We start from the raw sequence: 72,089 nt of genomic DNA, 5'->3' as shown, positions 1-72,089 counted from the left end.
TAATACATCTTAGTATTATTATGTAACTATAAGGTGGATGTTATAAACTTTTTAAGAAAAAGGACTATGTGAAATTCCAAAATACAAATCATCTGAATTTTATGAAAATGATATTCTATTAATTGGCACTTGTTTAAGTAAAAAAATCAATATTTTAACTTATATATTTTAACAACTTTTTAAAGTCATTTTAAATTTTAAAAAATAAAACAACTCTTACTTTTATTGTAGAAAAAAATCTTATTAAAGTTCGTTCGTATAAAAGAATTGAAATATTGTTTATTTTAAACTTAGAAAAAATATTAAATTTTTGCAAAAGCATATATTTATATGGTTTAAATAACGGTAATCATTCATTTTATTTCTCACCCTTTTCTTGTTTCTTGATACAATCAGTTATCGTGAGAAACAAAAAGTCTAAGATGTGAAATCATCAAGTTGTCTTTCATATTGGTGTCTGCACCAAACAAACTAAACAAAAACTGAGAAAACGATCTGCATTTTTGGATATCTGCCAAATTGTCAAAGCCATGTTGGTGATAGAAATAGATGTTAATGGCTCCATAGAACAGACAAATTATGCAGAAAAAAAATTAGTAAACGCTCAATTTAATGATTTTGTTGTATATCGTCGTCGTAATAATTTAAGTTTCTGAAATTTATTTATTTATTTATTTATTTTGACATATATTACTGTTTTAAGTTCTCAAATAAAATTTCGATATTATTATTTAAATATTTTTTTAATAATTAGCTAAAATCTAAGTACTAAATTAACCATTTAAACTGATGGTATGAAATTTCTTCCAGGTATTTTGGGATGACAAAAAGGCCGGTTTGACCCATTTCAGTTGCTGGAGATTTCTTCGTGCACCTCCACAGATTTTCCTGCACCTCCATGATTCTTTTAATTTCAAAATTATTCTTTGACAAAAAGTGTTTTGAATTTGTTTTTTTTCATTTCTGAATTGTATAATCAGTAGACTTTACAAATTTACAAACTGTATAATTCGAAATATAATTTATACTTTAAATTGTAAAATTTGAAATATATTTTATAGATTCGAAAATATCTTTAAAATTTTATAATTTAAAAAATATTCAATAAAAAAATATTTTTGAATTATAGAATTTTAAAAATATTTTTTAAATTAAAAAATACATTCTAAATCGTATAATTCAAAAAAGAATAAATTTGACTTTTCATAACAATTACGTAATTTCAAGAAAAAATGTGTGGAGGTGGAAAAGAAAACGTCATTGCAACGTTTCGGCCCATAAGTGGATTGATATATGAGTTAAAAACACTCATTTTCTTCTATATTTGTGTCTAAGTGAACTTTTGTACGCTAACTAATAAACGAATAGAATATAAAAGGCTATTATTAGAATTGAAAGAAAAAAAAGGTAAATAAAATCAGAAAATATAATTAATTCATAAACGCCAGCGTTATACTTATTTTTTGTTTATTAAACGTTCATTCTTTGGTCTTTGTTTTCACACTTGATTCTTTTAATTGATTATCATTTCCAATCTACCAATATATATAATTTTTAAAAATTAAATACTAAAAATATAGCTTTACATCATAATATATATTTAAAATATTTCCATTAAATTTTTTAATTATCATCTCTGTGTATATATGTAAATTACAATAATTATATTAAATAAAAAAAATTAGCTTTCATTGTCAGAAGTATTTGTAATTGTTTTTGTTCAACAGAAGTGTTTTAGAAAATCATTTAACATCTCATAACTTTTAATACAGTTAGTCCTGGGTTTATTTTATTTTTTTATCTTTAACAGCTATTATTAATAATGTATCTTAGTAAAAATTATGTATCATAAACTAAAAATTAAATTTATATATTCAAAAACAGTCATTATTACAATTTTTAACCAAATTTTATATGTCTTAAATTATTTATTCATTAAAAAGATTGGAAGAAAAAAAAACTTAGACCTGAGTGATACTCAAAAGTAAAATTAGTCTTATAGTGGGAAAATATAATTAGTTGATAGATAAAATTTTGGTAATTAATTAGAAAATATTTATTAATAATAGAAATTAATTTAAAAATTAATATTTTTTTAAAATATTTTTAATTTAGTTAATATAACCACTAATTATTTTTTATCTTTAAAATTAATTTTTATTTAATGATTTTCTTATAATGTATCAAGTCAATTACTTACATTTTTTCTTAATTTTACACTTATTGTATTTTTCTCCATTCAAACAACTTTTCTTTCTTTTTACTCTTTCTCCTTTCTTTTTTCTTCCCTTTCCTGTTTCCTCTATGACAATAAAGAAAGATAAAATGTTCATGTGTGCATTTTTTAAAAATTCAATTAATAAAAATCATGTAGATGTATGACATTATCATTTTAGTTATTGGTTTAGCAAGTAATTACTTGTTCACCCATATTTACAAAATTAAAATAGATCAATCAAATTGTGAATTATGAAAAATATAATGATCAATTTTGTTAATATGAAACACTTAAAAAACTATTAAATTCACAAAATAATAACAATAAAAGGTGTGTGTTGATTATATTTGACCTAATTAACTCAATTACTTATTAATATATTTATTTAATTTCTGACTCGATTAACTCAAATACTTAGTTTTTTTTCATCATGTTTTACTTATCAAATTGATAGTGTATATATAAATAAAAGTATAAAATATTAAATATATCATCTCAATACGTCAATTTATTTCTTTAGAAAAAATTAACTTTTCATAAATAATCACATTCAAATTATAATATAAACTTATTAAAGGATAAGATAGCAATTAAAAAACATAAAATAAAATAATAACAAGTTATATTATCACTCACATATTTTATATCATTTAAAAGATTTTCATCAAAGATTAATAATAACTAACTTATAAGTATCCATCCATCATATAAACTTCAATAAACTCTCACAACTCGATACATTTTTCTATGTGAGTCTAGTCACTATTAAAGGAAAAAATAAGTTTATTTTCAATCACCATTACAATCTTATAACTCTCGTGTTAATATATTTTTAAACTTCAAAACACCATAATTTAATAATTTAGACAAAAAAAAAATTATCTTTATCTAACCAAAGATGAAGATACATATTGTACTGGCAGGCACCGGACGAACAGATGTACCAACCGGCCGACCGAACTCATAATAAATGTGAGGGCGCAACAAGACTAAGGTAGTTAAGATACTCCGAAAAATAAGGAATACGTGTGTGAAGAAGATATTTTCCCCCGGGTATTCCGGAGCACGATTGGTAAAACCTATCCATAACCACCCTGAGCCCAAGAGGTAGAAAGCCCATTTAGAGGTAAAAAGCCCATTTAGCAATCCTATAAATACAGTGCTCAAGCCAGAGAAAGGTACGTTTTGATTCACTTACTAAACCTCCCTTAGAATCTCATACTTACTTGAGCGTCGGAGTGCCTTCGCAGGTACCCTCCCCCGCCCGACCGAAGGAGACACCAAGAAGGAGCGACCGATTGAAGGAGAAGAAGACCGACACGTCAGCAACTACACTACATCAACCGACCGTGCCTGGGCCCCATCTCTCCACTCAGGTACACATATATCAAACTATTCAAATATGCAACCAATTCAAGAAATATACATAAAGATTAAAGTTAACCTACCTACTATTTTAAGAAAAATACATAAAAAATAGCTTACCTTTTGAACAAAATTCTGATAAATAAAAACTTAACCTACCTACTATTTTTGAATATGTTGGTGTATATCGACATTATAAAAATCATTTTGTTATCCTTATTAAAACATATTTAGAACACAAATACATCTACCATCAATATGAGTTATACGGCAATTTTGATAATTATTTACTTGATTATTTCTTAAAGTGTTACTAACTAATTTAGGTGTTATTGTTATTATCATATTATAATCATATTCTCAAATAGTTGTATATGAAAAATTAATGCGAATTCGTAGTTTTCCTTGCATTTGATCACAAGTCTAACACTAAGTATATTCATAACGTGTTTATACATATTTATGGTAGGTTGTGAAGGTGGTTTTGTTGAGTTCTTAATGACGAGAAGTGTGGATTTGATTATGTGTTTGACTAATTAGGTATGTGACTTGGTTAGATACATGGATTGCTGGTATTTCTACGGTGACTTACGTACGTTGTATTTAACTAGAGTTTTATCACAAATTTAGTAAATCACTTTGTAGAGTTTAAGGTCTATAGTTATTGTTTGGCAACAAAAAATAGTTGTAGCAGCATATGACATGTTTCTGATATGTTGCCTTTGATCAATTAGAAATTGATTGAATTGAGTTAAGTTTGTTTTTTCTAATAATATTTTGAAGAAAGTTTCAATTAGTCTCAGTTCAAATATCTTTGATTTTTCAAGGATGGTGATATTTAACACCTCACACAATAAAATACATACACTCTATAGATCAATAAATTATTATTTTAATTCTATTTATTTTGTTGTTTTAATTAAAAATATTATTATAATTGTTTATCCTTTTTTAAAGACTTCCATATGTCTCATGAGATAAGGAGAAGGAAAAAAGAGAGTAGAAAAAGTAAAATTTTGCAGAAAAAGCTAAAAACTGAAATTAGTAAAATTGAATAAATAAAATTCAAAAATAGAATATTATAAATTTTAGAAAGCGTGTGCGGGTCCCACCATCCCCATACACTTGCAGGACACAACATGGTCCCCCGTTGACTTACCTCTGAAGACCGTCGTTTCCATATACAAGTTTAGATTACGATTAAATTCAATCCTCAAATCGGTTTATTTAATATTTAAAAACATAAATACATTTTTAAACAAATAAAAACTAGTAAGTTCATTAAAAAAAACTAATTTAAAAAATATTTCAATGAAAATGAATTTAAATGTACTATTCATAACAAAAAAAAGTCAAAAAAAAAGTATTTTTCTCCAATAGTAAAACACGTGTCCATTCTTTGATGTTCAGTGATAGGTCTTATCATGTATCCTCTCTCTCTGTTTTCTCATTGTTCACACAGCAGTAAGGAAACCCTCACTGTAAGGTCATATATATATATATATATATTATAAAGTTTATTATAATAGTAAAATAATATAATATCTAAGAAATATTTTATTAATTTAAATATTTATATTATTATAATCATATATATATATATATGCAGCGCTCACATCTTCAAAGTTAAAATAAAACCTGCAACATCGCAAATTCAGGGGCTGACAAACATGGCAGTTGCAGGGGGGGATATGGTTAACACCAATGGCCACCTCGTTCAAGTCATCACCGGACGGTGGTTTGTGGTGTTTGCCTCCTTCCTTATAATGGCGGCTGCCGGCGCCACCTACATGTTCAGCCTGTATTCCGGCGACATCAAATACGCCCTGGCCTACGACCAAACGACCCTCAACCTCCTGAGCTTCTTCAAAGACCTCGGGGGCAATGTCGGCATCCTCTCCGGCCTCATAAACGAGATCACTCCGCCGTGGGTGGTCCTGGTCATGGGTTCCGTCCTCAACTTCTTCGGCTACTTCATGATATGGCTCGCGGTCACCAAGAAAATACCCAAACCGCATGTGTGGCACATGTGCCTCTACATCTGCATCGGCGCCAACTCTCAGTCCTTCGCCAACACCGGCTCCCTCGTCACCTGCGTCAAGAACTTCCCCGAGAGCCGTGGCGTGGTGTTGGGCATCCTCAAAGGCTACGTGGGTCTCAGTGGAGCCATCATCACGCAGCTCTACTACGCCTTCTACTACGACGACTCCAGGTCCTTGATTCTGCTCATAGCATGGCTCCCAGCGGCTATCTCCTTCGCTTTCCTTCGAACCATTCGCTACATGAAGCCCGTTCGACAGCCCAACGAGCTCAGCGTCTTCTACAAGTTCTTGTACATCTCACTTGGCCTCGCTGGGTTCCTCTTGCTCATGATCATACTTCAGAAGAAACTCTCTTTCTCGCAAAGTGAGTACGGCGTAAGCGCTGGCGTTGTGCTTCTCTTGCTCTTCCTCCCTCTCGCAGTTGTTTTCGATGAACAGTTTAAAATCAGGGAGACTCAGAAGCTAGCGTTCATTGACCCAAACCCGGTGAAGATAGCAGCTGAAAGAGAGTTACCATTACCAGAGTCAGCAAACGGTGATTCTGTTTCAAAGATTGAAGAGACCAGATGGTGGCAGAAAGTGTTTACTCCACCGGCTAGAGGCGAGGACTATACTATACTCCAAGCACTATTCAGCTGCGACATGATACTTCTGTTCTTCGCTGGCACGTGTGGCGTTGGAGGCACTTTGACCGCAATTGATAACCTTGGTCAGATTGGGACCTCGCTAGGGTACTCCAAGGCTAGCATAAGCACGTTTGTGTCGTTGGTTAGCATTTGGAATTACATGGGACGGGTTTTTTCTGGGTTTGTCTCGGAACACTTTCTGCAAAAGTACCACTTCCCTCGACCACTCATGCTCACGCTAACCCTGCTACTGTCCTGCGTCGGTCACCTTCTCATAGCGTTCGACGTGCCCAACGGGCTCTACTTGTCGTCGGTGATCATCGGGTTCTGCTTTGGCGCGCAATGGCCCCTTCTGTTCGCCATAATTTCGGAGCTCTTCGGGCTCAAGTACTATTCAACGTTGTACAACTTTGGCGGCGCCGCAAGCCCAATTGGGCTTTACATTCTGAACGTGAGGGTCGCCGGACACTTGTATGACAAAGAGGCTCTGAAGCAACTTGCAGCGGCGGGGATCTCAAGAAATGGTGGGCAGGAATTGAATTGTACTGGGCCCAGTTGTTTCAAGATGTCTTTCATTATTATTACCGCCGCCACCGTTTTCGGTGCCATGATTTCACTCATTCTGGTGGCTAGGACTGTTAAGTTCTACAAAGGTGATATATACAAGAGGTACCGTGAGCAAGCTGAGGAAACCGGCAGCGTCACCGAGATGAAGGTGGCTGAAAGCGGCGGCGAGAGAGGACGAGAAGCCGTAGTAGAGTGAACTTTGGAGAGCATGGTTACACGTCACTGATACTGATGAATTCCCAGCCACACGATTGGATGGCAAAAGAAATAAGTTAGTGAAGTTTATTTTTTGTGTGATTGGAAACAGAAGTGGTAAAAGATATAGATAGATTTAAAATAGGGTTGGGACCACTTCTTTTTCTCTATCTATTTTCTTCTACTGATAAATTTCAGGAGTGAAAATTAAAATGTAATTAATGTTGGCTGCGTATAAGTACGTACACCTACCACTTTCTTCAATCAAAAATACCTCTTCATTCTTCTGGCTACGCTCACTACTTGCTTTAACATGGCAAAATAAATGTTCAAAACTTTCAGATTACGAAGTACTCAAACTACACAAAACAAATATTTTTTAATTAAAAAAATTTAAATTTATGAAGATTTAAACTATATTTAATACAACAGTATAAATTAAATTGAAACCAGTCTCTGGTATGAAAGATCAATGTTATACTTTATATATTATTGATGATTTTTTATTGTTGTGTTGTAAAAGTTGTTGTGTTGTAATAATGAATATAATTTGGATGTTTTTCCCTTTTAAAAGTGACTATTTTTGTTTTATCCAAAATTCCGTGTTGTGTATTCTCATCAATAACAACAAGCGATTATGAGTGACATGGTGAGAACTTCTAGTTTCTGATTATTACATTTTTGTCATTCTTAAAAGAAAATTACACTCTTAAAATATGTGTTTAAATTTATGTATATATTAAGAATTTTTTGACTTGATACATTATTTTAACATTAATATTTTGTTAGAAATATTCAATTGAAAAGGAATATGTAATAGAACCTATTATAGAGAAATTTAATTAATATTTAAGAAGAGATTCTATTACTTCTTAATTTTTATTGAAATATATTTAGCTAAATATGTTGTCAAATTAGCTTGTTTATATATTTCTTTTAGTTTAAATTAATATTTAAGAAGATATTCTATTACTTCTTAGTTTTTATTGAAATATATTTAGTTAAATGTTTTGTCAAATTAGCTTGTTTATATAATTTTTTAGTTTAATTACTTTTAAGAGAAAGTTGAACTTGTCACAAAAAAATCATTGTTCATAACAATGGTTATCTAAAATCTCCTTACCTTATTCAAATTTATATTTCATTATATTTAATATATAAATAAAGTTAACATAACTATGTTATTATATCATAAAATCATATTCCTTTATAAAAGAATTTCCAACTAATTTCACCATCACACAAAACATCAAAAGAAATTGAAATATAAATTTATCACCTTCATTATGATGTATCAAAATCTTTAACATCATTTACTCAAGTGTAATATCATCGTAAATCTTTAAAAAATCAACATCAACAAAGAACAAATGGTAAACTAGTAATTTTTTAAAACTTTGAATAAACATATTTGAATCATCCCATGAGAGTCACATTTATAATCACACTTCATTTATTCCAAATATACTAAACAACTAACTGTCAAATATTTCATGTTTCACATCACTCATGTTAGAAATTCACACACACAAAACATGTATTGAAATTAGTGCTCAAAGACCTGCACATATATTACCATGTACTCCTCACAACATAGTATTTTCTTCATGAAATTCATCATCGTATGACACTAGTAAATCTCTACGATTTGCTCTAATAAGTTATTTTAAATCTCAGGTTCAGTCATTTGAACCTCATTCGACTTTCATCACTTGATATTTTTTTGTCTATGTGATTCTAAGATATCCATAGAGTGAGAATAGTCCATTTTATAAAACACACTTATTAGTTTCTAAGTGATTCACTTTTCATTTCATTCATCAAAGTCATTTCATCATACAACAATTTATACTTTTAACACAATTAGAAATTATCATCAATAATCACATAACATTAAATTTAAGAAAATTGATTTAAACATTTAAGTTGCATAATTTTAATCAAATATAGAACTTTATAATTTCGTAATTATTTATAATTTACAAATTAATTTCTTTTAAAAGATTTATTTGAGTTTCTTGATATAAAAGAAAGGTAACAAGTAGTTTGAACCAATTCAAAAGAATTTATTTTTATAATATTGAAGCGGTTACATTATGTTAGGCGGTTTAAATTTTCTTGGTGAGGAGAATTTTGGCTTTTAATCGAAAATGCCTACGTTGTTACTGACAGATTATCCATTATTGTCTTCGTATGTACTTTGTATTTATTTGAATAATGTATTAAATCAAATCTTCGAATGTAAAGTAATCAAATTAACTTTTTTAATATTATAAAAAAGTTAAGCGGTGTTACATGTTATCTTAAAAAAATATTATTTTGATATGCATTTAGACTATCAATTATTTTAATATTATAAATTTATTATTATTACTATTATTAAATTATATTTTTTAAATAAAATAATTTTGGGGTTTTGAATTATTGATTATAAAGAAAAAATATTATTTTGAAAATTTTAACATATTTTATTTAAAAAAAAAATTAAGCAATTTTTGGTAGTTTTTAAACCTTCCATATATATGATGATTTTTAATTGTCAAAATATGATATTTAATTATAAAAAAAATATTATCATTTTAAACCGTAAAAACACTAATAAAAAAAAATATGTACCTTGTAACGATTTTCAACAAGTAATATTTTTTTGGCAAATTTACCAGCATTTAAAATATATTTGTCATAAATTGCTTTTGATATGTGTAAATATAATATAACAATTATTTTATTTATAATATTTTTTTTGAAATTGTTTTTAAAACTACTATAATTTGTAGTTTTAATCATCATATTTGTTTTTGTAGTGAATAATATTATTGGACAAATTTAGTTAAACTTGTAAGATAATATTTCATTTAAGTAGTCAAATTAATCACTTCAATACTTTACAACAGTATCATGTACTTAAACCTGTTTTTTTAAAATGACTAAATGTATTGTTTAAAAAATATTATTTACTATAAATGTAGTTAAAAGTGATTAATTATACAATCACAGCATTTAAATACATGTAAACATAGTATCCATAATAGAAATAGTTAATTTTAAATAGTTTGTATTAACCGGAAATGATTGCATTAAGATGACTTAATAATTTGTTTTATTAGTTTTGACTTGGAAGAAAATAATTTCTAACAATAAAAAAGTAATACTTTTTTTTGGTTTAAAAAAAATAAATTACTTGTATTATTATACTTTTGATTTTGCCTGACTATGCAATTCCAATTTATTTATTCAAACCTTTAATATAAATATGTCCTTATTTTATTACGCCGGCCCAATTCCTTCAGAAATTTTGTTTTTTACATTTTCATGATTTATTTTTGCAACTTATTTATTTATTGACACCCCTTTTCCCCCTTTTTTCGTATTCTAAAATTTTAAACTTTAAAATTTGAATTATAAAATTATATTTTAAATTTTAAAGTTTATAAGGTATTTTCTTAACTTATAATTTAGAATACAGTTTTATATTATGAATTCTAGAATTCGGAATATATTTTTAAATTCAGGAAATAATTTCTAAAGTCTAAAATTTATAATAATGAATTGTATTTCAAATTTTAGAGTTCAAAAGGTTTATAGATTATACATTTAAAAAATAAATAAATAAACAAAATCTTGCATTTTTTGTCCAAGGGTAATTTTAAAATTGAAAGATTTATGGAGGTGCAGAAAGAAAAAAAAAATTTAACATAACTGTCTTTATTTTGTTAGGCCGGCCCAGAATTTTCAAAATATTTAGAGACTTTTGCTTTTTACATTTTCATGATTTCTTTTTGCACTTTATTTATTTTAAAATGATAATTTTATCATTTCATTTCTATTTCAAAACAATTGTGATTTTTGAAGCAAGTTTCCTAGATTGAACAAGTTGAAAGTATTTTGGATAGAGTATTCCAAAAATAATAATTCAAGTTCCAATGAAATTATGGATTACAGGGTTTTAGAAGGCAAAATATAACATTTTTAGTGAAATTTTAGTTAAATCATAATAAATTTTGGATTCTACAATTTATATATATATTTTTATATTTTTCAGTTATGAATCAAAAAATTAGTAAATCATTTGTAAAACACTTAGTTCGAAAATATAAATTTCAGTTTAACATTTAACAATTCAGAATTAATAATTTTTATTTTTAGATTGATTGATTCAATTTTTTATATCCAAAAATTTTAAATTAAATTTTGTTTCCTACGGGAGCCGCATATTGTTTTTGATGTGGAAGATCTGTTTTAGACATTTCACTTCATTTATGCTTGCATGCAAACAAGGAAAAAAAAAACTAAAAGTCAAATTGGACAATAAGTACTTTACCAGCTCAATAAGGGAAGCTCCAGATGATTTTTTTGGCTCCCATCAAGCAACTCTACCAATCTAATACTATCACTTGCTAATTCTCCTACCAACACAAGTTAAATTGTGATTTTCACCCATAATTTTCTTTAAAACTCCAAATTGCCATGTTGTTTTTTGTTTGGATTTTAACATTCAGAAAGACATTTATGTGTTGTGGATGGTCATATTTGTAAGATACATCTCAATTCTGAATTTACATATTTAGAACTGTCTTATTTATGTTGTGAAGGTAGATATCTAAAAGATTAAAGGTAAAATAAACATTTTTGTAGGTGTTGGGTGCATATCACAATTGATCTCGATCTCGTGGAAGGAGAATTAGCCTTATCACTTTTGCCACTTCAAAGGTGTTTTCCATCTTTCCCTAAAACAATCCCAAAACCATTATTCTTTTGGATAACTCATTTTCATCTTTTGCCAACCATTTTTATCCAAAACCTAAATCTTAAATCATCTTTCATTATAAAAAAAATTGATATGTCATGACCCACTCATTTTCCCTTGTGAAAATTTGAACACAAACATGAGATGTTTTTACACAAAAGTGTGTTCGAATGCAATTACTCTTTAGTGCATAACTTGTTTTTTTTTTCCTTTCAATTCTCATATTTGATTTTCGTGATCTCTTTAGTTTCTCGGCCTTTATGATGATTAATAAGTGTATGTGGGATGTATACATGAAGATACTAAAAAACCTCAAGTAAAGATACGAATGTTATCGAATTTTCAAAATCATCTATTAATACCATTTTGTGGTGAGTTTGTTGTTGGGGTCTTATTCAGGCCCAATATATATGTTAATATTGTAATCATGATATATTTAGCAGTCTAATTATTGATCAAGACTTTTAATTAAGATTATGTTTTGATGTTACCTCATGGTCACTCAATATAAGTGGTTGGGGGCTCAATGGATCAACCATATTCTTTAGATAATAAACCGAAATACCAAGTAGAATGATATCTGAGTAAGCTCAAACTTAATGTTGACTGACGTATATAACAACTAGTTTATGTGAATTATATGATCTGAAAGATTATAATTATTCTTTTTACAACGCATTTCATAACTACATCAAACTTAAATTAATATTTAGGATTACTTAGGTTAAAAGACTTTTAAATTGGATAATTCGTAAAATATTTTGGAAACCATATTTGGAAATAAGTGAGGTGCAGGAAGAAAAACGTGGTGCGAAAAGCAAAAAAATCCTAATTTTGGAAGGTGGTTTCCTTCTTTGAGGAGAGAAAACTGCACCAGGTGCATTTACTAATCTCACAGTTCATCACAGTTTTCTGACTCTTCCAATAATAAAATCATGAATCCTTTAAACTAGTGTTACGGGCCAAAGAAATACAGGTATATTATTTATAAAATATTGTTATTATATTAATAATTTTTATATTATTTTCTTTACGGTATTTTTTTTAATGATATGTAATATGTACCTTCATATTTATGTTATAATTTAATTTATATTTATAAAATAAAAATATAGATATAAAATCATTTCCCACTCTCACGTGATCACAGCACACTTTACTTGCTCACTTCTTCTTCCTCTCTCTCTCTCTCTCTCTCTATTTATCCCAGCATGCAAAGTTTGCATTAGTCTCAGCATTTTCGGTAGAAATGACGAACAAGGGCAAAGGAAAAGGCAAGGAGGTCGCCGGAAAAGCTTCGGCCGGCAAGCGCAAGGGCGGCTTCCAAGATGACAAGACCGGTGGCCGCCTCAAGACTAGAGGCATTGAGTTTTTCGAAGACGCCGCTGAGGTTGATGACAGCGAGGAGAGCGATTTCAGCGACGACAGTGATTTCGGGGACGGTACATAATCGAATGCCCTTTTCTCTCTCTCATGCTCTTACCTTTCATCGTTTGTTCCTCTCTCACGAAAATTGTTAGGGTTTCGGCCTCATTTCTGTGTTTAGTTTAATTTCATGTGTTTATTTGTTCTAGACGTGTCGATACTGCTTTTAGTGGCTTCATTCATGAGAAATGCTTGTGTCCTGCCTCGTTTTATGGTTTTGGTGTCATCGTTTGTAGTTAGAATTTTAGAATTTCTCGTGGTACCGTACACCTTCTAATTTTTTGTAACAGATTTTTCTGATGAGGATTTTAATGCCTCTCCGAGAAGAATGAGCGAGCCTGCTAAGGGCCAGAGTAGTTTCCCGCGTATTCCTAAAGAGGAATTGGTGGATGAAGAAGAGTTTGATAGAATATTTGAGGAGCGCTACGCAAATCCATCTAGGTTTATCAAATATGCTGATGAGTTTGATGACAAAGGGAACAACCCAAATTCTATTCATGATGCTGTCTTGGAACTGATGCCAAACATCTGGAAAGTCAAATGCACTGTATGATACCTGGAACACGATTCTATGACTTTGCTAACTATTTCCCAGTGTTGCTTTTAAATTTCTCAGTTTATGCTTTGCCATGTTTTTCCCTTTTTGCTGCAGGTTGGCCGGGAGAGGCTTTCAGCGTTGTGTCTGATGCAAAAGTTTGCTGACTTATTTTCATTGGGTACTGTCTTGAAGATACAATCTGCATTTGCCGTAGATCATATGAAAGGTTGTGTATATATTGAGGCTGAAAGACAGTATGATATAAATGAGGTAACCTCAGTACTGGGTATTTTTGTTCGGTTTAATTTGATTGGTTTTAAATTGCGGTGTCAGCTGGCAAATGTGGCCGAAATTTTGGTGGCCTATATAAAAACCTTGATCATGTGATTGAAATTGTTGTCTACGACCGTTTTCTAGGGCCATGTTGAAAGCATTTTCAAGTGAAACATTTCTACCACCCGCCAAATCTATTCACATTTGTTATTAATGCATGGTTTCAGGCTTGTCAAGGGATTCCCGGAATCTATGTTACTCGAGTAGCACTTGTACCAAATAGTGAGGTCTATCATCTGTTTTCTGTTAGAAATAGAACCCCTGAAATTTCTGAGGGTATGTGGGCTCGAATAAAAGGTGGTAATTACAAAGGGGATTTAGCGCAGGTACTACATGAGCACAAGGAATGTTTTTTGTTTTATTTTGTTATCCAACTTGTGAAATGCTTATTCCTCTTATCTATTACGCTTTTTCAGGTGGTGGCTGTAAATAATTCCCGGAAAAAAGTTACAGTTAAGCTTATTCCGAGAATTGATCTGCAAGCTTTGGCTGCCAAATTTGTAAGGAGACATGTGTCCACTTGATAAGCTACCTTTTTTTTTTTCCAGGCAATTCATTAATTAACTTTGATTATGCTTGTTTTTTTTAGTTGCTATATATATGATATGATATCTGCTGGTAATGTATTTATTGTGTCACGAGAGATGCTGTTAAAATATTATTTTTAAGTTAAACTTAATTTTTAATTAGACATATTTATTTATCTTTAACATACACTTCCACTCATTGAAACAAGATTTTTTTTTTTACATTTTACCTTCTTATTTCTGTCTGTTCAAACAAAACCTTTTTCTATTTTATTTATTTCTATCTTTCCTATTTATTTCTCCTTTATTTTACTTGCAACCCAAATAAAGCTACGGAGTGAGCAGATTGTTGATACATTTCTTCTCTCATGTTACAGGGTGGAGGATATAGTCGCCAAAAACTTGCTGTACCAGCCCCTAGATTAATCAGCTCGAGTGAACTCGAGTAAATAATACATATTCCTATATCTTGTTAATTTTTTTACTGGATAGTTTTTATGATGTGATTATTTTTCAATAACTTTGCAGGGAGTTCCGACCACTCATGCAGTTCAAGCGTGACCGTGAAACGGGCAAGGTTTTTGAGGTTCTTGATGGCTTGATGCTCAAGGATGGATATGTATACAAGAAAGTTTCTCCGGATTCATTAAGTTTATGGGGTGTTGTGCCGACAGAAGAGGAGCTGTTAAAATTTGGGTCTTCTGAAAACAATGAATCCAATGATTTAGAGTGGCTTGCTCAACTTTACGGTGATAAGAAGAAAAAACGTGTAATAAGACCCAGCAAGGGAGGTGGGAAAGGAGAAAGTTCATCTGGTTCGGGTGTGGGAAATGATTTTGAGCTTTATGATTTAGTATGTTTCGGGTAAGTCCTTGTTTTACCTTGCTAACATTCACACATATGAATTACTTTTTTATCGTACTTGCATGCACTTGCCCAATCCACACTTTCATACAAACATGTTTGTACACAAGACATGCAGATGCACCCACATGTACTACATACTTGCTCATGTGTCCTCATTCTTGACCAATATTTCCCATTGCAGTACATTCATGGTATTGGGAGAACTATTTCTCTTTGTCACACACACAAAATGCACTTAAATGATGCATGCAGATACACACACATTCGCATGCCTGCACATTTTTTAACATGTCTTCTTGAAGAACCTCTTTTCCATTTTTCAGGAAGAAGGACTTTGGTGTAATAGTAGGCATGGATAAAGATGATATTTACAAGGTATAGCATTCAGCTTATGCAATGTCATTTGTTCTAAGCTTTTTGATTGAGAGCCTGTTATTTTTTACAAGTACTTTTCTAATTTGCCTGTCTTGTATAGATTCTAAAAGAGAGTTCAGATGGACCTGTTGCTGTAAGTATTGAACGAAATGAAATAAAGAGTGGGCTATTTGATTTGAAACTCACTGCCCTTGATCAGCACAGTAAGACTATATTGGTTAGTGATACTGTCAGGGTTCTTGACGGTCTATCAAAGGTGTGATTCATATTTCTGAATGTGAAGATTTCTAATTGTGATATATCTGGGTTTTTCATCCTCATATCATACTTTTAAAACTATTCTTTTTTGTAGGGTAAACAAGGCATTGTTAAGCACATTTATAGAGGAATTGTCTTTTTACATGATGGAAATGAGGAAGAAAATGGAGGTTATGTCACATGTAAATCTAGTATGTGTGAGAAGGTCAAGCTTGATGTTGGTGATTTCAGTGGAAAGGTTTGAAATATGTCCAGTATCCTGCTATGTTACAAACTGTTCAATGGTTTCATCTGAGTTTCTATGTTTTGAATGCTGCTTCACACTCAGGAAAGTGAACCGGGTCCTTTATTCTTTGAAGACCAACCATCATCACCAAGATCTCCATTGTCACCCAAAAAACCATGGCAAGCAAGAGAAAATAATCGTGAATGTAAAGATACATGACTCCTTAAAAACTATTTTAGCTGTGGATATATGCATTTATTAATTTTCTCAATTCAATAATTGTGCATGCAGTTAACCGTGGGGACAACAATAACATGTTTAATATTGGTCAGACCTTGAGAATTAGGATAGGTCCTTTGAAGGGATACCTTTGCCGTGTCATTGCCTTGCGTCGCACTGATGTAACTGTGAAACTTGATTCACAGCAGAAGGTTCTTACAGGTTTGTTTATGACGGTGAACTCTTTCTTGTGTAATTTTCTTTTTGATATGTTATATAATTATTTAGAGCAATTTGTACAAAAAATACTTTTCACAGTTAAATGTGAGCATCTTTCTGAGGTTCAGGGAAGGAGTACTGCCATTTCATCAAGGTATTTCTGACATTTACATTAACTTTTGTATGCCACAATTACTTATGATTTGCTACGATTGTGCGTGAATATTGTCCTTAGTTTCTCACTGTTTTTTTATATCAGTGGTGATCCAGATTCAAGTTCTTCTAAGCCATTTGATCTGCTGGGTAGTGAAGGAAGCTCTGGAGGTCAGAATACCTTATTCTCTACTTTTTAATCCTTTAAAGAGATAAATAAAATCCCAATTAAATGGATTATAGCATCAATTAGCATGCGTATAGATATCTTCCCTGTTCTCTGTTTGGCCTTGATGTTCTATTGAGACATTAATCTTGACGCTTGGAAAGGTTGGCTGAATGGAGCGGGAACTTCCACTGGCGGTGGTGGATGGAATGCTGCTGGGGCATCATCTGAAAGGTATATTTCATAGTGATATTAGTCATCTGCTTATAGGCAATATTATGTTCGCCTAATATATATCCTTGCTAATTTTGCATGATGAATTTAGTCATCAATAGTGGTATTCTAGTAATGTCCAGATATTGCTCAGTAATGTAGAAATCTGTGGAAATTGGGATGGGTTAACTCATGGCTACGGAAAATTGATGCAGACAAGGATGGAACAAAGGCATATCTATGCCAAATAATTATGAATAATGGTGAATTGACTTTTATGCAAGTATAACTGTTTTAAGTATTAAAACCCAAAAGCATAGCCGATTTATCTAGATGTGGTTGTTGTTCCAGCTTTATATGTCAACATTCTATTTTCTAAATGATATGGAATGTTGCTATTTCAAAATGCGTATGTAATTGATATATTTAGGGATTAGAGTGTGTTACTTTATTTATATGATAAACACTCAAATATTTAGGGAACCCACCCTCAAAATTAAAGGCCGATAACCAAACACGTCAGTTTTTAGCTGCACGTCTCATACTACTTGATTTAAGACTTAGGCACCTCATACTACCTTAGTACTTTACTACCCAAGTCTATATCATATTACCACTCTTCAGAGGTGATGGTTTGACAAGCATCACTCCACAACAACTTGTTTAGTAACACTCCTCTCAACTCCCTCGTTAGTCCGAATTCTCTAATGGTCAAAACCCTCTATTGATAGTTCTTTACAAGGCATTGGCAATTAGTTTGATACCAGTTAATAAACAGCCAAGAACTAGGGGAACCCACACTCGAAAGGTATATATCAAGGGGTGAGAACCAAACACATACTCCATGGAACATCACATATTACTAGATGTCAAACATAGGCACTGCAAAGTACCAAGTCTCCATGATGTCATTTTGTATTGTTTATCCAGTTTTCTTATTCATGATTAGTTTTATTCTCAACTGGGTTAGTTACTGTTTTGTCTTGTGATAACATTTTTCAGGGACGCATGGTCTAATCATTCTACTCCAAGCTTATTGGTATGTGTTGCATAACACACTTTATGCGTGTTTTTTCCCCATTTCGATCTCTCCTATAATCCTCTCATGCCTGTGGATAATCTAACCACTCTTGGTATAATACTTGCATGTACTCATTTATATCCAATTGATTTTACAGAAGCCAGAGTCTTCCTTAAATCCTTTCAGTTCCAAAGGTAAAAGTTGTAGTACGGAAATGTTTGGTATGTTTTCACTTCTAGTTTAACTACTTCGTTTATCATTTGCCTCATTGCTGTTGTAATGTGTAGGTGCAGAAGATTCTGCTTGGGAAACTAAAAGTAATCCAAACCAGAACTCCACATGGGTTGCTGCAGTGGAGAAGACTGGAGTTGCTTCTGATCCAGAACAGTCTGGTGGCTGCTGGGGAAATGTTGGAGGCAGCTGGGGTCAGGCAGAACCTAAAACTGGAAGTGTGGGTGATGACAATCAAAATAGCAGTTGGAATACAACCAAGGTTTCTGGAAAAGAATCTTCTGGTTGGAACAATGTCCAAAAGTCAAATAATGAAACTTCATCTACTGGATGGGGTCAGGCAGAACCTAAAACTGGAAGTGTGGGTGATGACAATCAGAATAGCAGTTGGAATACAACCAAGGTTTCTGAAAAAGAATCTTCTGGTTGGAACAATGTCCAAAAGTCAAATAATGAAACTTCATCCAATGGATGGGGTGATGGCAATGGTTTTAAAAGTGGATCAGATGAAGGAAACCTCAATTCTAGTTGGAGTGGGTGGAAGTCTGGAACAAGTGGAGTCAAAGTTGGAAATCCTTCTGGTTCTTCAGATATCAATACTAGTAAGGATGCTGGATGGAGCAATAAACCAAATAAGGAAGGGAGCGAGCCATCTGGTAGGCGAACAGGAAGCAATTGGAATGCTTCAATATCTTCGTCACATGATAAAGATGAAGAAGGTAAAGATCAAGGTGGTTGGAATGCAGGAAATACTTTAGACGGTCCTGTATCTGGTGGTACTGGTGGAAATCAAGGGAATGGTTGGGGTCAGAAAAACAATTGGAACTCTGAATCAAACGAAAATAAATCTACCAGTGGGAATTCTCACTGGAGTTCTGGGCATACTGAGCCTGGAAATCAAGATTCCAAGTTGGACATGAAACACAATTGGAATTCTGGTAGCAGTGGAAACCTGGCTTCTGATTCGAAAAATAGCAATTGGAATTCTGGATCTGATAATTTCAATGAAAATCCAAACAGGGGAAATAATGACAACTGGAACACTAATAAATCCTTTCCAAGTGCTGGGAATGAAAGCAAGAATTCTGACTGGAGTTCTGGGCATCCTGATCCTGGAAATAACAATCCTAGCTGGGGCAAGAAAGGTAATTGGAATTCTGGATCAGGTGATGCCAATCAAAACAACAGTTGGAAAAGCAATAGCAGCTGGAGTGCAGGCTCAAGCGATAATCAGTTCAATGGTGAAAATGAAGGTTCAAATGAAAATTCTGGTGGAGTTGGTGGTGGGAACTGGAGAGGTGGTTACCAGGGTAGAGGTGGATCAGACAGAGGTGGCTTTAGAGGTAGAGGTTTTCGGGGTAGAGGAGACCGTGGGGGTGGGGGCTTTGGTGGCCGGGGAGACCGTGGGGGTAGGGGCTTTGGAGGCCGGGGAGACCGTGGGGGTGGGGGCTTTGGAGGCCGGGGAGACCGTGGGGGTGGGGGCTTTGGTGGCCGGGGAGACCGGGGGGGCTTTGGTGGTAGAGGTAGATCAGACAGGGAAGGTTTTGGTGGTAGGTGGGGATCAGGTGGAGGCCGTGGTCGAGGAAGGAGTGATCAATCTGGTAGTTGGAACAACAGGAGGGATTCTGGTGAGGATGGGTCCTCTGACTGGAAGAAGGGGCCTGATAATGTTGAAGGATGGAGTAATAGTAATGGATCCCAGGCTTGGAATCAGGATACTGGTGACAAAAAAAGAAAGAGCTGGAGCCAGGGAAATGCGGATCAGGAGTATCCTAGCTGGAACCAGGGTGGTGGAAGTAAACAGAGATGGAGTTCAGCAAGTGATGAGGCTAATAATAATAGATCTCAGGCTTGGAACCATGATACTGGGGACAAGGACAGGCAGAGCTGGAGCCAAGGGAATGATGCAGATAAGGAGCGTCCTAGCTGGAACCAAGGTGGAAATAAGCAGAGCTGGAGCTCAGCAAGTGGAGCTAATGACGGTGGATGGAACAAGGGATCTAGTTCAAACACTACTTCTAGGGGCTGGGACAATCAAACTGGTGACGGAGTTTTTAAGTCTAGTAGTGCTGCAGAGAATAGTCAATCTTCTAGTTGGAAAGAATCAGCAGAAGGTAAGGAAGAAATAATGAAAACCAAATATAACTTCACCCAATTATTCTCCCCTTCTTGTTTATTCAGAAAGAAAGAAAAACCCGAGGTAGTGCTTGAAAGAAAAATAAAAGTTACAATGTAAATTAATGATTCTAATTCAGTTACGAATCATTATTAATTAGAAGTTAAACTAGAAATTACAGCAGAATTGAGCTGACGTCTTACCAATATAAATTTGCAAGTACGATATTTATTTTCAACTTAATTCAATAGACTTGACTATATGATTATCATATGTAGGTGCAGCAGGTTCATGGGGCAAGAAAAATGACGGGGTTGACAAAGGTGGATGGTAATTGCTTTCTTTCTAAAACGTGATGGGTCGGAGCAGGAAATCGAGTTCGGGCATTTGGAAATGTAGCTAATGGCAAACCTTTGTTTCGTCTGTAAATCCGTATAAATCTTTTCTAAAACGTGATTTCCTCCTTAGACTAAACAGATTTGATGAATGAATATTCCCTTCTTCAGTTTCATGCATGATTATGTTAGAGAAATGTTTACTAGAATTTGAATGCATTGTTGGATTACAATGCCTTCCTTTCCGAGTCTATATAGATTGCAGTGTTCCCCCAACCCCCCTATTTTGTTGATGGTTATGCTGAGGATATACTCTACTAATGTTGGAAATAGTCGTATAATCACATGAGGTGTAGACAGTGTTAATTCCAGGCTGGAACACTAAAATTGATGGTGTCTCTGAAATTCAAAATTAAGGGAGTGAAATAGGCTAAGGATCAATTCCCATTAAAATTCACATTGTCCTCGAGGTTGAAGTCTCGACCTTTCTACTGTATCAGATGTTGTTACACATCTTTAACTCCCTTACGCATAATTTTGAATTGCACCGCGTCAACAGGTTGAATAACTGTTCTATCCCCCTTACACATGGGAAAGGAAATACAAGGTTGAGTATGATCTCTCTTGCAAAGTTTTAACATAAAACAATGGAAAATAGGTTGAATTTTAGTTGAAGGGGGTTAGGTAGTAGCAACCTATGGGCGTTAAAACAATGTCTGCAACTATGTTCTCTTTGCCAAGTTTATATTCAAATGATAAATCATATCTTGGCAATTTGTGAAGCCAATTTGTTGTTCTAGTGTCTGAATAACCTGATCAACCAAGATTTTCAAATTCAATTGGTCACTTTGGATGATAAACTTGTGTCCAGTTACGTAGTATCTAAATTTAGCAATAACTTTTGAGATTGCATAAAATTCTCTGGTATATACAACTTGATTCTGCATTCTGTATTTTTTCTTTTTGGAGAAAAATGCTATAGGATGGTGATTTTGGTTGAGAACCACTCCAAATGCCATCCTTTTTCTTGACAAGGATAATAGATGAGAAAGAACTAGTGCTGGGTGTAATGATTCTTTCATTTTATATTTTGTTATTCAATCAAAATTTCAATATTTTTTCTTCCAAGATAATGGGTATATTAATCATATTGAGTGTTTAAATGCATGTTTTCTCCGAAGGAAGAAAAACAAAATTAAGGGGAGGAGGAATCAAGAAAATTAACTCTCGAGAAAGGATCACAATTTTTGTTGATATCTTCTTATAATAAATACAAAAATAAATAAATAAAATTATAATTATATATGTATCCATAATAATATCAGAGCATGAAGGTCCGAAACTTCTAAAAATACCATAAACAATAAATAAATCAAACTTAATATACTTTAAATAATCAGTGGCACATTATTTTTTAGTGGTTTGGTGAACTTCAATTATACTTTAAAAAAAAATAGACCTAGTGAATCTAAAGAATACTAAATAATTTATTTAGCATTATCTTCTATACCTATAATAGGAATTCTCAATTATAACTACTGTTTTTTATACAAATTTCTTCTTATTTTATCTTTATTAATATTATTTTTATATAATTTTTTTCTTAGTTTATTCTTATTAATATTTTATTTTAAATATCTCAGTCATTTTTTATTTTTTAAGTCTTTACTAAATAACTAATTATTTTTATAATTAATTAAAAACTACTTTTTTATTTTATTTTTAATACTAATATATTGATATTTTGTAAAAAGTAGTTTTAAATTTTAAATATAGAGTAGGTTATCAATGAACTAAATAATAGTTTATTAAATGTGAAACAGTTGTTTTTTTCATATCTTCACTTAAAGAGTATAATTTTTATTTATTTTTATCATTTAATTTAGTTATTATCTCCTTCTATTATTTTATTTTTTATAAAAAATTATGAATATAATAATAATAAAAAAAAATACAGAGATACATATGCAGTCTCGTATCTATGTTACCGTTAGTAATATAAAATAGGAATATTGGTTTCTCTTATTAATAAAGAATTTTGAAGCTCTTAACTAATGTTTTGGTCTGTTAATTTTGGGCATATTGGCATAATCTATAACCTCCACGTGGCTAACGTCGAAATTTGGCGCCTCCTTTGCGCTTTACAATTTTGCACCTTTTGGGCATTATATTGATTGATGTGAGTGAAGAACGCTTTGGACGGAGTCGTTTTCCGCTTCATTGCGGTTATTCGCCGTTTCCCCCCCCAATCCAACCCAGAAGTCGCTTCATTAGGGCTTCTGGTTCGCCAATTCCAATTTCCGCTTCCGTTTTCGTTCCCAATTTCTTCCCCTTTTTCCATCGTTCCAACATTCATTCCCCAAAAATGTTCAACAAGATCATAAAGCTCGCTCACAAGAAATGCTCCAAATTGGAATTCCCCGAAAGCGGACTTCAATTTTATGAAGTAGTCGTCAAACACGCCTCTCGCACCACCCCCTCCGCCGCCGCCAACTCTGACTCCGAAAACCCTCCGTTTTTGGTTCCGCCTTCCGATCCCACCGTAATCGAGCCACTTCCGCCACTGCGAGACGCCGAGGAATCGGAGCGCCGGGCGCTGATCCTCCGGAAAATACAAGGATGTTGCTTCCTGTGCGATTTCTCAGACACTGTCGACTCCGTTAACGAGAGGGAAACAAAGCGCCAGGCACTCGAGGAGCTCATTGAAATCATCCAATCCGGGTCCTTCGGATTCAGCGAAAATCAAGAAGACTTGATTAACATGGTTTCCGTTAACATCTTCCGTTGTTTCCCCGCGTCCCCTCGCGGCACAGAATACTTGGAACCCGATGAAGATGACAGACATTTGGACCCGTCGTGGCCGCACTTGCAGCTCGTGTATGATATCCTCTTGCGTTACGTTGTCTCACCGGAGACTGATATAAGGACTTCGAAGCGCTACATTGACCATGTCTTTGTGATGAAACTCATTGACTTGTTTGATTCCGAGGACATGCGCGAGCGCGAGTATTTGAAGACTATTCTTCACCGCATTTACGGCAAGTACATGGTGCACAGGCCATTCATTAGGAATGCCATCAACAACGTCTTCTACCGCTTTATATTTGAAACTCAGAGGCACAATGGTATTTTCGAGTTGCTGGAGATCCTGGCTAGTATTATCAATGGGTTTGCGTTACCAATGAAAGAGGAACATAAACTGTTTCTAATTCGGACTCTTATTCCACTTCACAAGCCCAAAGCTATTTCCTCTTATCACGAACAATTGTCTTATTGCGTGGTTCAGTTTGTTCAGAAAGACAACCGGCTGGCTGATCCTGTGATCAAGGGGATGTTGAAGTACTGGCCAGTCTCGAATTGCCAAAAGGAAGTTCTTTTTCTTGGAGAACTAGAAGTGGTTCTTGAGGCAACTCAGTGTACTGACTCTCTACGGTGCCTTGCCTCCCTTTTCAGGCAGATTGGACGCTGCCTTAACAGCCCTCATTTTCAGGTCTGCCTTTTTTTAATTAATTATGCTTAAGTTTGCATATGTAAGGTGTAGCATTCTGTGGGGATGGTTCATAGCTTATGCCCTGTATTTATGGATACGATGTTCTTTGCTTCAGATAAATGTTTGCTTTTGTTTGCTTTTGTTATCATTACTTGTACTCTAAACCGATAAACTCTTCGGGAGATATTCGTCTTTTCTTCTTTCACTGGACAACATATATATACTAGACTGGGGTTTTATATGGTTACTTGGATGTTCGGATAATTATCATTGCCTACTGCCCTTTCCTTCCGAAACTTTGGTTGGGAACTTATCATGCATTTTCTTTCTCTACTTTAACAATCCTTGCATAGGAAAAGGATAAAATAAGTTACTTCTTGGAAGGTATATTAGTTGGTGATTGCTGCCATTTGGGTTTGCATTATTTAATTTGGAGGAAAATTTGGGGGGAAGTAAAATAGTCATACATTTATAGTGAGAAAAGCGATTGGGGGGGTGGCTGGAGGCTAGAGAAATAGTACGCCTTAGAATTGGGAATTAATGCATATTTCAGCTTCATAAATTTGGCTATAAGTATTGCCCAAGCTTTATGATGACTACATTGGTCATGTCTCCAGTTAATATGGACAAATCCCTCATGCCTAGGTATAAGCATTTGGAGTTTGGAAATACAGGTAGCGTTATAAGACGAGCATCTTAATTTTTGGGTGCAGGGCCTAACTTATCTCAAACCTTGACTTCATTGATCATATATCTCCAGTAATGTAATATCTCAATACACCCAATTATACTTAGGATTGGACATTTAGAGTTTGAACAAATGTAGGTGACCCAATAAAAATACCTTATGTTATGCCTAGGAATAGACATCCTAGAGCATAGACAAATAGGCATGACCTAATAATAGATCTAGAATAAATTCTAGCATCTTAGAATTTATGTTTGCAACTACACAGTCCTACAAAGCTTACTTATAAGCTAAGGGTTGTCTAAGCCTTATTGGTCATGCCTCCAATTGATGTGAAATCTTAATACACCTATTCACCTCTGGGATTTGATGTTTGGAGCGTAGACATAGGTGTCCCAATAACATCATCCCCTCATGCCTAGGAATAGAAACCTGTAATTGTATCATTTATGGGGTGTGAGATCTCAACAATATGAATATTATCATAGAAAAGAGAGGGATAAGCACTCTCGAGTCTTGATGCCGAAAATTAGTATGTTCAGTTCAGTTCCAATCCCATAGTCGATTTGATGGCTTAAAAGCTTATGGCCTCGTTACTGAGAATCACATATAAACATAGACACAGACAAAGACCGTATCATTATCAATTTATGGGGAGATTAAGAAAACAGTCCGGTCTGGTCATTGTTGCTATTTGTTCTTTTTTTTTTAGATTCCAATGTTCATATACCGTCATGTCTCCCTCGTATTGGTATTTGGCAGACATTGGGCACTTGATTTTGGACACTTATTCATGTTTAATCGGATTCAGGGGAAGGATAACGTTCGAGTTGCCTACACCTACCATAGAAGTTGCTTATTTAGGGATCCATAACACGTAGCCCCCTAATGCGTCGCAAATATAGGGAGATGAGATGACACCTTGAGATGCGAGGGTTTAGGTCCCATGACCTCTTATTCTCCCAGGCTTAATACCGGAAATAAGTATGGAGGTTAATCTTAAGAGCTTATATATACTGACCTTCTTAACACAAAAAAGGAGGTTACAGACATTCATATGCATTGAATGTACAGACATTCATATGCATTGAATGTTTTAGCTAGAAGTTACTCAACACTTTTTGATGTAACAGTTCCTTCCATTGATTCCTTGAGCATACGCAGATAATTTTTTGGCTAATGTGACATGAGCTACAATATTGATGGCCTCGTTTTCTTGTCTGTTTGAAAAAATAACCAACTATAAACTGGCATAGTTTGTCTGCTATTTTTTGCTTCACTTTGGCTGATATTTGAAATCTCCCTTCTCACTCACTGTGAGGCTATTTAAATATGATATCTAAGCTATGTAGATGTAAAATGATTAGATACCTCGGCCATGGAAAATTGTGTCACAAGACATTTTGAATTTGGATCTAGTTTAATGGGTAATGCATTGTGGTAGTCAGATTTTATTATATATTATAACGTTATAATATAATAATATCAACTTTTGATAAATGATAATTATCATCCTTTGATGTTGTAGTAAAGGAAATGTTTCTTATTCTCTCTTGATTGCTCTCTGACAATTATTCTATCCATGGCAGGTTGCCGAGCGAGCACTTTACTTTTGGAACAATGAGAACATTATGAGTTTAGTAGCCCAGAATCGAAATGTTATATTGCCAGTAATCTTTGAAGCTTTGGAAAATAACATGAAAGGCCACTGGAGCCGGGCAGTGATTGGGCTAACTGCCAATGTGAGGAAGATGTTTCTGGAGATGGATACCGAATTGTTTGAAGAGTGTGAAAGGCAGTACACAGAGAAAGAAGCCAAGACTAGAGAGTTGGAAGCGAAGAGGCTGTTAACTTGGAAGAGATTGGACGCAGAGGCTGCTCAAGCCGTGAGGGAAGATATGGTTAACTAAGGTATTCAGCTTGCAACCCTTCTTTTCACGTTGGTGGCTGTGCTGAAAGTTCTTCCTGAACTGGGGTTACATCACTGCTACATTCCCTAAGATTGAAAGGGAATTATAATTTTATTTTAATTCAATTTTTACTAACCATTGCCTAAAGAAAATGGTCAAGGAATTAAGAGTAGAAAGTTTTATTGGAAAGTGTAACATTTACTGTTACTAATGTATTTACATTTAAGTTTCCAATAAAAACCTTCTATAATAATTTCTTAACGTCCTTTACCCCTAGAGTTAGAGTAATGGAGAGCAAAACCGATTTTAATTACACGGCATGGTGCACAAGATATGCAAATTAGCAAGCTTGCGAGTCCTTTTTCTTAGGGAGCAAGGGTCACACAGTGTTTCTTTGGTCTATCCCTCCTTGTGAATTGTAAATACGGAGATATATTTTTCAATTAAATTGTCATTTAATGTACCAAATTGGTTCAGTGTATGAAAAAATGGTGCAGTTGGCACTGCTTTTTTAGTGAACGAATGAGATTGTCTGGTTCCATACTTTGGCGGTTAGTTTACAATTTTACATGAATCCAACCCAAAACGCTATGTTATGTCTGGTTTTCTGCTTTGCATAACAGTTAACAGCTTGCCAAAAAAAAAAAAAAAACTAGCTTATATTGCATCACGAAAAAACACCCACAAGAAATCATTTCTGTATTTGGAACAAAAAATAGTGTCTAAAGCAGATGGGTGTTCGTTCTTTGCTGGGTAAATGCAGGTGACTTAACAGCAGTCTTTTTAAAAAAGAGTCAGATTAATCCAGTTTATTTTAGTGAGTGAATAAATACTATGTAATTCGGTTTAATTCAACCGTGGCTAGGTGAATTAAACGGATTGATTGATTTTTAATTGAAATATTTTTTTTATAATAATCATTTAGATTTAAACTAATATTTTGATGTAATTGAAGAGGGCAATTAAAAATAAATAAAGAGGGTTTGTGACAATAAAATGGGTTAAGTAAATCCTAAATGTACAGAGGAATTTTATTCACAACCGATCTCATATATTCTCTTTGACAATTCTAGAATTTAATCATCTTGTTTAGAAATTGTTTTTTTTAAAGGAGTTTCTATGTAACTATGACTAAGCATTAGCATTCGTGTGATCATATATAAATGTGTGTTTTGTATTTCTAGATATAAATGTCTGTTTTTTAAGTTTTTAAGTAAAAAATCTCCTCTTCATTATGTTATTTTGAAAGATTTTTGTTGTTGCAATTTTTACCATAATACAAACATTATAAGACCTATATTTTAATAAATTATTTTATCTATACTTTAATTTTTCAAAATTTAAAAACCAATTCTTGTTTTTACTATCCAAAATCATAAATTTCATATATTAAACATGTTTCGATGGAATGTTTTGTAAAACACACATCTGAATTTCACTATTACTTCTACATTAGAGATATCTTAATGGGGATTTTTTTTTTTTTTTAAGATCATAATATGAAAACTTTGAATATTTTAATAAAATTCAGGGGTTAAATAAAATAAGGGATGAGGCTCCACCCTCCTCCCTTATAATATAAGCAATGATTTGTTTTTTCTTTCTTGTATTATTTGATATAGATGTTCTTTATTTATGAGCACTATATATTAAAAAAGTCATTATTTTTTAGGTGCTCTGAATAGTTATTATCATTATTATTTTTAGATGGATAATGCATTAATAGAATGGTGCCAAAGGATGAGGCAAAGACACCGTCTTCTGAAGTTATATTACTTCACATGCAGATAGGAAGATTCTTTGAATTGGACGGTTTAACATTTTCTTTTTGATATGGAGACAAGTCACGTTAAACACTTTATTATTACATAGAAAAGTAACATTAAAATTAAATATTAAAAAATTGTCTTAGAAGTTGACATGGAAGTAGAAATGCCACTTCATCCACTCATATCCTATCGTCTTCTTTCCATTGTTTTCAAATCAATTCGTGAAAATGGCACCTACATACTTTTATTAAGTGATCATTATTTCAGTTAGTTATCTTCTAATTACTCTCTAGTTGCCAAGTCTTTATAGTTTGACACATTCATTATTAATCTTTTTTTCTGCATAGTAATTCTTTGGTTTTGTTTTTTTTATCTTTAATTTTTGTTTTGTCCTACCTTTGTTCATTTTCTTAGCAAGATATTGCATTGTAGGGTACTCGGATATTTCTTGAAGGGGTTATTCAAAAAAGTTGGTGTTCGCATGAACGTTGTGATAACATTAAGTCAGTCGTTCCTCAATCACATGACCAACATCTAACCTATTGGCAAAATTTTCATAACGAATTTTCAAAACATAAGTCAAAATCTACGAAAGTAACTTATGAATGTTTCGCATAACAAGACGATTTTGGATACAAATAGTAGAGAGAAATAATGGAGAAGAGACTTTTGGCTAAAAAACTAAAAAAAACACACATTTGTATCTAGTCACATGAGTGCAATGGTATTATTTGATTAATGAGTTGTAAATATATTAATAAAAACATATATTATTAACGGTGATGAGAAAAAATATGTTTGGTGTTTTTTTTTCACTTTTGTAAATTATTCTAACTGAAATATAAAAAAGAATTTCTTAGATGAAATATTTAGTAATATATCTTGATTTTTTATGATTTTTTTATAATGAAGTTTGTTTCTCTAACATTACAATTAAATCTATATAATCATAGGTTTGTTCCTATTTTTATCTTATTTTCTTGATTTTTCTTATTCTTTTAGTTTTTTATATTCTTGATAAAATATTATCTTGTAGTGTGTTGATTTTGTTACAAGGGGATTGAATCATAACTCAATATGACACTACAACACATTTACTATACTAACATGTTATTTGACTAACTTTAAAATTATTTATTTTATGAATGTCTTCAAGTATTAGGTACTCTTAATTAGTTAAAAATATTTGAGGAATTAAGTAGGAAAAATAATTATACTTTAAATATGAAATTGATGGTTTAGTCTCATTCCAAAACTAGATGTACGAAACGCTAAATGCGTTTCAAAAGCCAAGATTATAATGTAAAAAGTAAACAATTCGAAGTCGATGTGCCACTTATGACATTTTTTGATGTATTAGTAGAAATTCTACATAATGGAAACAAGTAAAGCACGACCAAAAGCCACACATTCAACTTCAACTTCAAGACCCCACAATTTGATGAATTTAGAAATAAATATATATAATAAAAATAAATTTGTAATTATATGTTAGAATAAAAATATTTCAAGTACATATATTTAATAATTATTGTACCGATAATTATGGGTGTCAAAACAGAGTCAGTTCAGCGGGTCGGTCCATCAACCCGTCTTCATTTAGATGAGACAAGCTAATTTTTGAATTCGTTAATTTGTATTGATTCGGTTCATCTAACCTGACAATCCATCAGATTATAGGTGGGCAGGACATGACATGTCTGCTCACCCTCTTTTATTTGTGGTGTTTTTTGAAAAAAATATTATATTTTTAAAATTGAAATTGGTATGAAGTTTTTTTTTATATATATCATTTTATTCATTGGAGTATTGTTAATATTTATTTTATTAAATATTAAACTTTATTCAATTAGAATATTAAAGTTTAATTTAATTTTATTATTGTTTTTTACATTTTTATTGTTCAAAAGTGATATCAATAATTACAATCAAATAAATAGATTTAAAACAAAATAAAAATATAAAAAAATATTTTTCAAAAACAAAGATTGAAAAGTGATAGACAAATACGCCAATCCATTTAATAACAAAGCGGGTTACGAATTTTAACCCACATAACCTAAACAGGTCATTTTGATCCGCCTCAGTTTTGATAAATCAACAACGAATGGGAATGAATTGACCCGTTTTGTTGAATTAACCCGTTTTGTCATCCTATTGGTAATGTACAGCTTGCATAACTCGTATAAAATAAAATAAAAACAAGCATTGTTGAAATTAATTGGTGAATAATATACGCATGAAATGAAAGAAATAAAGATGAGAGGCAAGAGTTATGTGGCAATTAAAAAAAAAGAATTACTGGTAAAATTGAATTTATCTGCATGTTACGTTGAATATTTTTTTGTCACAAATTTTATCACAGTCGCAGTAATTAATTAATGTGATTTAAAAAATATATAAAGAATTATAAATTATAAATATATCAACAGATTCATCAAAATTAGAAAATCAATCTCAAGAACAAAAAAAATACACTTACACATCAATAACGAAATTTAAACTCAAGTTATCATAAGATACAAATTGAGTTCTTATGAATTGAACAACTTTTAATGTCTTTTCTACTAAAGATAAATTCATATTGAATATTTGTACATAAATATTTTGGAGGGACATTAAAAGTTGTTCAATTCTTGCTAATGACATTTTCTTAATATTTTTGCAATATTTTTAAAACTACATATTTTTTTCAATAAACCACCTTTAATAAGTTATTATTTTCTACTACATTTTTTGTTCGCAATTTCAAACTAAAATCTTGTGAAGTTATTGAAGTCGAATTAAAGATCATGTGCTTGGGTTTTGGATTATCTAAAGATTTAAGAGAATGAGTTTGCGTCTATAAAATGAAATTAAAATAGTTACAGTTGAAGAAGGAGTATACATAGAAATGTAAAAGCAGATTATGAAATTTGAATATATTAAACTATACATTTGAAGCAATGAGCAATGATAGTGGAACTAGCTCTATATAGATTTCAATATAATGATAACTTTGAAGAGCTGTGTGTACATACCTAATTATGATTCCTAGTTTCTAAATTTAAAAACAAATTGTAGAAACTTCGATCATTCTTTTTTTTTTCTTTGTTGATCCCAATTGCGTGATCATAGAAAGGGATGGTTGGTGGTGGAAGTGTCCAAAATCAGAATAATTAGAAGAGACAAAAAGGTTGTGACAAATACAGTGGAGGAAGACGGTGGTGACGGTGGCGCTGCATGGCTGCTGCTTCCTCTGAATATCATTCCGAAGAAGTCTCCGTCGTCACTGGACCCCGCACTGTTGCCCTTGCTGGTTGCTCCGGTCACGGTCCCACCACCGTTGAAACCGGGATACAGATCCCCGTTATCCCTGTTCAATTATTCACTCATGAGAACTCTAAGAAAGCTACTTTTTTTGGTTTGGTAGAGACATGGAAAATAAGGGCAATGGAAAGTGAAAAGGCATTAGCTTCAAATAGAAGGAACCACACAGACAAATATTTCATTGGCTTCAACTTGAAGAAAAGGTAGAATGTGAGGTAATTCTGAGTATTATTGAAACTAATTTGTTGTGTTGTGGAGGCGATTTAATTGGCATTAATTAAAAGGTGTGTGATGAGAGTAGGAATTGGAAAAGGGTGCAGCTGTGTAAAGAAACATGGGTGACTAGATTCAACAAATTCAGGCGATGAAGTCAAATTCCAAATAAATTGGTTTAGGTAGTATTTTGAATTTCACAAGACACCTAATATGACCCTGCATAGCAACATTTTTCTGTTTTTGACACCCTTTGCTATCTACCCAATCAGATTCATTGTACAACTCACAAAAATTATGTGTCATTCCTGGAAAAGATGGCTCAAAAGCTTGTCTTTCCAATAATTTCTCATTTTTTATTGAGAGGGATAGTTGCTAACTGTGCCAAACAAGTGGCAGAAGGCATTGACAATTCAAATTAGATGCAGGGTTACTCTTAAGTAGCAGCATGTATGATAAAAGGGTTGGGTTGGGTTAATAAGGGGAGAGTCACTTTCCCAATTATGAATGAGAAGCTGCTTTGATGAGTGTGTTGTGACTGGTACATGTTGAATCAGAAAATGGGTCCAAAAGGGTTTCAAAACACGTTATCATACAATGAAAGGGTCCCATGTTTACTTGCTGGAAAGCACATAAAAAGGAATAAAATTTCAGCCAAAACATCTGACATGGACCTACTACGCTCCAACCCTAGTATTTCAACTCCTTCACCCATTTCTGCGCTTCCATCCATTTCACACTTCATTCAAGAGGGTAGAGGGGATTTAAACAAAAGTGTGGTGCTTTCAAAATCTCCAAAAAAAAACAGAAAGAAAAGAATAATCTTTTTAATATAATGTGGTGTAAGGTGAAGTTTGGAAGAGAAAGGTGAATGAAGACAAATGAACTGTAACTGGGGCTGTTAAGTGTTGGGCCATGAGGCAGAGATTCTCCTTTTCCAATGACCTCACGATCACGTGCATGGCCAAAAAGACTCCACTTTCCTCTGATTTAGTTAATTATTAATCACCATTGCTAATCCCAATCTCGGGTTCCTCTATAACAGTCCAATTACTACTACACCTAACCCTGTAAAGTGAGTTTTAGCATAAACCAAGGTTTGGGAAACAAGACGTAAAAAACATTTTACAATGTTCCACACAACTTTTCATTCAACACCAACCCAATCAGAATCCGAACAACTTGTACCGCACAGTTGGCACTCTGCTGTGCTGCACCGTGTGAGAGGCATGTGGGACAGACAGACAGAGTAAGGGGCATTCGCGTCATTTCCTTGTTTCCAAAAGACCACACTAACCTTTTCACACAGCACTGTTACTAACATTAACACACCAATAGACCACACTACCCTTTCTAAGGACAGTTAAGAAGACAGGTAATGTCCGTTGTAGGGCCAGATTATTCCATTAGAGAACTCAGTTGAAAAGGGAATAATAATACGCGCATAAGAATACTATATTATAATTATATAAAAAAATTAAAAGGTAAAGGTGATATAATAATTATTATTATTATTAATAAAATACCTGGGATCACCGAAGACACCGGAATACATGGTGAGCTGGTCAATTTGCACGGCGGATTTGGGTTGCACACTGGTGGCCTCCGCGTACTGTGCACTCATCCCTGCACCCGACGGTACAAAGAATGCTCCATTTACCATTACGTCCCCTTCCGTTCTCCAATTCCAACCACTCCACTCCCTGTCGTCTGTTTCCACGCGCTTCGTCACCTGCCATTCCAACACAACCAAACCCTCACTTCATCAACAAAACCACCTCACGCGCCGCCCACGCGACTACAATATTCCTCCAGAAAGCATATATTCGTTCCAAACAGGAGTCAAACAAAAGAAGCACAGTGGGCAGGCACATGACATTATTATTACGATTATAAGCAACAGTTCATTCCCATTTCCAAGAACAGAAAAAAAAAAGAGTTTTTTAGGAGGGTTGAGATTATTGATATTAATAAATAATAAAGATTAAAAAGAGTGAAATAATGAAAAAAAAGGTTGATTCAGTGTACCTCTTTGGCATCAGGGTTGGAGGGGGCGGTGTAACGGTTACCCTGGCTGTTGATGGTGGGGTTGGCGCTGCCGCCGATGGCGTACATCTCCCACTGGGTGAAATCGTTGTTGACGACGTGGATGTAGCCGAGTCTGCAACGTGGCATGCGCTGAACCAAACCCTCGCCGAAGTGGTTGAACGCAATGGTGACTTGCATGCCTCTGTCTGGGGAGTACTTGTCGTTGTGTCCCAAGAGCATGACCTCGTCGTGGTGGGCGAAGTGGTTGTTGGAAATGGTAATCGCGGTGGAGCCCATTATGGCGTCGATCAGGCCGTCCGTGCAGTAAGAGAGGGAGCAGTGGTCGATCCAGATCTTCCGGGAGCTGAAGATGGAGATGCCGTCGCCGTCCGATCTCCCTCTCCACCCAACGTGCGTTGGACTAGCCCGTATGTTGGTGTTCCCTGAGGGCGTGCAGTGGTGGACGTGGATGTTGTGGATGATGACGTCGGAGACGTACTGGAGCGTGATGCAGCCGTGGCCCGTGACGTGGACGTTGGCGCCCCTTCCGTCGACGGTTTTGAAGCTGTTGAAGATGAGCTCGTGTTTAAGGTTTATGGTCATGTCCGCGGCGAACACGATCCAGAGAGGCTCGTCTTGGATGACGGCGTGCCGGAGCGTGCCGGGAACGGGGTTGGCCGGGTCGCGGTCCGACGAGTCCGTCACCACGTAGATCTGCCCGCCCTTCCCGCCCACGGTGTCTTTGCCGAACCCGATGCCGCACTCCGCCAGCTTCTGCCGGTTCGCCCCCCAGTTGGGGTCGCACCGCCAGCAGTCGTCGATGGGGTTTCCGGTGAGACACGAGGCTTGTTGGTCCTTGGACAGTGTTTGCCTTCTCCATAACGAGACATTAACCTTCCTGCATCACCAAAACAGAAAGCAGCGAAATTTTTAGTGTTTGAGAGGTGGGAGAAGCAGAAGTATATAATGTGGGTTGTTGGGTTGTTGAAAGATTGTTTACCGTTGAAGTTCGTGGACTATGGATTCAGGGTGAGGGTGTTGGTGGGGTAGTACGGTGAGGTTGAGGAGAGCTTCAATTGGGGGGGAGAAAGAACTTAGAAGGCACATTAAAAGAATGCAGGTGATGGGGAGCATTCTTCTTTCGTGGAACAATTATGACGATGTGCTTGGTTTGGTTTGGTGTTGTAAAATGATGCTTGGTTTTGGTTTTGGTTTGGAGTGCTTCCTCTTGAATGCACAATTAATTAGGAAGCTCGAAAATTTTGGGAAATGGAAAGGGCTTTTTATCGTAACTGGTTTTATAATAGTGGTAATGGTCGGGTAATTATTCTAGGATGGGAAAATTAAGTTGCTTTGTGGGTGGGGTTATGGGTTTATTTGTTTATTTATTAAGGAAGAAAGAGATTGAAGTTGGAGTAGCTATGGTTTATGAATTGATATATGAGAGACAGAGAGAGGACATTGTTTCATGGTTTGTCTCTCTCTCCTCTTCCTCTTACATTCCTTGCCTTGCCTTGTTCACTAGTCCTTCTTGGCATAGCGGCAAAATAATGATGAATGTAAGAGGAAAACTAAAAGTGCAGAGAAAGGTTTATCCAAATGGTGAAGGGAACTGAAACCCATGTCTTTTAGTTTCTTGTGTTTTACCATGTAAAATGTAATGGTAATATCTTGTGTGGATTAAGATTCTTTGCCGGAACTTTGTATTTTGTAAGGTCTTATTCGCATTAATCCCTACTTCCACTTTTTCAGAGGCATTTTATCCGCTACCACTTTATGGATAGGGGGGAAAAAGATTGGTCTTTGAGTCAATTTTTACTCCTTCCAAAGATTTCAGTTTTTGGGTTCTGAAGAAAAGTAGCAAAGATACAGAGGGCAGAGGAGAAAACGAACAACTATATTTGGGCCTCCATTAGTATCTACCGCAAGCTTTCTTTCCAAAACAGAGACTTCAAAAATAAGTTTCAAATATCTTACCGTTTCTGTTTCAAGTATTAATCTTTACATTTGTGATTTATGTATTTTTTATTTCAGGTCAAATAATTACCTGTTTTTCAACTGGGCTTTATTGCATTTTTTTGTTGTCTTATGACATTATGTGATTTGTTAGTTTTCAACTTTCGATTATGCAAATTGAGACTTCCATTTACAGAAAAAGCATATGTTAGTCTTTCAACACTTATCTAGAACAACAATAAATATAAATAATAAATATAAATTTGGATCGGTTTACATTATAAAATTTTGTTAGTAATGTATGAGAAATTTATTTACATTAATTTATTTATACATATTATTTATTTAATTATTATTTACATTAATTTATTTATACATATTATTTATTTAATTATTGTTGATATTTTATTTTGCTAAACATTATTAAAAAAATTAATTAGAATTTTAAAGTTTGATTCAATTTTATTATTTTTTTTTATATCTTTTTAATTCAAAAAATGATATCCTTTATTACAATTAAGTAAATAGATCCAAAACAAAAAAGTTACAAAAAAAATTTAAAATTAAAAAGTGGCAAGACAATCTACCAGTCCACAATTCATCCTATATCGATGCATGTTACTAATTCAATTCATATAACATTAGTGGGTCGAATCAAAACGAGATTAGGTTACTTGTTTTTCCACCCCTAATGGTTGGATAAAAGATGTCATCCCAAATTTTTACGTCGGACATGAGACGAGCATTTCTAAATGTTCACATTCACCCCGATCTCTTAGAATTAATTAGAATTTATGGGATCCTCATTAATTGACTTAAACATATTTGTTGTTGCATAATTATTTATTTTTTTCACATACCCACAATTAAATAAAGACAAATACATCCATATCAATAATTGTTCATTTAAAGTAATTTTTACAAATCGTAACTTGATAATGTGATATGGACTATGACATTAAAAAGTATCTCAACTTTTTATATATACTTATTATACTCTTTATACTAAAAATATTTTTATATTTTTATTGACTTACATCGAAAAATCTTTTACAAAAAAGACCTCCACTCTTGTGAGCAATCAACACCACAAATCGTTGTTTCATCTCATCACTTTTTTTACCTAAAAAATTATCAAGATAATGTAAGTGTTGTTTACATGTTTAATGAACTTAAAATGAAGAATTCTAAAAATCTGAAAAAAGCAATCAGTTCTAGTAAACCTCGAGACTAATACAATACTCATTTATGGTACTTGAAAAATAAACTAAGTTAAATTATTAAATTTCCTTAAATTATGCTTATATTTCCTTTTTATTAGTATTAAATTGACCCCGTAAGAGAAAGTTATGAAATGTAAGTTGTGTATATTAAAGATCTGTCTGGATTCAAGTCATATTTCTTACTTTATAACAAAGTGCCACAAGTTTTTCTAATCTTAAAGAGACATCCTACGATAGTCTACATTGTAGGCTGCACTGGATTTGTATCCAACAAAATTTAATTTCCTTTCATAAATGTTTATCAAACAAAAAGAAATAACCCAAACTTTTAAATAGGTTAAAAGAGAAAAGTTCTATAAAAATTGAGTGCTCAAGTGAATTTTTATTATACTAGAAGTTTTTTTTCATAAATATTTATGATAAAAGTTATCCATACAGCATTATTTTAATAAATGTTGGCAACAAATATTTTAAAAAAATCATATTTATTCCATGCCTTTGAAGGTGACATGTTTTTTTATAAAAGATTCTTATAAGTGGAGCCACTTTTTTTAAAATAGACAACCTACATGATCAAATTAGATCGTTTAAAATTTTATGCACCTACCTTCATAATAATGCCTTCACAATTCAAATGCATTATAATTGCTTTTACCAACCATGCATCTATTTCACAACATATATTATTTGACTTTATGATCAGAATATTTGGCTATGCTATGCTTCTTCTAAGATATGTCCATCAATTTCTTTGCTGGAATGAACAAGATTGGTTCTGTAGTTTGAACACTATTTTTGGAGGCATTCTAGCTTTCAGATTTAACAGAACTTTTACCTAAAATGTGCAGCTCCAACTCTCATGCAAGCCAATGAAAATGGTTACTGTTATTGCCATTTTTTTCTGTTGGCACATCCTCGTTTTAGTCTTTTTTTTGGCAGAGATACTCTTCATACAAACAAATTCTTGTAGATTTCAAAGCAAAGCAAAAACTGTTTCCATTTTATTTGAAGATGTGCAGTCTCAACACAAAACGAACACGTGTTTTCATTTAGAAAAGTGATACATTGACATGACAATCTTATTCCAATATACAACACTTTTTGTTGGTTTAAAATTTTAACATTCGTATGATATCACAAAAATATATTTTTTATATCATCAATTAGATATTGTATATTCGAACATATCGTCAATATATATATATTTTTTCATTTAGTATATGTTTACTATGTAAAATAAAAATCGGTTTCTATTTGAAACACGAGATACTCTTTAAAGTTATAAAAGTAATGGTGATATAAATTATTATTTTTTAATTCAAAAATATTTATATTAGCATTAATTTAGGTAATAAATTATACAACAAACGTGTGTTTGTACGAGGAGTGTTTTCATTTCCTACGAAAGTAAAATAAACTAAAACATAGGTGTGCCAATAGCAAAGAGGGTGTGTCAATAAGAATGGTCAATGAATATTGAAACCTATACTCTCCAGTTTCCAAGAGAAATGTTGAAGCGGAGCTTTAAATAAGATTTACTCGAAGATTCATAATGAGAAAGTAAAAACTCTGTAATATTCCAATAAAAAAAACAATAATTAAAAATACTTATAGATGAATAATTAAAATATTTGTATGTTATTCATAAATATCCATTAAAAATATATATTTACTGTTTATTACAAATTTTATTAACATATCCGTGGATACAAATATTTTTTACGATTCTAGCATTGGATATTTGTTTTTTAAGTTAGGCCAGTTCAGACCCAAAGATTTTATTTTCCTTTATATTTTTAGTGTGTTTCTTTCTGGATCTTCAATAAATTTATCCTTGTACCCATCATTTTAGAAAAAAGTTGTTTACCCCTTTAAAAAAGATTTATAATTTTTTTTTTTATAATGTTTTTAGAACATAAGAACACATTTTATAAATTCTGAATTTATAAAATCAAAAAATATGTTATGAAAATAATATTCTAAAATAATTTTATTTTTTTTTTGGATTTTTATTCTGAAAATATTTTTTTACTTACAAAATAATCTCTTGGACATTTAAAAGATTATAGGGGTGCAAGAAGAAAAGTGTAAGGGTGCAGAAAGAAACATCCATGTTTTTATTCTACACTTAGTTTGGTTGGGTTACTCTGACCTCAGAAGTCTCTCTGTTTTCCTTTTATCTATTTTTCTTTTTCATGAAAAAAAATATTGCAGCAATGTGGGCCTAGTCGTTCTGTCTCCGTACTTTTTAAAATCAATTTGGGCCACCTTAGCCCATTTTTCAAAGGAAAAAACAATAACAATGAAAATCACAAAATAACTATAAATTGGAAAGTTACTAATAAAAAATTGCCAAAATGTATTAACAAAAAAAGAAAAATAGATCAAATTGATATGAATAAACCACAATTGAATCAAATATACTAAGTAATATTCATTTTTCATTTATTAAAACATTAATATTCAATACATTATAAAAATTGGAAGGAAAAGGAAAAATAAAATTTGTTTAACTTGAGAAAGAATTAGCTAGTTTGAATGAAGATTCCTAACTTTAGCGAAAATCTCGTCAAAGAAACACATGTTTTTCTTTATCTTTATATATTATGGATGTGCTCTTATTTTAATTTTGGTTTCTTAATAATTTGTAGGAAATAAATATGTATAAAACAAATTGAACTATTTTTACTTTTAATTTAAAAATATAAAAAAATAATAATTACAAAATATTGATAAAATATAGTCTCACATCGCTCAGGAATCGTGGCCAAGGGTAGTTTATATACTCCCTTCACCATTCGAGGCGCTTTTTAAGGACAAAACCGTGACGGAGCACCGACCTCCATAAAATAATATTAAATAGTTGCACGTATCATCATGCATATCACTACAAGAAAATCATGAAATAAAAACTAATTTTTAATGACAAAAAATAATTAAATTATAGATCATTTTAGAGACTAAAAGATTTTTTTTTTAAAATTAGTTTATATTATTGTAAAATGGTTTTTAAATTGGTATCTAATTAGCTACCAGGTTTTTGCTACCAAATTTAAAAACTAAATAATTGGTAGTTAAAACCTTGGTTGCTTATAGAAATCATTTAACAATAATAAAAACTCATTTATAAACATTTTTTTTAGTTTTTAAAATGGTCTCTATATTTAATTACTATAGTAACTATTTTTTTTTTCTAAAATTGATTTCTATTTAATGTTTTTATTGTAGTGTATATTACATAATACTTTTATAATATCACATGTTTATTGATTTTGAAATGTATTTTTCTATTAAAACTGATACTTTTTATTTGATTTAGTATACATTTAAAATATTTTAATCATTATAACTTTGCCACTATTTTTAAAATACACATTATTGTTTATTATATTTTTAAACTATTTATTTCATATAAACATATAAGTAAAATGAAGTTTTAGCGTTAAAATTTTATTAATTTTATTAATTTTATTTAATATATTTAATATATTTAAAATATAATTAAATGAATGGATTTTTATTTAAATATATGAACGTTACGATTATATTGTTGAACAAAAATAACGTTGACAGTTATACATTACATACTTACAAGTAGCATTAAATGTATTATTAAACATTTATACTGATATATTATTAAATAAAAGTAATTATTAAATTCTATTAAAAACTTTATAGAAACATTTACTAGTAGAATAGAATATTACATAATATATTAAACATTTTTACTTATTTTTTCATGAAATACAGTTCGAATAAGTCATATAAAATGAAAATAAATACCCTATAATTATAGCATTTATATTTATAGCATTAAAAGCCCAGTATTTTTTCCGTCCTTAATATTGATTATTTTATTTATTAAATATAATTTATAATTAGCATAAGTAATATTATGAAATAAAAATTTATAATATAATATAATTTTGAATAGAAAAATATACGAATTATTCATCAAACCTTTGACATTTTACTAAAGTTAAATAGAACTTTGTATTGAATACAAGTTTAATAAATCATTTTGTCTATATTTTTAAGTATAAAGGAGTGAGTTGTGAGGACTTCCTCTTCTTTCTTTTTTTCAATATCTTACGTATTCTATATTATTTCAGTGTTTGAAAAATTTATTTTATAAATCAGTTTTATGAAATTAAATTAAAATTAAAGTTGACTGTATTAATTGACAATAATATAAACAATAAAAATATATAACAATAGAAATATTTTATAGTAGGAGAGTTTATTTATGCTTCCAATTTTTATATGGAAAGTTGGGTAACAAAGGTAGTGAAAAAAGTAAGCATTACTAAGAACACCCTTTATTTTTTTATGCAGCAACACCTGTTACTACCAGAAGGGGCACAGATACCACCCTTATATCCAAAGAATTTACAAAAACTTAGACAAGAAAATGCATTCGGACATTTTCCTCCTACTTGACAAACTGTTCCAGGAGGTGCTGGTGAATCACTCTTTGCTCCTGAAATTTATTTTAAATCTGATTAACAAATATATTCAAATAAACAAAATATTTTTTATTTATCAACTCGTATAAAAATTTTAACATATGATATTACTATTATATTTCATTTTATTCAACACAAAGTGTTAGAATGAAAATATAAGAAAGATAATCTTAGAACCAAAAAATATGCTATAAAAAGTAGATATGAGTTTAGTACCTGAAGCAAAGAGAAAAACAATACAGATAATTTGGAAAAATGACATCAAAGTTTTTATCTTCATATTCATTCTTTCAGAATAAGTTTCTTTAGCTTTCAAGGTTTATCAGTTTATGTGTGTATACAAGATAATAAAGCATGTATATATATACACATAGATATATGGATATATGGATGTTAAATCCTATAATGTTATTTTTATTTGTAGATAAACTTAAGTAAAATTATCATATATATTTAATAAATATATATTAATTCAAAGTAACCATTACAAGAAAATTATCAAATTGTAACTAATTTTACATACAAAAATAATTAGTTATTATTGGACTAAATTATAGATATTTTAGAAACTAAAAAAAAAAATACTAGTATATAAAGTAGTTTCTGTTATTGATAAAAATTTATAAAGTAGTTTTTAGATTAGTATCTAACCATTAGTTACAAAGATTTTAACTATTAATATTTTAGATTTGAAATTAGTCTCTAAAAGACTAATTGTGACCAATTTAGAATATAAAATATTAGTAGTTAAATTAGATAATAATTTAAAAACTATTTTAGATATTTTTATTAATAATAGAAACCATTTAGATACAAATAATTTTGTAATTTCTAAAATAGTACATAACTTACTTAATGTAGCGACTAATTATTTTTATCTCTAATGTTAATTGTTATTTATGATTTTGTAGTGAATAATGAATATTGGTAAAGATAATTATATAGCAACCTCTAATAATTTATACATATATAAAGATTACTAATAATTGTAAAAGAAAGTATGATTCAAATCGGTGATAAAACAAATAAAAAATGACAATTGTTACAATAAAATAAGAAAAGTCAGGTAAATAATGATAAAGAAAAAATAGATACACATACTTTTATACTAGTTTCATTTCATAAAAATTTACAATATAGTCTAATCCGAGTAACCTTAGTTAAATTGGTTCACTATATACGTAAATTATTTTAATTATAAGAACACAATATAACAAGAAAAAAAAAAAGATAAGTTAGTGAAAATAAGAAAATAAAATTTTATAAAATACACAATTTAATTAACCAAATTACATATATCAATTTATCAATTATTCTATTTTCTTCAAAATTCCAACATAAAATAATCACATAGACTAACACCTGATACAATATCCAAAACTTAGATTACGAGTTAATAAAAAAAAATTAAGATAAATTTTATACAACTTGTATCTCACATACCACCGTGTGCATGAATTTCTCCATCAAGTCCTCACCACCACTTGTACCTTAAGCTAGTTATGACAATTAAATAAATAAATAAATAATGTTGACAGTTATATCTCATATAATTAAGTACATTAAATGTATTATTAAACATTTTATACTGGTATGTTATTAAATTAAAAGTAATTATTAAATTATACTAAAAACTCTATAGAAAATAATTACTAGTAGAATAGAATATTACATAATATATTAAATATTTTTGCTTATTTTTTCATGAAATACAGTTCAAATAAGTCATATAAAATTAAAATAATACCCGCTGAATGTTATAATTAGGGTAAATTCCTTATCTAGCACCATTTACACTTTTATTTCCCTAATTAACACCCTTTTGCTTTTATTTTCATATCTAGCACTCTTTTATTTTTATTTCCCTATCTAGCACCCTTTTATTTTTTATTTCCCTATCGAACACCATTTCAAAAAATAAATTAAAAAATAATATTTTTTTTTTATAATTTTAGTTTTGAATGCATTAAAAAATAAATGTTTTTAATGTTTAAAATAGTTAGAAATATAATTAATGAATAAAGAAATGTGTTTTTACAAAATAAAAATAAAAAAGTAATAAATTTAAAATGTTTAGTTTAAAAATTATTTTTTTAAGAATGAATAAAATAAAAAATTAAACTCTACACCAACGTAAAAGTTGAATATATAAACATAAATTAGTATTTATTTTTATTATTGATGATGTAATTATGTTAATTTCAAGTAAAAAATACAAAACATAATTATAAAAAAAACAAAGTTAAATAAGGACTGATATGGACATAAAAGAACAACATGATCGAAAAAAAATGTTCATATTGTCAAACACCAAGACACACATAAAGAATATGTCCCAACATTACTGGATTGTGCACTTCTCGTCATTAATTATGTTTCATTTCGCACAAACTACTTAATGTACCATTGAAGAAAATATTAAATGAATCATCATCTTTTATTTATTTTCATTTTTATGATCAACATATACTTATTTAGTATTGCCTTATATCTCTTATATTTATCTTATTTGGATTTATTTTTATATCTTTATCTTAATTTGTTTTGCCTTTATTTTATATCTTTAATGTTTTTAGTTATTATTTTTTTTCTACCATTTTTTTTACACTTCAATATTACTTGTGTATTCACTATTAATTAATACTAATTGACTTTGGCTTTTTTGTAATTATGTCATGTATTTTTTACTTGAAATTAACATTATTACATCATCAATAATAATAAAAATAAATAGTAATTTATGTTTATAGATTCAACTTTTGTGTTGTTGTAGGGTTTAATTTTTTATTTTCTTCATTCTTAAAAAAAAAAAATTTAAACTAAACATTTTAATTTATTTTATAAAAACTCATTTATTTATTCATTAATTATATTTCTAACTATTTTAAACATTAAAAGTATTTATTTTTTAATGCATTCAAAATTAAAATTATCAAAAAATAAATAAATTATTATTTATTTATTTTTGAAATGGTGCTAGATGGGGAAATAAAAAATAAAAGAGTGTTAGATAGGGAAATAAAAGGATGTTAGATAGGGAAATAAAAACAAAAGGGTGCTAGTTAGAGAAATAAAAGTCTAAATGGTACTAAATAGGGAATTTACCCTTATAATTATAGCATTTATATTTATAACATTAAAAACCAGTATTGTTTCCGTCCTTAATATTCATTATTGTATTTATAAAATATAACTCTAATTAATATTTTGTCTTATATAATTGTACAACATTCAGTACTAAAAAACTATTAAATAAAATAAATTTTAAAAATAAAAAATAATTATTCAGAATATTAACCAAATTATATAAATTATGAGTATGGAAAATAATTTTTAAATTTATAAGTTGACTTTTATATATATATATATAATTAACTCATTATCAACATTTTAGTTACTAATTATAGAATTCAAAATAGTTGCAGCTAATTAAATATCAATCTAAAAACTATGAAAATAATTTTTTTAATTTTTAAAATAATATATAATTTTTTAGTTTCTAATTTTTTCTATTTAGTAAAATTATATTCCCTATAACTTTGAATAGATCATCGTTCTCGTATTTATAATAAATATTATTCACCTCCTTGTGTTTTTTATGAAGTTAGACTATTTCCAGTTTTATTTGTAAAAAAAACTTTAATTCTTTAATTTTTTATTTTAAAATTTTAATTTTTAATTTGCCTAACTTTTAGTCTATATTTTAAGTATAAGAGAGTGAGTTGTGAGGACTTCCTCTTCTTAATTTGTTAATACCCCTATATAATCTACTTTATGCATAAAAACTAAAGTCATTAATGATTAAAATATTTGCATACAAAGTTAAAGTATAATTTTTCAATACATGGTTTTCAATAATTTTATTTCGGACGTTATAATTATTTGATAAATAATTTTAGTTCCATGATTTCAACAGTTTTAGGGTAGGATTGTTTAAATCTTATAAATGTTTTTTCTAATAAACATATTTTTCTTATATTCTGTTTATTTTTAAAAGAAACAGTTTTGAACTTATTTCAATAATCAAATCCGATCTGTTTATTAAATAGATAATATAAAAATATATTTGTCGGAAACAGTTATTTTAAGTTTAAGACAACGCATCTTTATTTATATAAAAAAATAAAACTGATTGATACCCATTTTATTTAAAAATTAATTATTCTCTATTTTAATGACAATAATTTATCGAAATATGATAAAATTTTCAATAAAATTATTTAAAATGATATAATTTGTTGTTTTTATTAAATTATATAAAAAAAACTAAGGACAGTGGAGATATATAACTATAGAAATAGTTTAAATTATGAGAGTTTATTTATGTTTCCAATTTTTATATGGAAAATTGGGTAACAAAGGCAGTGAAAAAAGTGACTTAAAGCATTAGTTTATTTTGTTATGCAGCAACACCTATTACCACCAGCAGGATCACAGATACCACCCCTATGCCCAAAAAATTTACAATAGCTGATACAATCAAAAGCACTCGGACATTTTCCTCCTGTTACTGTGCAAATTGTTCCAGGAGGTGATCCTGAATCACTCTTTGCTCCTGAAATTTATGCAAAATTTAATTAATAATTATATTTAAATATGAGAATATTTTATTGGTAGGGTGCAAATCTCATTTCATAAGTCAATTTTACGAGGTTGAGTTAGGTTTAAAGTTCACTTCGTAATATATTTATTTATTAATTTATATTTAAAAAGTTAATATATGTGAATAATATTACATGGGTTAAATATATTTTTCGTTTTTTATTATAATAGAAGATTGATTTGTATTTGTTGGAGATCTTACATCGACTAGAAATGAAGATATTTCATGGATGCAAACTTCAACCTTATGAGACGGTTTTATTATGAGACGGTTTTATTTCCAACCGTGTTTCTAGTTAAAATTTTAGATCTCATGTATTAAAATATATTTTTTCTATATATATAACAAAGGAATTTCTAATAAATATATAGAAAATCTAAAACTTAGATTATAAATAAAAATAATTTTACGTAAAAATATGATAATAAAAAATATATTTAATTCATTATATTTTATTTTATTTAATACAAAATGTAAGAATGAAAATATAAGAAAAATAATCATACAAATAAAAAACATGCTATAGAAATAAATAGAGTTTTAGTACCTGAAGCCAAGAGGAAAACAATACAAATAATTTGGAAGAATGACATCAATGTTTTTATCTTCATACTCATTTTTTTTTTGGAGAAAGCCTCAGTTTCTTTAGCTTTTGAAGTTTATCTATATGTGTATGTAAGAAAATAAAGCATGTATATATACACAGATATATGGATATATTAAATTCTATAATGTTATTTTTTTTAATGATTTTTTTATTTAATAAATTTATACTGCTATTTTTAAATTTAAATACGTCTCATTCAATGGCATTATTAAATGTAATTATATACATAGCAACCTAATGAATTTATTTATATATACATAACAACTCAAAAAGATATAAAGAAAGGAAATGTATCTAGAATGATAAATATTTCTTAAAAAATTACTACACAAGTGAAAGATGATTATTCAATAACTTTATATAACTAAAGCTTTGTAAGTATTTGAAAATAGTAATATTGTAAAAACAATGGAATGTTCTCTTTTGTGAATTATTTTTTTTCCTTTAACTAATGAGATTTGAGATAATTAATTATTATGTTTTTAATGTAATTTAAGAAACATTTTAAACCAGCATAATAAATTATTATTAAATATAATTAATTATTTTCCAGATAAAGTTTTTCATATTACATAATATAATTAATTATTTTGAGGTAATTATCAATTATAAATTTATTATAATTAATTATTACGAGAAAGATAAAAAAATTAATATCTAGACCTATTATACATCATATACATTTTGAAAAAGTCAAAATTAAATTACAAGTATTTAATATATTTTTTTATTAAATATATTGCATAGTTTTCATAAGTAACATTATCACATACTATATCATTCTCGTCATTCAGTTCAAAATGATATTTTACATTGGGTAAGCTTTGTTGTGTAGTATTGGTTATTTTAGTTCCTTAAAGATGTGTTTAGACTTTACTAAAACCATTAAAAATGAAGGCTATTGATTTTTTATACTATTAAAATCTCTTTTAAATAATTTTAGTCGATTAAAACTTTTTCTAAATCACCTAGTTATTTTGCTTAGTAAACTCAAAAAGACTGATAATATTTTAGCTTGTTAAAGAAATTAACCAACTAAAATATACTTATTACCTATTTTTTAATATGTTTCAAAACACCTTAAAACAACAAATTGAAAGAAAAATACCAAGATGAACTTTGTGTGCTTACTTACAGCATAATTAAAAACGAAATTACAAATCCTACAATAAGGGTCAGTATTTAGCATACAAAATTGTCAACACCAGATTTCATCCATGTAAATCACTGAATAAAATTTGCGAAAGAAAAAGAAAAAAAATCTTTTAAATTAAAATATGAGAAAACAAAAGAAAAAAAGGGACAAAAGAATTAATAAAATTTTCCTTATTTCTAAAAAATATGAAAAAGTACATAAAGAAAGAAAAGAAAAAGACAATTTTTTTTTTCTAATCCCTTTTTTAATTAAAAAATATATATTTTTCTTTCCATAATACCAGATTTCCTTTGTTCTCACCCCCTTTTTTTCATTTATTTATTGTTTTTACTCCTCAGCCCACTTTTACTTTTTTTCTGCTCACACCCCATACTATTATTTTCTGCATTCCCTCAGCCCACCTTCACTTTTTTTCTGCTCACACCCCGTACTATTATTTTATGCAGCCCATCAGCCCACCTCTTTTTCTATTCTCACACCCCTTTTTTCTCTCACACACCACTACACTCCAAAAAAAAAGTACCCACACTTTTTTCTCTTTTTCCTCACTCCTCTGCTGCATATATCTTTATGGGCTATTGCTTCCTGCACCCAATCAATTGCTTTCTGCACCCAACAAACTTTTTAAAATCCAATTCTTTCCTTGTCTTCTTTATTTTGAAAAAGGTGTAGGATGCAGAGAGAAACTTGGTTTTCCTCTTCTCTTTGGTTGGTACTGATTTGAGTTGCGTAGGTGGTTTTAATGTGGTGGTGGACGTGGTAGCTTCGTTCTCTCTTGCCGTCCAACTCCGTCACAGACGATGTCGCCTCACTGACCACCACCACCACAATTGATATCGTCGTTCGGTTGGTCTTCGTCACAGGTAAGTGCCGCTACTGAACGGAAAACAACAGAAAGATTGAAAAAGAAGGAGACTGCAATGTGTTGGGTGTTGTTGGGTGCAGGGAAAACTAAGGGGACTACAAAAAACCCTAATTTTCATTTTGTTAAGGTTAGTTTAGTCTTTTCACAGAAGCAATTGGGAGCATGAAGAATCTACCATCTTTATGGGGAGCCATTTTGTTTGTTTTTGTGACCTCCTTCGGGCCCACAATTTAGTCTCACGGAATTCGGCCTTCAAGAAAGAGAGCTTGGATTTGTCTGTTTGCACCTCTCTTTTAATACCGCACTACCCTTATTAAACATACTTGGGCCCATTCTGCTGGCCCATTACATTCACTGTTTGCACCACATTTTAATATATGAACCGCTATACCAAATAAACCTAAGCACATTCTTCTTGCCCAGTACTTTCCTATTTTGCCACCCACACCTTTATTATCTGCACCTTCCGTCCCCAATAAAGTCTGGGCCTATTCTACTGGCCCATGTCATGCTGTTCGCCATCCCGTTTTTGTTTTCTTTAAAAAAATATTTTAAAATTTGAATTTCTAAAGGATTTATTTGAGTAATTGTATGATCGGCATGTATCACCTTTTACTCCATACTTTATTGGATGATAATAAAAAATTAAAAAATTAAAAAAAATCTAAAAAAATTTCAAAATTTCAAAATATCAACAAACAAAAGTATGTAATTCATACTGACATAACTATGTAATTCTTAATTTTTTGTTCTTAACAAAAATACGTAGAGTAAGGTCAATTCTTGTCAAAAAATTTTTCTTAAATTTCATTTCACTTTTATTCTTTTAAAAAAAATAAATTAAACTCGTACTAGCACAAATTTTTATTATAAAAAAATACTAAAATTTGACTAATAAGCTGTGCTAAATTATATGGAATAAAATAGACAACCTACTCTTATTTTTTTTTATTAAACCACTTATCGTCATGCATTGGCATCCTATATATAAATATATAAATTAAATTAATAAGTCTTTTAAAATACTCATATGATTTCTTTGAATCAATTAAATCAGTTTAATCATAATTGGAACAAAAACACTTAACAGTTTTTTTACACATATTTACAATGATTGAACTAAAAATATAATAATATTATAAAAAAGGTCTCGATTTTTTTTTTCAACAAAAAAATATATTAAATAAAGAAATATCATGAATGCTTCAACTCATGTAAAAAGAATATGCAAAGTTGTTTTTCAAAATTCTCACGTTTTCATAAATCAATTTCAAATGATATTTTATATTGGACAAGTTTTCCACTATTTTATTGATGATTTTAGTAGTTAAAAGTATGCTTTAACTTGTTAAAAGAATTATTTAAAATGATTTTTTTTTTTTTACTTTTTTACATTGTTAAAAGGGGTCGTTTTTGACTTTAGCAAATTAAATTACATTTTGATTGACTAAGTCAAAGCAAAATTCATTACTTATAAAAAGAGTGACGTTTTACTGTAACATCCTTCTTCAATATATCTTCTTTATTAATTTAATTATATTTTAAACTGACTATTTGTTATTTATAACTATTTTTTCGTTTTTTTATCAAGAAAATAAAGAGTCTTTTAACGTTCCAAAGTTTCCTTACATATAGAGTGAAAATAATACATTTAATAAATATATACTGTGGTTTTAAAATTCAAAATATATTACATTCAATAACATGAATGCATGTAACATTTTTCTAACGTATTCATAAATAGAAGACCTATAGGAGATAAATAAACTAACATAGGAAATGATATTCATCAAGAGATATAATGTGACCTAATATGCTTTTAAATATACGTTAATGTTTATTATATTTTTAAAACTATTTACTTTATATAAAAATATAAACAAAAGGATGTTTTAGCGTTAAATTTTTATTTATTTTATTTAATATATTTAAAGTATAACTAAATGTATGGATTTTTATTTAAGTGAACGTTACGCGTAGTGTTTAACAAAAATAATCGTTGACAGTTATATATTACATAATTACAAGTAGCATAAAATGTATTATTAAATATATTGTACTGATATATTATTAAATTAAAAATAATTATTAAATTCTATTAAAAAATTAAAAAAAAAATATTTACAAGTAGAATAGAATACCCACATAATGTTATAATTATAGCATTTATATTTATAACATTAAAAGTCCAGTTAAATATAAATTATTCATCAAACCTTTGACTTTTTACCAAAGTTAAGTGTAATATTATATTAAATATAATTTTAATTAATCATTTTTTCTTATAACTGTACAAAATGTATCTTTAGTTTTTATATTTGAAAATAATTTAACATATGTGGTTAATATTATATTTCATTTTATTCAATACAAATAGGAAGTGTTAAGTGTAACACCCCATAATTTACATATAACTATTACAATAAAAGTTCTACCAGTTTCTATACAAACTTGGAGTTTTTCAAAAACATTCCTAATATATGATTAGGATTTATAGAAATACAATTTACATATCCACAACTCAAAATAAGACTCTGAACCCTCTAAGGCTCTCCTGCACCTGTATGGTCATCTGCTCGTGTACATAGTACAGTCATTGCAGTTCAAACACAACAAGAAAAGCAAGGGTAAGCTAGTGAAAATATAATTTTATAATATACACAATTAAATCAAAAGAGAAAACCAAATTACATGATCAATTTCTCAAATTATTCAACTTTCTTCAAATCTCAACAATAAACAATCACATAGATCTCACATGGATCTACACATCCAGAATATTCAACAAACAACGTCTTCCGGAAGACTCGTATTAAGTAAGTCCTACCAGAGACTAACACCTGATCCAAAGATTACCAGCGAATCCAACATAAAGGATCAGGGTAAGTTCAATACAACCCAAGCCGTGCATCTCATATGTCACGGTGTGCATGAACTCCCCCATCAGCTTCTCGGAGATCTCTGTTACCACATAGGCATCAATACTTAATACACAACAAACATCAATCCATACATTATCCCAAATACAATATCATTCTGTCAATACAATATCATTCTAAACACGATCCACAACATTCAAAAACGTAATTAAAATAAAAAACAATACTTAAATATTAAACCATCAAAATATAATATTTTTACAAATTTAAATAACATATAAACAAACAACCTAATATATATAACACACAACATGCCTGCAAGAAAATTTGAATATTGGGACCACGTCCCCTCCGCATTCAGATCTTCTATCCTAGGGTGCTATTAAAAATTAAATTTAGCTTCCCTTACCTCAATTGCTTGCTTTCCAAACAACTTTTAGAATTTTATTCCCCGCCGTTTGGATAAGCTTCAAGATTTACGGGCCTAATGCAAATTATCCAAACAGAATTTCAGTATATAATATAATAAGTTGAGAGGATTAAACTTCTCAACTGACCCCACCAAGATTGATGACTAAATCCTAAGGAAAAAACAGAGAACAAAGGATATTCAGAGTAAAAATGAACTTACTCTGTTTGAAAATCTGATCGGGTAGAAATGTTCCTTAACTCCTCTGCTACAGCGTGGTATGATAAGATTATAAAATAGATGAAGATTGGGAGAGAAATTAAGAGAGAGAGAAAAGAATTGGAGAGAGAGAGAAAATGACATGGGAGGAGGGGGTCTGTAGCTTTTTCAAAAAAAAGCGCCGTTACATTAAGTGTTAGGACGAAAGTATAAGAAAGATAATTTTAGAATTGAAAACATATGAAATAGATACGAGTTTATTATATAAAGGTAATCAGAAAGGAATACAATTAATTTGAAAGAATAACATGAAAATTTTTATTTTTTTTACTCGTTCTTTTATGATGGACATTTTTCTTTACAGGTTTATCTGTATTTTTTTATTAACAATAAAAATAAATATATATACACAATTATTTTTAAATTCAAAATAAATCACATTCAATAATATTATTAAATTATATAACCACCTTTAATTCATATATTAGTAAGTTTATATCACAGGGTGAAATATATTTTTGGGTTGTACATGTTAAATAAGTCTGATCTGTATATTAAATAAATAATTTAAGCTGATAAAAAAATTATTTCAAAATCTTTTATTTTAAATTTAAAAGAACTAATCTTTAACTATATAAAAAATCAATTGATTTATACGTATTTTTTCTTATTTTATTTTCAAATTAATTATTTTCTATATTCATAACAATAATTTATTGAAAGATAAAATTGTTTGAAGATATATATTTGATGTTTTTATTAAATTATATAGAAAAATATTAATTATAGTGGTCAATTTATAATAAAATATGGAAAAGTGTCTTGTTATCCTCACAATTTATGTATTTTATCAAATCAAATATAGGAGTAAATTAAAGTAAACAACTTTATTGATGTTTCCACTCTTCTTTTTTATTTTTTTATGTGAAAAGTTGTGAGTGAAAAGAGTGATTGTAAAAGTATTACAAAGGAGCATCGACTATGCAACAACATTTTTCACCAGGAGACCGACAAAAACCACCTTTCGCATGACCACAAAATTTACACAAGTTTTCACAACTTGTACGGTTGGGACATCTGTAACACCCCAGAAAATAACATCTAACTATTACAATACAAGTTCTATATATTTCTATACAAACTTATACATGATTAGGATTTATAGAAATACAAATATTTACATATTCATAGCTCAAAATAAAACTTTGAAACCTCTAAGGCTTTCCTGCACCTGTATGATCATCTGCTCGTGTACATAGTACAGTCATCACAGTTTAAACACAACACAAAAAAAAAAGCAAGGGTAAGCTAGTGAAAATAAAATTTTATAATATACGAAATTAAATTAAAAGAGAAAATCAAATTACATGGCCAATTTCTCAATTATTCAATCCTCTTCAAATTCCAACATAAATCAATCACATAGATCTCACATGGATATACACATCCAGAATATTCAACCAACAACGTCTTCCGGAAGACCCGTATTAAGTAAGTCCTACCAGAGACTAACACCTGATCCAAAGATTACTAGTGAATCCAACAGAAAGGATCAGGGCAAGTTCAATACAACCCAAGTCGTGCATCTCATAAGTCACGGTGTGCATGAACTCCTCCATCAGCTTCTCACCACCTGATATCTTAATCTATGTGACTTAGATCATCAGTGAAGCTCGGAGATTTCTGTTACCACATAGACATCAATACTTAATACACAACAAACATCAGTCCATACATTATCCTAAATGTATGAATTCAATTCCATACCATTCTGTCATACAACATCATTCAAAAAGTGATCTACAATATTCAAAAGCGTAATTAACATAAAAAAAACAACACTTAAATATTAAACCATCAAAATATAATATTTTTCCAAATTTAAATAATATATAAACAAACAACCCAATATATAAACACACAACATCCCTGCAAGAAAAATTGAATATTGGGACCACATCCCTTCCGCATTCAGATCTTCTATCCTAGGGTGCTATTAAAAAATTAAATTTAGCTTCCCTTACCTCAATTGCTTGCTTTCCAAGCAACTTCTAGAATTTTATTCCCCACCGTTTGGATAAGCTTCAAGATTTACGGGCCTAATGCAAATTATCCAAACAGAACAAAAATTCAGTATATAATAAAATAAGTTGAGAGGATTAAACTTCTCAACTGACCCCACCAAGATTGATGACTAAATCCTAAGGAAAATCAGATAACAAAGGATATTTAGAGTAAAAATGAACTTACTCTGTTTGAAAATCTGATCGGGTAGAAATGTTCCTTAACTCGTCAGCTACAATGTGGTCCGATCAGACTCTAAAATAGATGAAGATTGGAAGAGAAAATTAAGAGAGAGGGAGAGAAGAGAATATGGAGAGAGAGAGAGAAATGGAGATAAGGAAGAAGAAAGAATGCATGCAGGGGCTTTTGTTTCTGTTTTTAAAGAAGTGATCCTCCTCCTTCTATGCAAGTTGTTCCAAGAGGTGTTGGTTCGTTTTTTCCTGAAATTTATATAAAACCTCATTACAAATTATATACAAAAACAATTTCATTTTTATTTTTATCAACTCATATCTAACAATTTAACTTATTGTGATTACTATTATATCATGTTTTATTCTATTAAGAAGTGAACTCTAATTCTAGTTTAAAATTATAAAATTGATTTTGTAAAAAATTCACCTACTTATATATGTTATACTAAAAAAATCAATGAGATCTACAACATATTCAATATAAAGGGTTAGATGAAAATATAACAAAAATAAAACTTACAACTAAAAAAACATGCTAAACAAAACATATATAAGTCGATTACCTGAAGTCAAGAGAAGAGCAATGCAAAGAATTTGAAAGAACAACATCAAAGTTTTCATCTTCATCATATTCATTCTTTGAAGAATGTCTGAGATTTTTTTAGCTTTCTCTATGTTTATATGTATGCAAGGGAAGAAAGAATGTAATATATATATATATATATAATTGAGATTAAACCTTATAATTTATAATATTATTTTTTAACTGAATAATTTTGTTATTGTAGATAAACTTAAAATATAAAATAATAATGTATTTAATACATATATATTGTGGTTTTTTAAATCAAATTACATCAGATTCAGTAACATTATTAAAGCTAATTTATATATGATCTTTACTATTTTTTTTTTGCATATATAAAATACCCAAATTTTAAAAAATAGTTATTAGTTCTAGAGAAGGAAATATTTATATTCTTACTAAACATGTAAAAATAAATATCACATTAATAAAATTAAAAAATACACTATATATCGTTAATTATTGTTGAAAATAATTAATTAGAAAATAAAAGCACTTGTAAGCATATGTATTATGTAATAATTGAGACCATATTTAAATAAGTTTTTGTATAAGATATTTTATTTTAAAAATAAAACAAAATAAAAAAATGAACTGAAATCATTTATAAATTTAATTAATTTATATATATAAGTTAAATTGTTGTTTGAGTGGTAATAATTTGAATAAAAAAACTCTAAAAGTTACTTCAAATTCAACAATAATGCATCAAGATAATGGTATTTTGGCCATCCATCTCTTTAAAAAAATATATGTATTTAAATTATTTTTACATTAATTAAATTTTAAATATTTATACCTATTATACATCATATATATTTTGAAATATTTATACCTATTATTAAACTCTATTGAAAACTTTAAAAAAACATAATTACAAGTAGAATAGAATACCCACATAATGTTATAATTATAGCATTTATATTTATAACATTAAAAGTCCAGTTAAATATAAATTATTCATCAAAACCTTTGACTTTTACCTAAGTTAAGTGCAATATTATATTAAAATAAATTTAATTAATCATTTTGTTTTATAACAGTACAAAATGTATCTTCAGTTTCTATATTTGAAAATAATTTAACATGTGGTTAATATTATATTTCATTTTATTCAATACAAATTGAAAGTGTTAGGTGTTAGAACGAAAGTATAAAAAAGATAATCTTAAAATTAAAAACATGTCATGAAATAGATAAGAGTTTATTATTTAAAGCTAATCGGAAAGCAGTACAATTAATTTGAAAAATGACATGAAAGTTTTTATTTTCAAACTCATTCTTTTAAGATGGATTTTTTTTCATTTTTTAGGCTTATCTGCATTTTTGATTGATAATTTTAAATTCAAAATAAATTACATTCAATAATATTATTAAATTATATAATAACCTTTAATTCATATATTAGTAAGTTTATACCACAGGGTGAAATATATTTTTGGGTGTTACATGTTAAATAAATCTGATCTGTATATTAAATAAATAATTTAAGCTGATAAAAAAATATTTCAAAATATTTTATTTTAAATTTAAAAGAACTAATCTTTAATTATATATAAAAAAATTAATTTATTGATACACATTTTCTTATTTTATTTTCAAATTAATTATTTTCTATATTTATAATAATAATTTATTGAAAGATAAAATTGTTTGAAATTATATATTTGGTGTTTTTATTAAATTATATAGAAAAAATAATAATTATAGTGATCAATTTATAAATAATAAAAGATGGAAAAGTGTTGGGTTATACTAACAATTTATGTATTTTATCACATCAAAGATAGAGATAGTTTAAAGTAAGAAAATTTATTGATGTTTCCACTTTTTTTTTTTATGTGAAAAAAAAGTGATTATAAAAGTATTACAAATGGGTATCATCGATTATGCAACAACACTTTTTACTTCCAGGAGGCATGCAAGAACCACCTTTCGAATGACCAAAGAATTTACAAAAGTTTTGACAACCTTTACGGTCTGGACATCCTCCTTCTTCTACTGCACAAGCTGTTCTACGAGATGTTGGTTCGCTTTTCCCTTAAATTTATGCAAAACCTAATTACAAATTATATTTAAAAATATTTTTTATTTTTATCAACTCATATCTAACCATTTAACTTATTGTATCTCGTTTTATTTTATCAGAAAATAAATTCTAATTCTAATTTAAAATTATAAAATTGATTCTGTAAAATTTTCACCTACTTATATATTATACTAAAAAATATTATTGAGATCCACGACATATTGGGTTAGATGAAAGAAAAAAACCTTATTATAACTAAAAATTATGCTAAATAAAACATATATAACTCTATTACCTGGAATTAAGAGAAGAGCAATGCAAAAAATTTGAAAAAACAACGTCAAAGTTTTCATCTAGTCTTAGTTTTTTAAACTTTCTACGCTTATATGTATGCAATAGAAGAGAATATGCATATATATACACAAAAGATTGAGACTAAACCTTATAATTTATAATATTTTTAATTGAATGATTTTTTTATTGTACATAAACTTAAAATATAAAATGATAATGTATTTAACAGATATAATTGTGGTTTTATAAATCAAAATACATCACATTCACAGTAACATTATTAAAAGCTAATTATATATGATCTTTACTGAATTTTTTTACATATATAAAATACCCAAATTTTAAAAAAATAGTTATTAGTTCTAAAGAAGGAAATATTTATATTCTTACTAAACTAGTAAAAATAAATACCACATTAATAAAATTAAAAAATACATTATATAGAATAGAATACCCACATAATGTTATAATTATAGTATTTATATTTATAACATTAAAAGTCCAGTTAAATATAAATTATTCATCAAACCTTTGACTTTTTTTACCTAAGTTAAGTGCAATATTATATTAAGTATAAATTTAATTAATCATTTTGTCTTATATTTGTACAAAATTAATTATTCTCTATTTTGATGACAATAATTTATCAAAATATGATAAAATTTTCGATAAAATTATTTAAAATGATATAATTTGTTGTATTTATTAAATTATATAAAAAAAACTAAGGACAGTATGGATATATAACTATAATAATAGTTTAAATTAGAAAAGTTCATTTATGTTTCTAATTTTTATATAAAAAATTGGATAAGAAAGATGGACATCTCACATCTATTAAAAATAAAAACAATTAATTGTATATAAGTGGGTACAAACCTCAACTTCATAAACTGGTTTTATGCGGTTAAATTAGACTTAAAGTCCACTTAGATAATGAAAAAAAGTGACTTTGAAAACATTAGTTTATTTTATAATGCAGCAACACCTATTACCACCAGCCAGGATCACCCCTATGGCCAAAAAATTTACAGTAGCTGATACAATCAAAAGCACTCGGACATTTTCTTCCTCCTACTGTGCAAACTTTTCCAGGAGGTGCTCCTGAATCACTCTTTGCTCCTGAAATTTAAGTAAAATTTAATAAATAATTATATTTAAATATAATAATATTTTATTGTATATAAATGTGTGTAAACCTATTTTTTGTTTTCTATTATAATAGTTCTAGTTAAAATTTTAGATCTCAGGTATTAAAATAATTTTTTTCTATATATATAATAAAGGACTTTCTAATAAATATATAGAAAATCTATAATTTATATTATAAATAAATAAAATTTATTTTGAGGTAATTATCAATTATAAATTTATTATAATTAATTATTATGAGAAAGATAAAAAAATAATATCTAGACCTATTATACATCATATGCATTTTGAAAAAGTCAAAATTAAATTACCAGTATTTAATATTTTTTTTATTAAATATATTGCATAGTTTTCATAAGTAACATTATCACATACTATATCATTTTCGTCATTCAGTTCAAAATGATATTTTACATTGGGTAAGCTTTGTTGTGTAGTATTGGTTATTTTAGTTCCTTAAAGATGTGTTTAGACTTTACTAAAACCATTAAAAATGAAGGCTATTGATTTTTTATACTATTAAAATCTCTTTTAAATAATTTTAGTCGACTAAAACTTTTTCTAAATCACCTAGTTATTTTGCTTAGTAAACTCAAAAAGACTGATAATATTTTAGCTTGTTATAGAAATTAAAAATATACTTATTACCTATTTTTTAATATATTTCAAAACACTTTAAAAAAACAATTTGAAAGAAAAATACCAAGATGAACTTTGTGTGCTTACTTACAGCATAATTAAAAACGAAATTACAAATCCTACAATAAGGATCGGTATTTAGCATACAACACTGTCAACACCAGATTTCATCCAATGTAAAATCACTGAATAAAATTTGCGAAAGAAAAAGAAAAAAAAAGGAAAAAAATAATAAAATAATAAAATTTTCCTCATTTCTAAAAAATATGAAAAAGTACAAAAAGAAAGAAAACAGACAAAAACATATATTTTCTTATCCCTTTTTTAATTAAAATAAATATTTTTCTTTCCAAAACTCCAGATTTCCTTTGTTCTCACCCCCTTTTTTTCATTTATTGTTTTTTCTCCTCAGTCAACTTTTATTTTCTTCTGCTCACACCTCCCACTATTATTTTCTGCATTCCCTCAGCCCACCTTTACTCTTTTTTCTGCTCACACCCCGTACTATTATTTTATGCACCCATCAGCCCACCTCTTTATTTCTTCTCCGAACCCCTGTTTCTCTCACACACCACTACACTTATGGGGAGCCATTTTGTTTTTCTTTTGTGACCTACTTGGGGCCCACAATTTCGGCTCGAGGAATTCGGCCTTCAAGAAAGAGAGCTCGGGTTTGTCTGTTAGCACCGCACTTTTAATACCATACCACCCTTATTAAACATACTTGGGCCCATTCTGCAGGCCCATAAATTTCACTGTTTGCACGACATTTTAATATACGAACCGCCATACCAAGTAAACTTAAGCCCACACTTAACAGTTTTTTTACACATATTTACAATGATTTAACTAAAAATAAAATAGTATGTCTGGATTTTTTTTTCAACAAAAAAATTATATTAAATAAAAAAATATCATGAATGCTTCAACTCATGTAAAAAAAAATGCAAAGTTATTACAAAGTTATTTTTCAAAATTCTCACATTTTCATAAATAAATTTCAAATTATATTTTATATTCGACAAGTTTTCCACTATGGATGATTTTAGCTAGTTAAAAGTATGTTTTAATTTGTTAAAAGAATTATTTAAAATGAAGTTTATTGACTTTTTTACATTGTTAAAAGGGGTCGTCAGTGACTTTAGCAGATTAAATTACATTTTGGTTGACTAAGTCAAAGTAAAATTCATTATTTATAAAAATAGTAGCGTTTTACTATAACATCCTTTTTCAATATATCCTCTTTATTAATTTAAATATATATATATATATTTTTTTTATAATTATTTTTTCGTCCTTTATCAAGAAAATCAAGAGACTTTTAACGTTCCAAAGTTTCCTTACATATAGAGTGAAAATAATACATTTAATAAATATATACTGTGTTTTAAAATTCAATACATTCAATAACATGAATGCATGTAACATTTTTCTAACGTATTCATAAATAGAAGACCTATAACATTAGGAGATAAATAAACTAACATAGGAAATGATATTCATCAAGAGATATAATGTGACCTTATATGCTTTTAAATATACGTTAATGTTTATTATATTTTTAAATCTATTTACTTTATATGAAAAATATAAATAAAAGGATGTTTTAGCGTTAAATTTTTATTTATTGTATTTAATATATTTAAAGTATAACTAAATGTATGGATTTTTATTTGTGTGAACGTTACGCTTAGTGTTGAACAAAAATAATCGTTGACAGTTATATATTACATAATTACAAGTAGCATAAAATGTATTATTAAATATATTGTACTGGTATATTATTAAATTAAAAATAATTATTAAATTCTATTAAAAACTAAAAAAAAAACATATTTACAAGTAGAATAGAATACCCACATAATGTTATAATTATATAATTATAGCATTTATATTTATAACATTAAAAGTCCAGTTAAATATAAATTATTCATCAAACCTTTGACTTTTTTACCAAAGTTAAGTGTAATATTATATTAAATATAATTTTAATTAATCATTTTTTCTTATAACTGTACAAAATGTATCTTCAGTTTTTATATTTGAAAATAATTTAACATATGTGCTTAATATTATATTTCATTTTATTCTATACAAATAGAAAGTGTTAGGTGTTAGGACGAAAGTATAAGAAATATAATCTTAGAAATTGAAAACATGTTATGAAATAGATACGAGTTTATTATCGAAAGGAGTACAATTAATTTGAAATAATGACATGAAAGCTATGAAAATTTTTCTTTTCAGGCTTATCTGTATTTTTTTTATTCACAATAAAACTAAATATATATACACAATTGTTTTTAAATTCAAAATAAATCACATTCAATAAAATTATTAAATTATATAACAACCTTTAATTCATATATTAGTAAGTTTATATCACAGAGTGAAATATATTTTTGGGTGTTACATGTTAAATAAGTCTGATCTGTATATTAAATAAATAATTTAAGCTGATAAAAAAAATATTTCAAAATCTTTTATTTTAAATTTAAAAGAACTAATCTTTAATTATATAAAAAATCGATTGATTGATACGTATTTTTTTTCTTATTTTATTTTCAAATGAATTATTTTCTATATTTATAACAATAATTTATTGAAAGATAAAATTGTTTGAAAATATATATTTGATGTTTTTATTAAATTATATAGAAAAAACATTAATTATAGTGGTCAATTTATAAATAATAAAATATGGAAAAGTGTCTGGTTATTCTAACAATTTATGTATTTTATCAAATCAAAGATAGAAATGGATTAAAGTAAACAAATTTATTGATGTTTCCACTATTCTTTTTTATGTGAAAGGTTGTGAGTGAAAAGAGTGACCGTAAAAGTATTACAAAGGAGCATTGATTATGCAACAACATTTGTCACCAGGAGACCGGCAAAAACCACCCTTCGGATGACCAAAAAATTTACACAAGTTTTGACAACTTGTACGGTTGGGACATCCTCCTCCTTCTATGCAAATTGTTCCAAGAGGTGTTGCTTCGCTTTTTCCTGAAATTTATATAAAACCTAATTACAAATTATATACAAAAACAATTTTATTTTTATTTTTATCAACTCATATCTAACAATTTAACTTATTGTGATTACTACTATATCATGTTTTATTCTATTAAGAAGAAGTGAACTCTAATTCTAATTTAAAATTATAAAATTGATTACGTAAACATTTCACCTACTTATATATATTATACTAAAAAAATCAATGAGATCTACAACATATTCAATATAAAGGGTTAGATGAAAATACAACAAAAATAAACTTACAACTAAAAAACATACTAAACAAAACATATATAAGTCAATTACCCGGAGTTAAGAGAAGAGCAATGCAAATAATTTGAAAGAACAACGTCAAAGTGAATTTCATCTTCATCATATTCATTCTTTGAAGGAGGCTTAAGATTTTTTTTAGCTTTCTCTACGTTTATATGTATGCAAGGGAAGAGAGCATGTATATATATACACACAAAAGATTGACCGAACTCTATAATTTATAATATTATTTTTTAACTGAATAATTTTTTTATTGTAAGTAAACTTAAATATAAAATAATAATGTATTTAATATATATATATATATATTTATATTTATTGTGGTTTTGTAAATCAAATTACATCACATTCAGTAACATTATTAAAGCTAATTATATATGATCTTTACTGAAATTTTTACATATATAAAATACCCAAATTTTAAAAAATAGTTATTAGTTCTAGAGAAGAAAATATTTATATTCTTACTAAACATGTAAAAATAAATACGACAATAATAAAATTAAAAAATACGCTATATATTATTAATTATTTTTGAAAATAATTAATTAGAAAATAAAAGCACTTGTAAACCTATGTATTATGTAATAATTGAGACCATATTTAAATAATTTTTTGTATAAGTTGTGTTTTTTTTAAAAAAAAAAATGAACTGAAATAATTTATATATATAAGTTAAATTGTTGTTTGAGTTACTTCAATTCTCTCAATTACACAATAATGCATCAAGATAATGGTATTTTGGCCATCCATCTCATAATGAAAAATAGTTTTAGTTTTTTAACACTTTTAAATTAATTTGATGGTTTTGTTATAATTTGTCTTTAAAGAGATATATATATTTTTAAAAAATATGTATTTAAATTATTTTTACATTAATTAAATTTTAAATATTTATACCTATTATACATCATATATATTTTGAAATGTCAAACAAAATTAAATTATGAATGTTTATTAATCATATTACATAATTGTCATAAGTAAAATTATTGCATAATAAAACTTATACTTTTTATTTGATTTTAGTATACACTGAAAATTATTTATTAAATATAAATAATCATTATAAAATGAATAGTTTTTTCACCTTTTGTGTTTTTAATAAAGTCAAACTTACATTCCTTATTTTAATTTTTTATTTTCCTATTTTTTAGTTCATATGAGGTGAATTATACCACTCTCTTCTTATTCTTCTGTGTCATCCCGTATAATTTTTTTTATGCATAAAACTTAAAATCACTAGCATTTAAATATTTACATACAATGTTAAAGTATAATTATGATTTGCAAAATGTAAACATAAAAAAATAAATTAACTTAATAAACCAAACTTTTATATTTATCGAGATTTATCTAAGTAACATACAAAATTAACACCTTCAATGTGAGGGAGAATAAGAAGAAAACCTTAGAAAGAGCAACCAAGAGAGAAACGGAAAAAACGAAGAAAACTTGTTTCATTGAAAGTGAAAAAATTGTCACTGTAAAAGAAATGGGCCTAGCGAGACGCGACCCAATACAAAAGTAAAGGTGCAAAAAGAGAAAACAGAAAAAAACTAATGCCCAATACTAATAATATTAACACCCCTTTCAAGCTGAAATTTGAGGACACTGACATTGAGTTTTTTTTTTATAATGTTGTTTCTAATATATTTTTATGTTACAGAATTATTTCAATAAATCACCCTTTCATTTGTTTGTTCGTATTATAAATACTATGTACACAAGTAACTATTTTTACATGTACAGAAGAGACATCTAGAAATAATAAAGATTTTTATTTTATGTTTACTTTCTTTTTATAAATATTTGTATTTATATTCATATAATATGTATGTTTAAGTTTATATTTAAATTACTATAGGATATGTGGGAAGGATATTTTTGGGATGTTACATGTTAAATAAATATAATATGCATATTAAATAAATAATTTAAAAAATATTTAGTTCAAAATCAATTATTTTAAATTTAAAAGAACTGATCTTTAATCATATAAAAAAATAATTGATTGATGCACATTTTTTTTCTTACTTTACTTTCAAATTAATTTTTTTCTGTATTCATAACAATAATTTATTGAAAGATTAAATTTTCAGTAAATTTTCTTGAAGTTATATATTTTGTGTTTTTATTAAATTATATAGAAAAAAAATTTATTGTGGTCAATTTATAAATAATAGAAGATGGAAAAGTTTCTAATTATATTAACAATTTATGTATTTTATGAAATCAAAACTTTATTAGAGATGTAAAACGTTAAATTAAGAAAATTTATTGATGTTTCCACTTTTTCTTTTTTACGTCGAAAGTTGTCATACATGAAAAAAAATATTGTAAAAGTATTACAAATGAGGAATATAAGGGCAACAACACTTTTGACTACCAGGAGGAAAGCAAAAACCATTCGGATGATCGAAAAAAAAGTTACAAAACTTTTGACATCTTTCGAGGTCAGGACATCCTCCGCTTCCTATTAGACAAACTGTTTCAGGAACTTTTGATGAATATTTGCTTTCTCCTGAAATATATGTAAAACTTAATTAAAAATTATATTAAAAACATTTTTTTTATCAACTCATATCTAACAATTTAATTTATTGTGATTAATATTATATCTCTTTTTATTTTATTAAGAAATGAACTTTAATTTTAATTTAATATTATAAAATTGATTTATTTTCTCCTACTTATATATAAAGTACTAAAAAATATTCATGCATCTTCAACATATTCAATATAAAGTGTTAAGATAAAAATACAACAAAAATAAAACTTCAACTAACAAACATACTAAACTATATATATATATATATATATATATATATAAAAGTTACCAAGAGAATAACAATGCAAAAAAATTGAAAGAACAACATCAAAATTTTGTTCTTTATCATATTTATTCTTTAAAGAATGCCTGAGTTTTTTTTTAGCTTTCTACGTTTTATGTATTCAAGAGAAGAGGACACATATATATATTACACGAAATATGGATGCTAAACCCTATACTTTATGATGTTCTTTTTTATTAAATAATTTTTTTATTGTACATAAACTTAAAATAGAAAAATCATAATTTATTTAATAAATATATATTGTGGTTTTATAAATAAAATTACATCACATTTAATAATAGAACTAGTTTATATATGATCTTTCATTATGTATTATTAATTATTTTTGAAACTAATTAATAATAAATGTATTATGTAGTAATTGAGACCATATTTAAATAAGTTTTTGTATAAGTACTTTTAAAAAATAAAAAATGAAATGAAATCATTTATAAATTTAATAAATTTATATATATAATTTAAATTGTTGTTTGAGTGCAAATAAATTGAATAAATATACTCTAAAAGTTATATTTTCTCAATTCTCTAATGCATCAAGATAATGGTATTTCGGCCGTCCATTCATAATGAAAAATAGTTTTAGTTTTTTAACCCTTTTAAGATAATTTGGTGATTTTGTTATAATTTATCTTTAAAAAGATATACAATTTTTAAAAAAAAATATGTATTTAAATTATTTTTATCATTCATTTTTAAATTTTTGTATCGATAAAAATAATTAAATAAATAGATAGTGACAATCCAACAAAATTTGAAACTAAAAAAACTGAACCATACACTAGGAAAATTACTGTCATAAAAAAAATGATAATTCCAACAGACTACAAGTAAAGATTTTCAGACCAGTTGTAATATGTGAGTAAAATAAATAATATTGTTTAAAAAGTACATTAATTTTTAAATATTTATATTTATTATACATCATATATATTTTGAAATGTCAAATAAAATTGAATCAATATTTATTAATTATATTACATAATTTTCATAAGTAACATTGTTGCATAACATTTTAAAATATAATATATTTGTTGATTTTGAAACATATTTTATTAAAACTTATACTTTTTATTTGATTTAGTATACACTAAAAATATTTTAAATAATCACAATGAATAGTCTTCTTCACCTTTTGTGTTTTTAATAAAGTCAGACTTATCTTATTTAAATTTTTCTTCTTCTAATTTTAGTTAATATGTCACATCCCGTATAATTTATTTTATGCATAAAACTTTAAATTATTAGCATTTAAATATTTACATACAATGTTAAAGTATAATTATGATTTACATAATGTAAACATTAGAAAATAAATTAACTTAATAAACCAAACTTTTATATTTATCGAGATTTATCTAAGTATCTAAGTAACCTACAAAGGTTTTTTTTCCCATCATATAAGTAATGCAATTACAACATGAAATCCTACAATCATACAACAAGGATGAGTTATTTAACACAAAACGTAATTATATTCATCACAAATTATACTCATTCTCTTTAAACTATTTTCATATACTATAGATCTGTGATGAAATTATGCATAAATTCAAATTTTTTATTGTACTCATACACAGAAAAGATAATCAAAGCAGATAAAAGAAATGGGCCTAGTGAGACGCGACCCAATACAAAAGCAAAGATGTGAAAAGAAAAAACAGAAAAAGACTAAGGCCCAATACTAATAATACTAACACCCCCTTCAAGCTGGAAATATATATTCTTCATTTCCAACTTGAATTTTGAAATCTTTGAAAACTGAAGGATTGTGAAGATGAATTTTGAAATCTTTGAAAACTGAAGGATTGTGAAGATGTTTGTAGTTTGCATAGCACATGATACTGGAAATTTGAGGAGATGACATTGAGCTTTTCTTTGTGCAATCAATTTCGACGTGCTTTGTCCTCTCGGAAAAGACTTGGTTGGAGGCAATGTGGATGACAAATTGATTGTCAGAGTATATAGTATATTGTAGGTGCCATGAAAGGGATGCACAAATATTCAAGAATAAAGGTTAACCATTGAAGTTCGCAGGTGGTCGCTGCAAGAACTTTATTCTTAGACTAGAGATTTTGGAGATGATTTGTTGCTTTTTGGATTTCCATGAGATAAGAGATCCACCAAAAAAACAGTTATAAATTTCCTTGAGTCAGGATAAGTGGCCTAGTCGAAGTCACTATAAACTTTTAAATGAATGGTACTATTACTATAAAGAAAAAATACCATGTCCGTGATTACTTTTAAGATATCTTAAAATTTGAAGAGCAACTTGTCGATGGTTCTTGGTGGGTGCAGAAACAAGTTAACTAAGATTGTTAACATTGAAGACAATGTTAAGTCTTGTGTTTATGAGATATATCAACCCTATGAGTTTGTGAAATGTTGAAGCTTCTTCTGCATTGAGTTTAATTCCTTCATTATTGGAAAGTCTAGAAGAATAGGTCATAGGGGTAGTTATAAGAATGATAGTTGTCGTTTAACAGACAAATTAAATATTAAATATGATTCCAATATAAACCTGTTTAACACTATAGAGATGATAGTTTAATTATGGCCAGATGACTCCAAGTCGTCTTCCAACGAATCCAATAGTGAAATTAGTAGATTGATGTTTAGAATCTACATGCAAGCCATAAAAGTTAACAATAACAATAAAGGTAAAAGAAGGTTGAGATTGTTGTGCATAAAATATAAAGAATTAAAACAACAAATAAAAAGCGATTGATCCCAAGTTCCTCCACTATTGAATTATTCGTAGGTTCTCTAAAGATTAATCTTTTCTAAATCCTCTAACAGAGGTAAACCAGATTGAACATGCGTCAATCTAATTCAAGTGAAACTCACTAGTAAAGTATGCGTCGATTGGTTTAATCAATACTCACTTTGTTCCATGTGTATACAAATTATTCATCTAAGTGCAATATTATATTAATATTTTGTCTTATAACTTGTACACATGTATCTTTAGTTTCTATATTTAAAAATAATTTAACATAAGTGGTTAGTATTATATTTCATTTTATTGAACACAAATAGAAAGTATTAGGACGAAAATATAAGAAAGATAATCTTAGAATTGAAAAACATATTATAAAATAGATATAAATTTATTAGCTGAAGTTAATCAGAAAGCAATACAATTAATTTAGAATAATATGAAAGTTTTTATCTTCATACTCATTGTTTTTAAGATGAGTTTTTTTCTTTACCTTTCCAGGCTTATCTGCATGTTTTTATTAACAATAAAAATAAATAAATATATATACACAATTGTTTTTAAATTCAAAATAAATCACGTTCTATAATATTATTAAATTATATAACAACCTTTAATTCATATATATATATATTATATTAAGCTCATTAATAATTAAAAAATAAAGTTGGGTTCAAAAGATGAAAAAAAAAATGACAATTAATACATTAAACAAAAAAGAAGAAGATAACATAGTTTGTAACCTGAGAGAAAAAAAAACACAACACTTCCTCTTTTTCTCTCTCTATATCTCATTTATTTCAAGATTAGATTTGAGTAACTTTCTCTTTATTTTAAATATTTCTTCTTTTTTTCCTATCATTTTTCTTATTATTTTGTCACTGATTCATTATCTTATTATTTTGTCACTGATTTTGGTGGAGTTAGATGAGAAAAAATGTTCATCTCAAATTGATTATGCTCATACTAAAATTTGTTAATATTTAAAAAATTTACTATAAGTTTCTAGATTTTAGAGTGACTCCCCTATCTAAATGAAATTTTCTTGAAATAAGAAATTATACTAGTTTTGTCTTTTAGTAGAAGTTTAAATTAAAAAAAATCATGAAGTTCACATAGTCACAAGTTCCAAATCTCTTTTGTTTTGTTGTGTGAAATAAATTTTAATTCATAAAATTTGTTTGAAATTTATGAATTTGGAAAGTAATTGATAAGTTCATTGTGTTAGTTTGAATCTGAGTTTAATACTAAAGTTTAAAAATATTGTAAGTATCTTTTTAATTGCAGTTTCTATGAGAATACATGTTAAATAATCTAATTTTGTATATTTATGTTTAATTGAAAAATAAATTAAATTATTTATAAATAATTGATCTAATTGTTTGTTTTAAAATATATTTTTATGTTACATAATTATTTCAATAAATTACTCTTTCACTTGTTTGTTCCTATTATAAATTACTATTTTTTTTCTTACTTTATCTTCAAATTAATTATTTTCTATAGTCATAACAATAAACTCATTGAAAGATAAAATTTTCAGTAAAATGATTGAAATTATATTTTGGTGTTTTTATTAAATTATATAGAGTAAAATAAATTATTGTGGTAAATTTAAAATAATAAAAGATGGAAAAATGTCTAATTATATTAACAATTTATGTATTTTATGAAATCAAACTTTATTAGAGATGTATAAGGATATGAGTAGTTTAAATTAAGAAAATTTATTGATGTTTCAACTTTTTTTTTATGCGAAAAGTTGTCTCACATGAAAAAAGTTATTGTAAAACTATTACAAAGGAGCCACCATATTGCAACAACACTTTTTACTAGGAGAAGAAGAGCAAAAACTATTCAAATAACCAAAAAATTTACAAAAATTTTGACACCATTTTAGATCGGGACATGTTCCTCCTCCTACGCAAACTGTTCTTGAAGATTTTGATGAATATTCGCTTTTTCCTGAAATTAATGTAAAACCTAATTACAAATTATATAAAAAAACAATTTTTTTAATTTTATCAACTCATATATATATAATTTTATTTATTGTAATTAATATTATATCCCATTTTATTTTATTAAGAAATAAACTTTAATTTTATTTTAATATTATAAAATTGGTTCATTTTCTCCTACTTTATATATACTGTACTAGAAAATATCCATGCATCTTCAATATATTCAATATAAAGTGTTATGATGAAAATACAACAAAAATAAAACTTGCAACTAAAAAAATGCTAAACAAACATATATAAGTTACCTGGAGTCAAGAGAAGAGCAATGCAAAGAATTGGAAAGAACAACATAAAAGTTTTGATCTTCATTATATTCATTCTTTGAAGAAGGGTTGAGTTTTTTTTAGCTTTCTACGTTTATATGTATGTAAGAGAAGAGAATATAAATATATATAGTACACACAAGATTGATGCTAAACCTATAAGGAAATTGTCCGTAAGAAGATGGAAAGAAAAAAGAATATGTTTTTATTCTTGTGTATATAAAGTGTATGGAGATTTTATCTCTCCAAATTAAATATCATTAGTTAGGGACCCACTAATCATGAGATTCTATCATTATTAAATTAATTGCATATAATTGGGTACAATATCTTACAATATTGCATACAATAATTTTGTATAATTTGATAATTATTATTTTCTTGATAAAATCTTATACTCTATAATATTTTTTTTTATTGAATAAATTTTTATTGTGCATCACATTTAATAACATTATTAAAGCTAATTTATATATGATCTTTTATTATATGTATTATTATTAATTATTGTTGAAAATAATTAATTAATAAAAGCACTTATAAACATATGTATTAGGTAGTAATTTAGATCATATTTAAATAAGCTTTTGTATAAGTACTTTTTTTTAAAAATAAAACAAAATAAAAAAATGAACTGAATCATTTATAAATTTAATCAATTTATATATATATATATATTAAATTGTTGTTTGAGTGCAAATAAATTGAATAAAAAAACTCTAAAAGTTACTTCAATTCTCTCAATTCAACAATAATGCATCAAAATAATATTTTGGCCATCTACCTCATAACAAAAAAATAGTTTTAGTTTTTTAACACTTTTAAAATAATTTGTCCTTAAAAAAAATATTTTTTAAAATATGTATTTAAATTATTTTTACATTAATTTTATCGATAAAAAAGTATTATCAGGAACTAAAAAAGCTAAACCATACACTAGGAAAATTACTGTCATAAAAAAATGATAAATCAAACATAAATGCATTCCAACAAACTACAATTAAAGATTTTCAGACCAGTTGTCATATGTGAATAAAATAAACAATATTGTTTAAAACTACATTAAATTTTAAATATTTATACCTATTATACATCGTATATATTTTGAAATGGCAAACCAAATTAAATTATCAATGTTTATTAATTATATTACATAATTGTCATAAGTACATTATTGCATAATACTTTAAAATATAATATATTT

General features: G+C 28.5%; 4 protein-coding genes and 1 long non-coding RNA gene across 8 annotated transcripts; 3 read left to right on the top strand and 2 right to left on the bottom strand.

Annotated features, from left to right (window-relative positions):
* Window positions 1-5,185: 5,185 nt before the first annotated feature.
* LOC137828079 (protein NUCLEAR FUSION DEFECTIVE 4-like) lies at window positions 5,186-7,306 on the top strand. Its single transcript, XM_068634498.1, has one exon. The coding sequence runs from the start codon at window positions 5,254-5,256 to the stop codon at window positions 7,012-7,014; it is 1,761 nt and encodes a 586-aa protein (XP_068490599.1). The 5' UTR covers window positions 5,186-5,253; the 3' UTR covers window positions 7,015-7,306.
* A 5,602-nt stretch (window positions 7,307-12,908) lies between these two features.
* On the top strand, window positions 12,909-21,158 carry LOC137828528 (protein RNA-directed DNA methylation 3). 4 transcript variants are annotated; one of them, XM_068635147.1, is made up of 20 exons: window positions 12,909-13,202; window positions 13,476-13,732; window positions 13,838-13,993; window positions 14,224-14,382; window positions 14,473-14,556; window positions 14,961-15,028; window positions 15,112-15,447; window positions 15,774-15,825; window positions 15,926-16,081; window positions 16,178-16,321; window positions 16,412-16,514; window positions 16,601-16,750; window positions 16,847-16,901; window positions 17,007-17,071; window positions 17,231-17,300; window positions 18,282-18,318; window positions 18,458-18,494; window positions 18,594-19,940; window positions 20,073-20,645; window positions 20,926-21,158. In XM_068635147.1, the coding sequence occupies exons 1-20, from the start codon at window positions 13,010-13,012 to the stop codon at window positions 20,979-20,981; spliced, it is 4,098 nt and encodes a 1,365-aa protein (XP_068491248.1). In that variant the 5' UTR covers window positions 12,909-13,009; the 3' UTR covers window positions 20,982-21,158. The 4 variants fall into 4 exon arrangements, with proteins under 4 accessions (XP_068491248.1, XP_068491246.1, XP_068491245.1 ...); XM_068635145.1 differs by having other exon boundaries at window positions 18,588-19,940; XM_068635144.1 differs by having other exon boundaries at window positions 18,588-19,973.
* A 1,920-nt stretch (window positions 21,159-23,078) lies between these two features.
* On the top strand, window positions 23,079-27,613 carry LOC137828531 (serine/threonine protein phosphatase 2A 57 kDa regulatory subunit B' beta isoform-like). The gene is made up of 2 exons (XM_068635149.1): window positions 23,079-24,472; window positions 26,750-27,613. The coding sequence occupies exons 1-2, from the start codon at window positions 23,348-23,350 to the stop codon at window positions 27,068-27,070; spliced, it is 1,446 nt and encodes a 481-aa protein (XP_068491250.1). The 5' UTR covers window positions 23,079-23,347; the 3' UTR covers window positions 27,071-27,613.
* A 4,068-nt stretch (window positions 27,614-31,681) lies between these two features.
* On the bottom strand, window positions 31,682-36,194 carry LOC137828529 (probable pectate lyase 18). The gene is made up of 4 exons (XM_068635148.1): window positions 35,390-36,194; window positions 34,390-35,287; window positions 33,888-34,093; window positions 31,682-32,194 (listed from the first exon to the last, which is right to left on the bottom strand). Exons 1-4 carry the CDS (start codon window positions 35,521-35,523, stop codon window positions 31,951-31,953), a joined length of 1,482 nt encoding a protein of 493 aa, XP_068491249.1. The 5' UTR covers window positions 35,524-36,194; the 3' UTR covers window positions 31,682-31,950.
* A 10,138-nt stretch (window positions 36,195-46,332) lies between these two features.
* LOC137829917 (uncharacterized) lies at window positions 46,333-47,260 on the bottom strand. The gene is made up of 2 exons (XR_011084111.1): window positions 47,185-47,260; window positions 46,333-46,589 (listed from the first exon to the last, which is right to left on the bottom strand). It is a non-coding gene; the product is annotated as an uncharacterized lncRNA (long non-coding RNA).
* Window positions 47,261-72,089: the final 24,829 nt, after the last annotated feature.

Source organism: Phaseolus vulgaris, chromosome 7 (assembly GCF_000499845.2).
Source record: "Phaseolus vulgaris cultivar G19833 chromosome 7, P. vulgaris v2.0, whole genome shotgun sequence".
In the NCBI taxonomy this organism is placed as follows: domain Eukaryota; kingdom Viridiplantae; phylum Streptophyta; class Magnoliopsida; order Fabales; family Fabaceae; genus Phaseolus; species Phaseolus vulgaris.
The sequence above is the reverse complement of the archived record's forward strand: the minus strand, read 5'-3'. Positions and strand labels throughout refer to the sequence as shown.

What these genes read in the sequence shown, in the direction of transcription:
- LOC137828529 (XM_068635148.1), bottom strand. Translation starts at nt 35,523, where the DNA reads ATGCTCCCCATCACCTGCATTCTTTTAATGTGCCTTCTAAGTTCTTTC. An exon ending in ATAGTCCACGAACTTCAACG is followed by an intron (nt 35,288 to 35,389) that starts GTAAACAATCTT and finishes TTGGTGATGCAG; the next exon opens with GAAGGTTAATGTCTCGTTAT. An exon ending in GGTGTCTTCGGTGATCCCAG is followed by an intron (nt 32,195 to 33,887) that starts GTATTTTATTAA and finishes ATAATTGAACAG; the next exon opens with GGATAACGGGGATCTGTATC.
- LOC137828079 (XM_068634498.1), top strand. Translation starts at nt 5,254, where the DNA reads ATGGCAGTTGCAGGGGGGGATATGGTTAACACCAATGGCCACCTCGTT.
- LOC137828528 (XM_068635144.1), top strand. Translation starts at nt 13,010, where the DNA reads ATGACGAACAAGGGCAAAGGAAAAGGCAAGGAGGTCGCCGGAAAAGCT. An exon ending in TCTGGAAAGTCAAATGCACT is followed by an intron (nt 13,733 to 13,837) that starts GTATGATACCTG and finishes TTTTTGCTGCAG; the next exon opens with GTTGGCCGGGAGAGGCTTTC. An exon ending in TAGTGAAGGAAGCTCTGGAG is followed by an intron (nt 17,072 to 17,230) that starts GTCAGAATACCT and finishes ACGCTTGGAAAG; the next exon opens with GTTGGCTGAATGGAGCGGGA.
- LOC137828531 (XM_068635149.1), top strand. Translation starts at nt 23,348, where the DNA reads ATGTTCAACAAGATCATAAAGCTCGCTCACAAGAAATGCTCCAAATTG. An exon ending in TTAACAGCCCTCATTTTCAG is followed by an intron (nt 24,473 to 26,749) that starts GTCTGCCTTTTT and finishes TATCCATGGCAG; the next exon opens with GTTGCCGAGCGAGCACTTTA.